The sequence below is a fragment of the Rutidosis leptorrhynchoides genome, chromosome 1 (assembly GCF_046630445.1).
Source record: "Rutidosis leptorrhynchoides isolate AG116_Rl617_1_P2 chromosome 1, CSIRO_AGI_Rlap_v1, whole genome shotgun sequence".
In the NCBI taxonomy this organism is placed as follows: domain Eukaryota; kingdom Viridiplantae; phylum Streptophyta; class Magnoliopsida; order Asterales; family Asteraceae; genus Rutidosis; species Rutidosis leptorrhynchoides.
Genome location: NC_092333.1, coordinates 108,279,116 through 108,351,204, shown reverse-complemented (window position 1 = coordinate 108,351,204; position 72,089 = coordinate 108,279,116). Strand labels below are relative to the sequence as shown.

Below are 72,089 nucleotides of genomic sequence, written 5' to 3'. Positions count from 1 at the left end.
AATCTATCTCGTCAAAAGCAATCTACTAGATATAGCTAATCCACTGCCTCATCAAGAACAATTCAATAGACGTAGCTAGCACAATTGTCCAATGACAAAAATTTACGTGGTGTAGCCAGTACAATTGTTTAATCAATAAAAATTCGCTAAACTTAGCTAGCACAGTTGTTTAATCATTTATAATTGAGCACATAACAACTTGAATCTAGCAATAAGCTCACATGCATGTTCATATCAACAAAACTAGTAATAGACTAATAGTTAGTAATATACTTATATCAACATACAATATATCATATACAACATGCTATCCGAAGTCATATAATCGTATCACCCAATTAATTCCTATAAAACTCACCTTGAGCGTCGTAAATGCCAATATATACACGTTGCCCTCCAAGTATTTAGCATCTGTATAATCATTATTATATCTCCTCATGAACATGTTAAGAATTAAATTTTCTAACTGATCAGTTTGACTTTTATAGTCAAACTTGACAAACGTTTTCAATAGCAATGTCATATTTCCAATTAGTGAGTTTTTTTTATCAATAATAATCTTCAATATAACCTTAATACATCAAGTTGAACATGTTTAACCCACCATGATCATGGGTTAACATCATTTATTTACTTTCACACATTCTCAAATCAAGATAACTAGTTAAGTTCACCTTTTATAAGAATTTTTTCAGAATCATACTTTGATGGCTCCTACATGTTCAATAATATTGTAGATTTGTAGAGACAAACCATTAACTTTAATTCGTTTAATTCTACTATCATCTCATAATCATCAAAATCCTACATTTTTAACTAACTAAATCAAGGAAGAGGATTACCTTGAGTTATGTGATTAGAGGTTGGAATGCACCTTAAGTTGATGCAATTAGCTTGAAATCAATTTGGTTCTTACTTGAATTCTTTATTTCTCATTTTACGTTACTCAAGATGTTAGGAGGGTTGACACCCTCCCTTAGTCCCTTGCCCTTCTAATGATCCGTTATGCATTGTGTTCCATTGGTACGACTACTTTTTCTCTTACAAATGTATTGTAAAATCCGTTTGTTGTACAAACAAAATAAAAAATATGCGAATATTATAAGAAAAAGTGTAATATAAAGAAGATTTATTTATATGCATATATGCATATTTTCATAAAGACAAATGACCTGAAAAGGTAACCTAAGTTATCCAATTTTACAATCAACGTAACCCCCAATTTGCTTAAGCTCGAAAAGAATTTCAATTTTATTTTTGCTCAAGATAAGGATTACGATTTAAAAAAGTGTTAAATTGGGGTAATCTTCATCAAATTTATTAACGATCGTTAGTCAACAATACACTATTCATCCCTGAAGTTTCTTAAAAATTGTACCATTCTCCTCTTCATCGTCTTCATCGTCTTCATCACATGAATCATAGAATTTCAAGAATCGTAACATTTCAATTGCATTTCATCAGTTTCAAACTAAACATATAAGGTAAATTAAACAGATACTTACATATCGTCCAAGGGACATCATTTGAAGTGGGCGGGTGGGTTTCTTCATCTTATACTCACCAAAATTGATACGACGTCATTTGATAAACTCACAAAAACACTTATGTAAAATCCCTAAACTATCAAAACCCATTGAAAAATTTCATGAAATCCACCAAACCTCTCATCTTTTAAATCATGACCACATACGAAATGGGGATAAAAATGATCTAATCAACAACGACAACAAAACTCAATCTCACCTAAGTAGGGTATGAGGGAGGTAAGATGTAGAAAATCCTTCCTCTATCCTAAAATAAAGAAAAGTCATTTCTCTACCCAGAGTGAAATACCCTAATAGTAGAGAAAGTCCTCCCTCTCAATGTTCTATGGATAGAGAGATTACTTCCGAAAGGACCTTCGGCCGAAAAAAAAAAGACATTATGAAAATGGTCGAATCAAATTTTCATGGTTTTTAAAGATGGTCAATGTTCAATTTAGGCTCTAAGCGACAGTCAAGTTACCAATAAATCGACACTTGCTGATGACTCGATTAAAAGAGCCATAAAAATGATCTAATCGACATAAGCTATTGTAGAGATTTGAATTGGATAAATAAGCCACACAAACTATAGATTATGAATCGTGTGAGTACATTTTATTTACGTGAATTTGAGAAGGGGTTTATTATGTTCGACTACTTCATCATCATCCTGATAAACTTCAGGTTCAACTTATTCACCGTCTTCATCTTTTTTAGCTGTTGTTGGAGTATTTACGTTTCTATAAGCAATTTTCCATTGGCCGCTACCACTTGCAGTAGCGGCAGACCACCGGTTTGTGATGGTGGTGCGATTGAGCCTTTATACATGTGTTCTTCAGGTAGGATTGGTCGGCTACGGCAGTTGTGTGTTCTTCAAGTACAATTAGTGCGATGGGTTCGAGTTTACAACACAAAAGCACCGTCGTGAAATTTGATTTGATTTTGTGTACAGTTAGTTTTGATTTCGGGTTCCAAACAATGAAGGGGTTTAAAGTGAATGAAGCATGAATGAGTGATTAAATGAAGAAATAGAAAAAGGAAGAAAAAGACTATCGTTACAAAGTTTAAGGGCGAAATGCAATTGAAATTTGGTTAATAATTGAAACTAATAAAATGCAACTGAAATTTTATGATTATTATAATTTTATGATTCAAGTTATGAAGATGATGAAGAGGATGATGGGTGCAATTTTTAAGAAACTATCAGGGACCAATCGTGTATTTTTTACTACGATCGTTAATGAATTTGACGAAAATTACCTCAATTTTACATTTTTTTCAAATCGTAATTCTTTTCTTGAGCAAAAATATAATTGAAATTTTTTTCGGGCTTAGACAAATTGGGGGTTACATTGATTGTTAATTTGGTAATTTAGGTTACATTTTCGAGCAATTTGCCTTTTTCATAATGTAGTATAACTTAGATATGTGAGAAGACGATCTCAAAATTATGAGATCGGGTTCTACACAAGGTAAAGACACCGTTTTTCTTAAAGTCAAATGGTCAACATCGAATACTCTCATTTGTCACGCACACACACGCTTTCGAGAGGAAACCCGAATCACATTGCAGGAACCCGATCCTTAAACCATCCCGAGGGGCCGACGGACCGGGTTTAAATCCTGAATTGATCCGGGAGAAAACCCTCTTGGGTCAATCTGGAGCTACATCATTCAGGCAGAATTATTTATAAAATGAGAAGAACGGGTCTCAAACCCACGATCTAAACCTCACGCCCCAAACACAAGGTGTGGGAATACCACCAAGACAAGCCTGCAATGGTCACAAGGTAAACGTACACACTTATTAATTACTCGTATCACACTAAGAACTTGCGTATATGTATACAGTCTCAAAGATATATATTACTTGTAGTAACCCGTCCTAATCCATCTGGACGGAGTCTTCAACAGCTGGTCCCATTGCGAGGTTCTGACTTCTATATGCCATGAACGACTCTATGTAATATGAGCAAATGCACAGCGGAAGATTTCTTTCATACCTGAGAATAAACATTCTTTCAAGTGTCAACCAAAAGGTTGGTGAGTTCATAGGTTTATCATAAAACAATAAAATTCATCATTTTGATAGACCACAAGATTTAAATGCTGCATGGTACAAATGGGCCCGAATCCTATACCCACCTGTAATGTACATGCGATATCTTTTAAATACAGTACACCTTTCTTGTGTACGAAACCATTTTCATAAATCTTAGTAACCGTACACATATCTCGTGCACAAAAATAACATACACATAACCTGTGTATAAAATCATTCTCTCGATACATAACATTCATTTCAATTAGTGGCAATTATCATGTCCACATAATTCAATGGTGGCAATTATCATGTCCACATAATTCAATGGTGGCAATTATCATGTCCACATAATTCAATGGTTGCAATTATCATGTCCAAATAATTCAATAATAATCCGCAGAACTTCTGTCTGCATAATAATTCATTCGAGAAATGTTTTGCTTGTGTCTATCTCGTCAAACATTTATAAAAGCATTTCATGTATTCGCAGTTCAAAATATATTTCAAAAGCATTTAATAAAGCAGTTGTAAAAACACGCATGTATTCTCAGTCCCAAAAATATAAAGAGTAAAAGGGAGCAAATGAACTCACCATACTGTATTTTGTAGTAAAAATACATATGACGATATTGAACAACTGAACAATGCAGGTTTGGCCTCGGATTCACGAACCTATATCATTTGTATATATATTAAATCATATACTCATAATCGATTAAAACTATTTATTATTAGTAATGTATTTGTTATATTAATAATTTATAAGTTTCATTATTTATTTATATATTTTCATTTTATATATATAGAAATATTAATATAGTTAAGTTATGTAATTTAAATATATTTTTATGTAAAGATCATTTATTAATAGTTGTAAATATACTAGATTAAGGATAATAATAATAATAATGATAATATTAATAATAATATAATAATATTACTAATTCTAAAAATAAAATGATACTTTGCTTTAATATTATAATGATAATAATAATATCAGTGGTAATAAAAATAATCAGATTTATCATAACTTCTTTTTTTTTAATTTCTCAGTTAATAACTACAATTTTCTATAACTTAATTTCTTAGTCAAATTTATACTGTACATATATTCATATAATTATAACCAATTTCACAATCTTTATCATATCGTCTTTTACTATATATTTTCGTTAATAACATGTTTTATATTCTTGGAATCATAATAATAATATTAGCAATAATAATACAATAATAATAATACAAGTAATGACCATATTAGTAATGATAATACTAATAATTTCTAAATGATACCACTAGTAATGATAATCTTATAAGCTATATTAAAGATAATAATAATCATATAGTTAATAATCATAATAACAATAATAATAATTAGAATAACAATAATAATACAAATAATAATAATAATAATAATAATAATATTTAAAATAATAAAAAGAAAAATGACTACCTCAAAACAAGCTTTAAAATTAAAAATGTCTCAACCTAGTCTCGAATCCGAGACCTCTCGGTAATCACCAACACCCCCTAACCAATGGACCGTTGGTTTGTTTTGTTAACCACTATCGTATCTATTTATTTAATCAGTACGAAACCGTTTATCACCTATCATCTTCCATGATCTCATCGTGCATCACTCATCTATCATTATCATCTTCAAACTTTACATCATATACCATTATCATCATCATATTAATATACACCATATATCATGTAACACCATATATGTACCATCATCCAATCGTTAATATCACTATATATCATCATTATCTTATATTTTCGAATCATCATTTTCACTCTCGTTCCATATCATCATCTTCACCGCCGTAATTTAATCAGACACAGGAAAAAAAGTAATGAAAACGTGATCGAGTCAGGAGGACATCGATCATGTTTTGGGTCTTGGGTGGGATCTGATCAGGAGGCCCAACATCATCAGTCCATTTGTGCAAGAATAAGAATCTGGCCCAATAATTGAATTAAGTCCACAGCCCAACAGAAAAAAAAATACGGCCCAAGTATCATTTATCTAGTTCACTTATCGATTAGAAAAACGATTAGAAGGAATAAAGGGAAAAGCTGTCCTCCACTTGCAGCCGACACAGCCATCATCATTATACCTATATATCATCATCATCATCATCATCATCATCATCATCATCGAGCTTTATATTATACATCATCATCATCATCATTCGTCATGGTGAACACGAACAGAAAAAGTAATAGATTTGTGTGTGTTGCTTACTCGTTCAAACCAGAAAAAGAGTTGGATAGCAGCAGCTGTAAAAGATGTAGTACTTACAGCAGTAGTAATAACGATTAATTGGTGATGGCTTTATTTACAGCTTGTTTAGAAACACAGCAGTTGTATTATCGTATTAAAAACAGATACACGTAATAGCATAGCAGAATGCAAGAGTGAAGAAGGTGGTCATTATGATGTCGGGTTAGCAGGAAAATAAAAGAGACATAAAGAAAGATATGGGTGTTGTTGTGAAGGTAGTGATGGCTAGAACCCGATGGGTTTTGAGGTGAAACTAAACCTGAAAATAACAAAGAACTGTAGCAGTAGTATGGGTCTGGTTTGTGGCTCGAGTGGGGTGATCTTTGTATAGGAAATTAACAAAGAAACTAGCAGCGTGGTATTGGTGGTTTACGGACAGGAAAAACAATCGCCAGTGGTGTTCATCTTTGTGGGGTTTTGGTGGTTGTTGGCGGTTCTTGATGAAGGTGGAGTGGTAACAAGTTGGTGTCAAGGGTGACGAGGGTTTAGTGGTGATCGTGGTGTGTTCACGATGGAGACCAAAAACAGAAAAAAAAAACTATAGGTGGATGCGGTTACAATTTGATGAGGTGGTGATGAGCCGAATGTGTGATGAATGGTTTGTTCTCGGTTGGCATGGTGATCGAAGGTACTTGGTGGTGAAGATGATGGTAAGTGTAGGTGGTTTATAGAAGATGAAGAAGAAGAGTTAATTATATGAAGTAGATGTACGTACTTGCTATATATATATAGTACATAATATATTACATATATGAAAAAGAAGATTGCAGATGCAATGAACTCAAAAAGAATTGTAATATTGTAATATTAAATTGATAATAATAATTAGATTCACATGTTAAATAGGCAAGAGTCATCTTAATTAACATCTTCTACCGACAGAAATTTGCGGATCGGGTATCGTTCTCCGTCGTTAATCAGTGGCGAATAAAAGTTCTTAGAAAAAAAATTCTAAAATTGTAAATTAAATAACTTTATTTATTTCAGTCTTTTAGAGTGTAAAATTGGTCATTAATTATATAAAACTATTTAAATAGAAAAAATAAATTAATTATGAGCTCCCAATCCCAAGTAAAAATACTAAATGTTAAAGTTAATCAAATAGATTCTAATTATATTTTTAACAAAACTATAAACCGTTTAACCTGAATTCGGATCACCGTTTATTTCGAAATTACAATAGTTTGAATTTAACTTGCTTAATATCAATCGGAACATCAAATGAGTATTACAATCATTTAATATTTATTTTTAATATACTTTATTTATATATATAGATATATTTTAAATAATAATTATTATAATATCCTATTTTTATTTTATTAATTTTTAATAACAACATCATATAATACTTCAAATTATATTTTGAATTATTATTTATATATACATACACATATATCTATTTATAAATTAATTGTTCGTGAATCATCGAGAGCAGTCGAAGATCAATTGAATATATGAACATCGTTTCAAAATTTTCTAGACTCAACAATACATACTTTGCTTATCATATCGAAATCATATAAAGATTAAGTTTAAATTTGGTCGGAAATTCCCGGGTCGTCACATTACTAGGAAACAAATTTACACATTTTCAAGAAAAATTTGAAAATCTTTAGTTGACCCTATAAATCAGATTTTAATTTTATCCCATCAAATCAAATTTATAATAAATCATTAAAATTAGACCCACTTAATTTTTCCAACACTTGTCGTAATAAAATTGCACGGTGGTACCAAAAAGTGAACTTAATTCTATGTTCGGCCTACATTTCAATTTTATAGTAGTTACATATATAGCAGTCGGTAAATATTGTTGATCGAGTAGTCTATACATATGTCGAGGGTTTTCACTGTTCTTAGGTTTTACGTTGCAAATAACACAGACATTGTGGTCATATATATATGAATGACCAATCTAATCAAGAAACATTTGAATTAAATGTATGCACACACTTAAGTTTTATCTAACAAATACGTTAAAGTACGTACTTGTGAACATTTAATCAAATAGACAGTTTAGCATGTGCATGCAGTCGACATCTAAAAGTGTGTCATATACAATCAACATGTACACAATAATTATTATTTTTTAATCTCAAATTCGTCCATCTTCGATCGTATATATTTCGACTATATATTACCATTGGATATGGTATATGATGTTGTTGTTACTTATATAAACTGATGGAGCTACCAATGTAACATGTTAATTATTAACATGGTGATTTTTTGGAAACTAACAAAAATATTCATAATGGTTCTCAAGTTTGAAATCTCACATGTAGGTATTTGGTCAATTACCGATCAATATACAATGATAAAAAAAAAATCCGATGAGTTACTTCACGCCACAAAGTAGAAAATGAGTCACGGATTGATCGGTAATACACTTAGTTTCGACGGTCGCCGTAAAATTACCTATACTAACTAATTAACAACAACAACAAAACCAAATTGCGCATATGTAAGGTATGGAGGAGGTAAGATGTAGACAATCATTTCCTCTATCCCAGAATAAATAGAAGTCATTTCTCTACATAGAGTGAAATACTCAAGAGTAGAGAAAGTCATCCATCTCAATATTCAATGGATAGATAGATTGCTTCCGAATGAACCTCCGACCAATGAGTAGGCTTAAAGAAAAGCGTGACACGCCACACTAGCTGACGACAACCATGCAACACCTGTATGAAAGTCAGTTCATACCGTTAAGAAAGCCCCCCTTTCTCCCCTCATGATGAAGATCTTTCTTTCTTTCTTTTTTTTTTTTTCTTCTTGGATTAGCGCATCATGATATTGCTCTGGGTTTACATACAACTACGTTGATCTGAATAGCAGAAGTGCTACTTAGTAGTAGAAACTCGGAGAGACGGAGATGGGACTATTTATTCTCTCCAAACGGAAAGTTACTTCTTCTTGTACGAGTAGCGAAGAACTAAATGATGAAAATTGAAGAATCAAATTTTCACGGGATTTAAACCCGTCTGAAGTTCAATTTAGGCTCTAAGTGACAATCAAGTCGCCAATAAATCGACGCTTACTGTTGAACCGATTATGCAAAACTGGGCCGGGTTTCCTTCTGAGCAGCACTTGAGGGCGGGTTATGTAACTACGGTAGATGAACGGGTGGTTGGTTTAGTTCCCCTGAGTAATCCCGAACTGATTTTTAAAAATAAAAAAAAAATAGAAACACCCCAAGAGCTAATAGATCAAGGTATATGAAAAATATAGAGTAAATAAATTTGTTAACACTGAATTTTCAGAAAACAAGTGCCATTCACAGTGTTGCTATCAACCAAGTCAATGATAACCATCCATTAAGATATGGGAGTATGTGCTCTAAATAATCAGTGAAATAATAGCCTAGAGGTACAAAGGTGACTTACGTGGGCCATCTACCTTGATTCTGCAATCTTGTGATGTTACGATTACCACTTCAAGTTCATCGTATGTGACCGAATAGCGTTCCTAACTACTACGTATTTCTCCGGGTCGTAATCTGTATATTTTCATTGATTATTGACATAAATAGTTCTATCGAAATACTAATTTATGACGTTTTTCACTTCGGGAAGTGATATCTTCACAATCGTCTTTGTTATGTACACAATTAATATTTAAACAACTAACCCAGTAAAACATGATTACTTGATGGGTTCGAGTCTCACCAGGGGGTTTTCCCCACCTGCCCGTTTGGATGGTGGCGGTTTCCTCCTGGAACGTGCGATGCGATGCGATCTAACCACTAACCGTGCGATGAAAACTAACTTGCCGTTCAAAAAAAAAAAAAAAAAAACATGATTACTTGATTAGTTATGTAGATAACAAAAGTGATTGTCTACCTATGATCACCCTTTCACTTCAAGTTATTTAAAGATTATGAATATTTTTACTCAAATATACACAACATAATTAATTAAGTTATTTCGTGTTTTTAACATTATCTTGACCAACCAAAAATTAATAAGAGGTAAGATTGATGAACATGGGCGGGGTAGTCAAGGGCAATTATAGGCATGGATGTATATACGAAGTAGGAGAGAAAATGTGCACGAATCAAACATCAGAGGAGGGTAGATACGTAGACAACTAGACATCGCTTGTTAATTAGTGTCAAGTACCTTTAACTGTAATACATTGTTCATATTTACGTCAAAGTTTACTTAACAACCTTTTTAGTAATTAAAGAGTTTGTAAGTATGTTATGGTACTGTAGAGGCACACTAAATTATTTGTTTAATGGCCGACCTATTGTAGCCTTTGAAGATTGGCTTGAAGCGTGAGGTTGATCTGTATGATGATGAATGAAAAAGCGAGAGAGATTTTGAGATTCGGTAAGTAATAAATCATAAATGATACTTTCAGTTTTGTGATTTTAAATCACTTCACTAATTAACTAATGACACATATCGATCAATTAATCCATGAGAAAATTTATCATTTTTGTAACTGTTAATAGATTGGTGATTAGATATCATCTACCTTACATAGAAAGGTTTTGAATTGGGCACTAGCTAGGTGAAGTTAACTTTAAGATGTTTCGTCGTGTTTAAGCAAAATGAAATGTCTTATTGTCTACCCTTGAAACCTAGACCATCCATCATGATAAAAGCAAATTTTTCCCTACCAAAAATATTGAATCTAAGTTTTGTGGGACATCATTGTATGTACTTGATAACTCAAGTGTTGAAAACTTAAAAGAGAAGTGGACATGGAGATATCAAAACATACACACACCCTAGACATGAGAATCTTGTACTTTCGAAAGAAAACAACTTGATGGGTTGTGTAGTACATGAATTCCCCTTCATTTGTCACTTGAATATGTAACCATTTTTTTATGCGTAGGCTTTGTAGAAGATCTAGATTTTAGTAGAAATGTATATTAACCTAAAATTCTATATCATCAATGAAGTATTAACAAATAGCTAAAGTAGAACCCTATATATAACAACAACAACAACAACAACGTAACCCAATACCACATGAGTGGTGTATGAGGGAGGTGAGATGTAGACAATCTTTCATCTATCCAAGAATAGAAAAACAAGTCATTTCTCCACACAGAAAAGTAGAGAAAATTATCTCTCTCTATTCGACAGATAAAGAGATTGCTTCCGAGTGGACCTCCGGCCAAAAAGTATGAAAATATTTTTTTTAAATAGTAAAATAAAAAAATAAAAATAAAAAATAATAAAAAAAATAAAAAATAAAGAAATAAAGAAATAAAAATAAATAATAAATAATCAAAATAAAAAAGAGACGTCATGAAAATGGCAGAATCAAATTTTTCCATGAGTTTAAAATCCTGCATGAAACATCAATTTCGTATATATAACCCCTATATATAACATATAAATTAATGAAACGTCGTTTGCTTCTTCTCCAGATCGATTCTTCTTGGTCATCAATACGACATGTCTTAAATAAAAGAGGCCTTTATAATCCAAACACTTTAACCATAACCTAGTGGTTGACATCATGATAGCTTCGCAAGATAACTCAAATTCAAATCTCACTAGCAACAAACATTGGATGACCAAGAAAATAGTTAAAATAGACAATAGATAACTCGGTTAAACCGTGTATGTCATACTAAATAGAGTATTCAACACATTGAGATATATATATATATATATATATATATATATATATATATATATATATATATATATATATATATATATATATATATATATATATATATATATATATATAGTGAAAGGATTCCTAGAGAACTAGGGTATGTAGAGAACCTATAGCACCAACCATTTTTCACGTCACTTCCAGCGAATTTTTCCCCGATCTGTTTTACACAGTCAGGGGTATTTTCATCATTCAAATTAGGGATTATGGATTAGGTATAAATTCATTCCAGTTCTCATTCGACAATACAGTTTTTTTTTCCGATCTTTTTTTTTGATCGATTTTCATTTAATTCAATGGGAGATTCACATAATCATAGTTCTACATTTTCGAACTTCGCTGATTGTCGTCCTGTTCTAAATGATGATGGTAATGAATCAGATCGTATCGTGTTGTTTGATTCGAATGCCGATAACGATTATGGAGAGGGTGATCGTGAAGCTAATGACTTAGAGGTTTTCGAGTTTATTGATTCAGAGGGTGACTGTGAGTACATATCTTGCTCTGTTCATATTTGTTCATACTGAAGTTAGTTTGTACTGTTTTAAAACAAATTGTTTAATATTATGTTTTTAGATTGATTAAATTGTTTAGTATTATGTTTTTAGATTGATTAGGTGAATTTTATAAATACATTTCTTGGCAATTACCTGCAAACATGTTGGGTTCAATCTTCAATCAGGTTGGGTTCAATCTGCAAGCAGATTGGTTTCAATCTGTAAGCAGATTGGGTTCAATCTGCAAGCAGATTGGGTTCAATCTGTAAGCAGATTGGGTTCAATCACAGCAATAGTAAACTTAATGATTATGCAGACTGAAGGTGTAAGATACAGATTGAGGTGAAGGTGAATTTACCAGATATTATAGGTGATTTTACAAGGTAAATTCACTAGATGTAAGTACATTTGAGGATAAAATGGAGCAAATGAAGCGTGTCTGAAACTTGAATGGCAATCTTGGCAAGATACAGACTAAAAGTCATTTTTGTACACATACAGATTAAAGTGTTAGATACAGATTAAGGTGAAGGTGAATTTACAAGATATCATAGGTGATTTTACAAGATATCATAGGTGATTTTACAAGAATAATTAGTTACATAACATAAACAATATAGAATACATGTTAAGTGTATAGCTTCAAAATTAATTTTATGGGTTGTGAGCAGGTTTGTTAAATCCTGCAACCAGGTTGGATTCAATCTGCAAGCAGATTGGGTTCAATCTGCAAGCAGATTGGGTTCAATCTGCAAGCAGATTGGGTTCAATCACAACAATAGTAAAATTAATGATTATACAGACTGAAGGTGTTAGATACAGATTGAGGTGAAGGTGAATTTACCAGATATTATAGGTGATTTTACAAGGTGAATTCACTAGATGTAAGTACATTTGAGGAGAAGAAGATGAGAAAATGGAGCAAATGAAGCGTGTCTGAAACTTCAAATGTCAATTTTGGCAAGATACAAACTAAAAGTCATTTTTGAGAGCAACCCGGTTGGGTTCAGTCTGCAACCAGGTTGGGTTCAATCTGCAAGCAGATTGGGTTCAATCTGCAAGCAGATTTGTTTCAATCTGCAAGCAGATTGGATTGAATCACAACAATAATAATCTGTATGATGGATTTACTTCAGTTTATCTACACATTGTTAATTCAGTTTATGTACACATTATTATTCAGTCTATGTACACATTGTACTTTGCTATAAAATGACAATCTTTTTTTCATTTTATAGGTATTTATGTCCCAGAAAATTATTGTGTTGGTGTTCAATCTATAAATACTGCTGGGAAAAGGTTTTGGACCCCCACGATTGCTGATAGCGTTAAGCCATTAGTTAGGATGGTGTTTGATTCTATTGAAAGTGCATTTACTTTTTATAGTGAGTATGCTATTCAAGGAAGTTTTGAAGCCATTAATTCATCTTCAAAATGGGCTGAAGATGCTTCAGGGAATAAGAAGATGACTCACAAATATTTTTTATGTAGTAAACATGATTTTAAAGAAGATAAAGATAAGAATACAAGAAAAGATTTGATATGTAGTGCTGAAGTTTCTGTTGCAGACTTGGGTGAAGTGTCTACTGGTGATAATGATAACAACAAAAAGAAACCAAAGAAAAGGAAAAGACCATCACAGAAAGTTGGATGTTGTGCTTGTTTTGTTATAAATCTAAATTCCGATAATAAATATCAACTTTTTAAGTTTACAGACAAACACAACCATATTTTGGTCCCTCCAGAACATATCAAGCATTTGAAATCTCAAAGGAAACTTTCCAATTCTCAAAAGTGCTTTTTATTTCAGTTAGCACAATCGGGTATCGGACCAAATAAAGGTTACAGAGTGTTGACAAAAGTTCATGGTGGTCATGAACTTGTTGGGGCTTGATATTGCTCAATAACAGTATATATATCTATCGCAATATCGTGTAAAATGCTCTAGAATCAAGGGTAATAAAGGCGTTTCTACAAGTGATAGGCCAAGATATGCAAATTTGTATCGGAGAGTGATTTATAAAGAGTCTTGATGATTTATGACCGTGGTTGATCCCGATACAAGTTCAGGTCAAATTAGCGCTCTAAAATGGTAAAACAAGGCTTCAAATGATTGGGACTTCGTCCATTTGAAGAGAGATTGCAAGAAAGCAAGACAGTAAAATTTAGAGCAACGGGACACCGTCCAGAGCTATGGGACGCCGTCCAAATTTTTACACTTGGACGCCGTCCGATAAATTGGGACGCCGTCCAAGCCTTTAAATTGGGACGCCGTCCAAAAGCCAGGACGCCGTCCAGAAGTAGGTTTCAGCCTACTTTTGACTTTCTGACCTACTTTCTCCACTTTAAAAAGCTAATGATTGAAGATTAGTTTACCATATACGAACCAGAGAGTACAGAGACGAATTTTGGGAGCAATATTGGAGAACTCCAAGCTCTTGGAAGAGGCTCAACATCAAGGCATCAAAAATCAAAACCTTCTTCATCCAAGAACTCATTGTTCTTGTAGGTTATTCCTTGTTCTAAAGCAATGATTTCCATTGATAATCTGATTGTTATGTTGTCTGTTACCATGATCGTTGGCTAGTTTCTATAATATTTATCTAGATTAATAACCGAGGTATTGGATGTAATCTTATTGATTGTATGTACTATGTGTGAATGATTGAAGCTTGAATTAAAGAACCATGCTTATTGATGTTTAATCATTTGTATCTAGTTAATTGATATGTTGTTGATAAAGAGAACTCTTGTTGATGTATCATATTGATTTACAATCAACTTGTCTTAGATTGATTGTTTACTAAACTGGACCAAGGGGGTAAATTAGATCAATACGATTAAACGATATACGAATGAATTGTGTAGAGCGAAGGCAAAGATAATTGTTATTTAAATCTTTGATCTTGCTAATCAACTAGTCACAAACAAAAAGGTCTAGGTAATAGGGAACCCGCACTTAGTACTTCTAGTTTGAGTACTCGCTAAAGAGAACTCTTGGCGGGTCGATTTAGGTGATTAGCACATTTCATAGTTATTTGATTACAAACACGAGAACTATAGAGAAAAGGGAACCCTTGATCTTGTAATTGTGTTTGCGTGTTTATTTAAGAGAACTCTTAGTGAACCTATTAGATAACTTATGTGATGACCCGGAAATTTCTGACCAAATTTAAACTTAATCTTTGTATGATTAACATTTCCGACACGATAAGCAAAGTCTGTAAAACTGAATCTCAAAATTTTTGAACTACTTTTATATATTTAAATACCCTTCGGTTGTTTTCGATGATTCGCGAACAATTATATGTAAATAGATACATATATACTATAACTTGAAAAGGTAACAATGTATTAATTATTTGATATCGTACATTAAACTTATTGGTTTAAATATCTATTTGAATATATATGATAAATTAAAATATTTATTATTAAAATTTATTTATAAATAACTTCCAATGTGTATTTAAAAATTGATTTATGTATATTAAAAAGATATATACATATATATAATTTCAAGTTATTTAGTAAACGATAGTAACATTCGTTTATTGATTCGATTGATATTTAGATAAGTTAACTAAAGCGTTTAAGATGAACCAGTAAAACACTAATTTACTACAGTATTTTCAAATTGCTACAGTACCCAAAATGCTACAGTGTTTTCGAAAATCACTATTTGCTACAATGAAATTGCTACAGTAAAAATTGACTTTGCTACAGTGAATTGCTACAGTAACTTTGCTACAGTGGTATAGTTTATGGATGATTTAAGACTATATTTTGACAAAGTAAGAGTCACGAAACAAAAAGAACTAGTTTTTTCAGCGTACGAAAGGGCGTTCGAAAAACCGGAACCGGGACATAAGTCGAGTGACGATGCACGACTTATCGGAACAAAAATTACAAGTTAACTATGCACGTAAATTTAATATAATATATAATTAATTATATAAATTAAATATATTATATTTATATTTATATTAAATAATTATGTCGACAAACAAAAAGTTAAAAGTTTGTGAGCTGTCATACCTTCCCATGCGATCGCATGGGAAATGGCTTGGGAAGCCATGCGATCGCATGGCACCCTTTTGCTGGCCACATCTATAAATTCGCGATTTCTGCTTCTGATTCAATTCATTATTTTTTTTCTCCGTATTTATTATATTATTTATTATTATTATTATTATTATTATTATTATTATTATTATTATTATTATTATTATTATTATTATTATTATTATTAAGATTATTATTAATCTTATTATTTTTATTATTAGTGTTATTATTTTTGCGATACAAAAATAATAATGTACATAAAAAATTACGACGGTGTGCTGTCCAAGTAATTTTCAAAACAAGTTTTCAAGCGAGCTAGAGCCAAGGAAAATATGGGTTATTGCCAAGGAAATTATGGGTAATGTTCGGGGGTATTTTTGTGAATCAAACCTCGTGTTTATCATCTCCGATGCGTCTACGTGCTTTCCTGCAATATGGTATATCAATATTAAACAGTGAGTTTCATAAGATCCCTTTTACTCTCTACATTTTTGGGCTGAGAATACATGCAAATGCTTTATTAACCGATATACAATATTTATATGCGTGAGTTTCATTTGCTCCCTTTTTAATTGCTTTTGCAATATATATTTTTGGGCTGAGAATACATGCACTTTATTTTAAACGCAATGGATACAAGTACATACTAAATTCTACACTGAGTTTGAACCGAAAATCCCTTAGCTTTGGTAACTAGTAACTGCCAGTTATAAGAACTGGTGGGCGCGAGTAGTAGTATATGGATCCATAGGGCTTGACATCCCCGTCCGAGCTAGAGCACTAGCCTTTTAACGGACGTATGCTATTTGAGAAGCGTACACGTTGGTTTGCGTGTATTATTAAGATGATTATACAAAAGGGTACAAATTATATATACGTTAAGTTTAGTTACCAGGGTGCTCAATTTCGTAGAATATTTTGATAAACGTTTCTGGATAAAACAACTGAAATCTTGTGATCCACCTTTATATACAGATTATATGAAACATTAAAACTATGAACTCACCAACCTTTGTGTTGACACTTGTTAGCATGTTTATTCTCAGGTTTCCTAGAAGTCTTCCGCTGTTTGCTTATATGATAGACAAGCTATGTGCATGGAGTCTTATATGGCATATTTTTCAAGAAAACGTTGCATTCACCAATTCATCATCATGTACCTTATTTTGACTGCATTGTCAATGGAAGTACTATTGTAAACTATTATATACGGTGATTGTCTATATGTAGAAATCATCAAATGTCGAAGACCTTTGATTTAAATATTCATTTATGGTATGCCTTTTCAAAAGAATGCAATGTTTACATAACGTATCATATAGAGGTCAAATACCTCGCAATGAAATCAATGAATGACGTGTTCGTCCATATGGATTTGGAGCGATCGTCACAACTTACTCACATAATCATTCAATCAGGCCTTAATAGCAAAACTTACATCCAATACCGAGGGTAAAATATCTAGATGAACATTTCATCTCTTTGATCTAAATCAAACTATCTTAATTGCTTTCTTTGCACTTATTTTCATTATATAAACTTAAAAGACCAAAAATGTTGTTTTTACTTTTAACCTTCTCTGATTTGGCTAAATCGTTAAAAAGCCACAAAAACATAATATCTTGTACCTTTAAGTTTTATTTTCTTAGTTAATCATAATATAGTTTCTAATTCTAGTTTGACTAATACAACTGTCCTTGGAACGATACACGAAACTAAACCATTATTTATACTACTACACGATCGGGTACACTGCCCATTAGTGTGTAACAGTCTTTTTAACCGATGTTTTCCAACGATAATTTATATACCTGATTTCGCACATCAAGTTTTTGGCGCCGCTGCCGGGGACAGTTTTGTGTCAAAATAGATTTATTGACTAATTTGTGATTAAGTAGTTTCTTAATTATTTTAAATTATTAATAGTCTTTGAATTTTAAACTTATAGAATCGGTGCATTTAATAGTTTTGTTAGTTGTGTGATTGACAGATTTTAGGTTGCATATGCCACATACCCGAAGTTCAGATTCTCCATTACTTACACCGCTTACGGAACCTGATAGAAAGCTTGGTAGGATCCCGAAAGAAGTACTTGAACTTTTTGAATCTTCATCAAAGCAGGAAACTTTTGAGTCGGAATCAAGTACAACCAAGCCGAGATATTCTGAATTTGGTGAGCCCGTTCCTCCTCCAAAATTTGAAATGGAAGGAGAAGCAAGACCGGTGGTACAAAGACAATCAATGGCGGCCAAGATGAAGGCAACCCGAACCGGGCAAGGTAGTGCCATTACTCAGCCCACTGGTGAGGTAAATTTTGAAATAAAAGGACCTATTCTCCAAATGATTAATAACAAGTGTCAATTGAGTGGTGGTCCAAATGAAGATGCAAACGAACATATTCGTCTCTTTCAAGAGATATGTCTTCTTTTCAAACTTAAACCAGACACTGACCAGGCCATATTTTTAAGACTTTTCCCATGGACACTCCACGGGGAAGCACGAAGTTGGTTAGATTCATTGGCCGAGGCTACGATAGAAACTTGGGATGGTATGTTGGAAAAATTTCTTAAGAAACATTTTCCAGCATCTAAGTCCGCGAGACTTCAACACGAAATTACCCAATTCTGTCAAAAGCCGATGGAAACCTTGTACGAAGCATGGAATCGATTTTCCAAAATGCTGAGAGGTTGTCCAAACCATGGTTTGGATACCTTCCAAAAAGTCCAAATCTTTTACAAGGGTTGTGATGTTGCAACCCGAATTTCCATTGATCAAGCGTCCGGAGGTTCACTCATGGACAAAATCGAGCAAGAGGCTTATGAGATAATCGAGAAGCTAGCCGATTATTCTCATGAGTGGTATCAAGAACGACCAATTACTCGTAATGCTCAAGTCCAAAGCGCCGGTGCTTATGATGACCTTAGTTCCCTAAGTGTGAAAATAGACGGTGTTGCTCGAAACATGGACAAAATCACCAAGGAAATTCATAGTATGAAAGTAGGTTGTGAATACTGTGGTGGACTCCATTTAGGAAAAGATTGTGATGCCGGTCTAAAAATGGCTCAAAAAGAAGAAGTGGCTTTCATAAGCCAAAGAAATAATAATCAATTTCAAGGAAGAGCCCAATTTAACCAGAACTTCAACAACCCCTACAACCCTCAAGGTCAAAATTCCAATTACCAACAAGGGTCAAGTAGTGGGTTTTAACAACAAACTCCGGGTTTTTATCAAAAACCCCAACAGGAAGAGAAAAAGTCAAATTTGGAGAGTATGTTGGAAAAGTTGATTGCATCACAAACTCAGCTTGTCACAAACATAAATCAAACAAACAAGAAAAACGAACACCAGTTTAGAAACCAACAAGCCTCAATTCAGAATCTGGAGAAGCAAATGAGTGGTTTAGCTAGTTTACTAATTGAGAGAAAACCAGGAAGTTTACCTGGCGATACTAATAAGAACCCTCAAAATGAGCACGCCAATGTTATTACCACACGGAGTGGTTTAGCATACGATGCTCCAAGAATTCCCGAAAACTCTGATTTCAGTGTTCCGATGAACCGAAATGATGAACCAGTTAAGGAGCCGGAACAAGTGGTTGAAAAGGAAGAACGGGAGAAACCCGTAGTGAAACCATATCAACCACCGCTCCCATACCCAAGAAAGCAACAACAAGAAAGGCTAGAGGCCGAAAGGTCAAAATTTCTAGATATATTTAAACAAATTAACATAAATATGCCTTTCATTGATGTAATCTCAGGTATGCCCAAGTATGCTAAGTTCTTAAAAGACTTACTTACTAATCGGAAGAAAATGGAGGAACTTTCATCCGTCACCATGAATGCTAATTGTTCCGCAATTTTGATGAACAAAATACCAAAGAAGTTAGCAGATCCTGGAAGTTTTACCATACCATGTCTCCTAGGAGATTTGGAATGCATTAAAGCATTAGCGGATTTAGGGGCTAGCATTAATTTGATGCCTTATTCATTATATGTTAAGCTAGACCCCGGGGTACTAAAACCAACCCGAATGGCAATTCAACCAGCGGACCGCTCTGTTAAATTCTCTCGTGGAATTTTGGAGAATATGTTAGTAAAAGTGAGTACCCTAGTATTTTCGGCCGATTTTGTAATTTTGGACATGGAGGAGGACACACGTGTGCCTCTTATATTGGGTCGACCTTTCCTCAATACCGCTAGAGCTATGATAGATGTTCATGGGCAGAAATTGACCCTTAGCATTGAGGATATTAAGGTCACCTTTTTCGTTGACCATGCCCTGCAATACCCCGAGTCTACTGATGATCAATGTTACTATTTGCAAACCGTAGACACATATTCAGAGTTGTTGCAGGAATTTCCAGAATTGCAAGGTTCGGGAGAATGTATTTTTGCGGAAGGTGATGAAGAGAATGATGTTATGCGAGGTGTATATGAAATAGCTTATATTTTACTAGGAAAAACTATTAAATACGATACAATTTTACACAAGATATTTATTTATTTATAGAATGGATATACCTAAACCTTGCTACAACACTTATAGGCAGTGTACCTAATCGTACAGTAGTGTAGTTTTTAGTAAGTCCGGTTCGTTCCACTGGGATACACTTAAACACGCTTAACGCTATATTAGTTTTAATTTATAAAAATACAAATATATATAAGTAATATTATTATTATAAAAAGGGGGGTTTTTACCGTTTAATGACCGGTTTGTCGATTTTTAAAACTTTTAGTCGCAGTTAAAACCTAATGTAAAATATTAAATAAATAAAAGACTTAATTTAAAGCGTAAAGTAAATAACGATAATGAAATTGCGATAAATAAAAGTGCGATAAAATAAACTTGCGATAATTAAAAAGTACGATAATTAAAAGTGCAATTAAATACAATGACAATAAATAAAAGTGCGATAATTAGAAGTGCAATTAAATATGAAAATAAAGGAATTATGCTTATTTAAATATCCGTAATCATGATGTTTGACGTGTTGATTTTAGTTTATTCCCATGGGTTAATTGTCCTTTGTCCTGGATTATTTAATATGTCCGTCTGGTTTTTGTCCATAACAGTCCATCAGTCATAAATATAAAGTGCGAGTGTCCTCGTCAAATTATCCTTATATCCGAAGTCAAATATTCCAACTAATTGGGGACTTAAACAGTAACAAGGTCTTAATACTTTGTTTAATAATTACACCAGGATATCGACTGCGTGTAACCCAAGGTTTTAATACTTTGTTATCAATTATGCCAAGTGTCCTTGTACATAATTTCACCCCTGTTTTAATAATTCCATAGACTATTAATCCATTCACGTGTCCGGTTAAATGAACGATTATTCGTACATATAAATATCCCGCCCATCGTGTCCGATCAAGTGTATATGGTTATTTATAGGTACGTCCAATTGTAAACCTTTATATTAAAATTAACAAACTATCATTTAGTTAAACAAATATAAATCCCATTAATAGCCCATAGTCTAATTTCCACAAGTGTCGTTCTTTTGTCCAAACCCCAATTATGGTACAAAGCCCAATTACCCAATTTTAGTAATTAGCCCAACATCATGATTACTTTGTTTTAAATAAGCATAATAATAACTTAGCTACGAGACATTAAATTAAAAAGGTTGAACATAACTTACAATGATTAAAAATAGCGTAGCGTTACACGGACATAATTTCGACTTACACCCTTACAACATTCGGTAACATACCCTTATTATTAGAAATTAAAATTAAAATTAAAATTAAAATTATAATATATATATATATATTTTACGTATGAAGGGAGAAGAAAAAAGATGTTTGATGTTCACCAAAAACGCGATTTTTATAGGCATGTCAGCTGCTACAGGGGCTCATGCGATCGCATGAGCTTTGCTCCTCTAGTCCATGAGATCGCATTGCCAGCTGGGGAGGCTCACATGTCTTTGTTTTTTCTGCCGACGGTTTTTATAATATAATATAATATATATATTAATTTTAAGAATTAATTATATATTATATTATATTCATGTGCATATTTGACTTGTAATTTTTAGTCCGTTGCGTCGAGCGTTGAGAGTTGACTATGGTCCCGGTTCCGGATTTTCGAACGTCCTTGCGTATAATTTAATATCTTGTACTTTGCGTTTTGCTTCTTGTACTCTTGTAATTTTGAGACGTTTCTTATCACTAATTGGAACCACTTTGATTGTATTTTGTACTTTTGAGCTTTTTGATCTTTTGCGTCTTCAATTCGTCGAATCTGTCTTTTGTCTTCACCTTTTATTATTTAAACGAATATCACTTGTAAATAGAACAATTGCAACTAAAAGCTTGTCTTTCTTGAGGGATAATGCTATGAAATATATGTTCGTTTTTAGCATTATCAAATATTCCCACATTTGAGCGTTGCTTGTCCTCAAGCAATATAGTCTTGAAATATACTAGAATCATTTCTTTATTCTTCACACTTTGTACATCAGTGATTTCTATACGGCGGTATAAACAATGGTAGTAATGATGTGGTTTACAGTCCCACATGACTATAAAAGTTTAGATCCATTAAGGAAATTGGATCTTTATGAAAACATTTGATCTTTTGAAAATTAAATCTAGCTTTTACCCTAGATAAGTTTTCCGGGATAACCCTTCACCGGTGTTTGCAAATTCTTTTTGTGGGTTTGGTGGGTTTCATATTTGAAATTTTTAGCTCAAAACTTAAGGTTTTGTGTCACCCACTTGCTAACCTTGTATTGGGAAAGTAACACGTCCAGTATACTTGCTCCGTATATTACCTTTCGATAAACTACCGTCCGGTTGTAAAGGAAAGCGTTGAACAAGCAACTGTTAAGGCAATGTCCCCTGACATACGGTTAAGTTTTTGGTCTATAACGTGTCGGATGTAATTACTATCCTTGGTAGGAGCAATAGTAAAGCTCACCCTTATAATTTTTCTTCGATCTGGCACAAGGTCCTGTCTTTGACCATGCTATGCAACCACCGTTCTTACGGTTGACACCCGATTTGGTTCAGGTGACCTAATGAATTCCAGATGAATTTCTAGGATTTTACGTTCAATGGTAATGAACGCATTGAAAATGGGTTTTCAGAAAACAAATCGGTTTGCAATTTTGATCAAAATATTTTCTCGTTCAAGCTCGAGTTTAGATATCATCGAATTCTACGAGTTTTTAATTCTCAATCTTTAAGGTCAATCTCTAGGATTGAGTAATATCAGGCTTAAAAGCTGATTTTTGATCTTTAAGGAGATTATCCTTTTCTGGGGATCTGATTCATTAGTCTTATCAAGCTAATTTGCACGGCGTCCTCCCCATTTTACGAGACAGATCCTCTCATGGTTAGGATAAGTCTGACCACTTGGCGACCCTATTTGATGCTGAGGTCCGTGGATTTCCTGCTGATTTAGTTGATGACTTTTCTAGATTTTTTGTCAACCTACAGCTGGTCTGGACGACAACTTCATGACCTAAATCAAGAAGTGCGTTTCTTTTTCGGAAGACTTTACTTCCCTTTAATGATGGAATTGATTCATCATGTAGATCCATCTTTTCTTTTAAATATATTACAGTAAATTGGTAAAACTGTTTAGATTAGTCCAAAGCAAAAGTATCTTCAGTTATTTGTACAAAAATATGTGATATATGTTTTAAATAACTTGGTAAATTTTCCCACACTTGGCTTTTATTTTCCTTTTTATTGTCCTCTATTCCATTTTAAATGAATTCTAACATTTTGGTTTGTTTCTCAATTTATGTCCTTTCTAAGGTAACAATAATTTCGGTGTTAACACCTAGTTTTATCGTTCATAAATATGTATAAACATGATTTTGAATTCATTTAATTGAAAATTTTGAAAAATTTTACTAGAATTGGGTAGTCAGTATATAAGACTAGGGATGTTCTTTATTATCAGAGAGCACTAGATTCTAATACAACTACTGTGTTACTAGTATTTTTAATGGTAACCAAGTGTATAAGTTAAAAATTTTAAAAATCCGAAAGAATTTAACCCCTTCCCACACTTAAGATCTTGCAATGCCCTCATTTGCAAGAAATCAGTAACAATTTAAATTATTGAGGGCGATTAGCGTAGAAAAATAATTAAATTTTACCAAATTTTCCAAACATATTGGCGTTTGTTTGTTGAATGATAAATGGTGCACATCATTTGTTCATTCCGTCTTGTTGTTACATCACATTTATTTTTCGTTTTTTTGTCAAAAGTACTAGCTTTTGCTGAACTTAATGCCAGTCTTTGAAAATGCGCTGTTTTACCCTGTTTTGTACAATCGACAATATACATACAATATAAATATAAACATGCATGGTAATTTGAAATGGGACTTAAAATCCCACTTTCAAACTTTCAAATCCTAAATGGGAAATATTAGTACACAATATTAATAAAAATGATAAAAATTACATAAATATATCCAATAACATAAGTTTAAACATGAATAATTAAAAAGATAAAAACATAAAAATCATAAAAATAACCAATGGAACCAAATCAGTCTGGATAGGGGTTCCAGTTCATCTCGTCAGGTGGGTTCCATTGTTGGTTATAGGTGTTCTGATAGGCTTGGTTATAGTCATACCGGTTAAAGGGTGGTCGGATGTCGGGGTTGTGTGGCAGAAAATGAGCAGGTCGAGTAGGCACGTAATTATTTGGTACCTGATATGATAGCTGGGTCATGATTTGGTGCTGATGAACTAACCAGCTATCGTGTTGGCGTCGCCTATAATCCTCATATACTTGCTCGGAGTTCCACTGCTCATACATACTATGTCTGGCCGCGTTCATCATTGCTTCCTCATCTATACGAACGTGGACATCAAGAATAGCATCTCGAAAGACATCCCTAATGTCTTCCGCTTCCTCCATTTCCTCATCTGAACCTCTCTCTACCTGAGGATGATTACTTTCATAGGGAACTGTCTGGTTGCGTCTACTCTTCAATACCTTAGCACCCGCATAAACCCGCAATCCTATGGTCTCATCCTGTTCTCTACAAACCTGTAATGGACTCCCTTGGTTCCTATCAACACCTAAATACTCTCCAATGAGAGTAACAAAAATACCTCCTCCTATTATACTCCCATCCTGCATTCCTTCTACCATTTTAGATAAATAAAAACCAACACAGTAAGGGATATTAACAAAGCTTCTCGGGTCTCGAATACACTTTAGGTAAAATAAATCACATAAGGTCATTTTCTCCTTATTGTAACCTCTCTGTGTAATCGAGTTAGCCAAAAATCTATGAATTACACGAAGCTCGGCTTTGTTAATATGTAAGTAGGAGTGTTTTCCTCCCAGTGTAAAAACATTATAGTTTGACATACGCCTCCAAACGGCGTTCGCGTCAAAATTCCTATCTACCCTTTCACCACGATAAATCAAATTCATACAATCGGGTAGTAGCAATTCACTAGGAGTGTAAATCTGTAATGCCCTGGCCATGTCCATCATGGACATTCTGTACATCCTACAGCCAAGGATAAATCTAAGAAAACTTCTATCATCTAACCTATCTACATCTACATTTAACGCTATAGTACTCATCAGCTCAACACACCATTCCTTATATACAGGTCTACGAATGGTGAAAAGACGTTCCCAATCTGTAAAAGAAGAACTGCCATACCTTTGAATCAAATGCTGTCTAACACGGTCAGCTAGATGGACCGTTTCCAAAGGATTCCAATCAATTACCCTCGGCACCTCTACCTCTTTTGTTACCAATTTAAATTTATTACTTTGATATGTCGGGTAATCTCTCCATCGTCTATCGAATCTCAGATTAGGATGCAACATGTGTTCAGGAATCGTTGGGTATTCTACAGGTGGATTCATCGGAAATACTATGAATTCATTAACAAACTGTAGCGGATCATAATAAGGTACATGTTGATCAGGCTGTTGTTGTGGTTCCTGTTGTGGTACTTGTTCGGGTTCATATTGCATTTCTGGTTCTGGTTCTGGAGTTGGAGCAGGTTGTCTAGATGATGATGATCCTGAACCTCCAGTATCGGCTCTCTGCAAAACACATTAAATACAAAATTTGTGCATCCAAATATGCATTAGTGTTAGCAAAATAACAACTTAAATTAACCACAATAACATGTTAAATCATCTTAAACTTATACACATTTTCACAATTTTTACAATTCTACACTTTTTCAAATAAGCACATATGAAAATGTAGACAAAGTTCATAAGCATTTAACTCAAATAACATGTCAAAATAGTCATTACTAGCAATTAAACAAGTCTCAAATGGCAATTATATCAAATTAATCAAGTTCATGAATTTTAGACTTAAAAAGTCTACTTTAATCTCCAAAAATCATGTTTAGGATCAAAGTTTGGATCATTTAACTACCTAAACATGTTACACTACTTAATTTAGCAACAATTCATGACAAAAATCGGTCATAACCTGTTTATATCAAAAAGCCCCAAATTGCTCAAGAACACAAACCCTAGATTTCTAAAATTTTTGAAGTTTTTGGCTTCAAATCAGGTTAAATAGCCTCAATCTAGGTTATACATGCATAAAATACTATCAATTTAACTCTAATTACACTAGAAATTAACAAAATCAAATTAGGTAAAATATAGCTCAAGAACACTAAAAATTAAATTTAAAGAGGTTTAGGGGTGTAATTGTTACCTTTCTTGATAAACTTCTGAACAATTTCATGATTAGAGCGAAAAATTTGACGAATTACGGTGAAAAATGGTGAATTTTAGAGAGGATTTGAGTGTGTGTTCGTGTATGTTGTGTGTGTGTTGGTGTGAGGCAGAAGCAGGTCAACTGGGACTTTTGTTCCTGGCCTGTTTTCCAGGGCCATGCGATCGCATGGCTGCAAAGGCCAAACTCCATGCGATCGCATGGAGTCCCGGGTACAGTACTTTGCCTTTTTTTTTTTTAAATAAAAACCTTATAACTTTATAAAACATAAAATTAATTTAAATTTTAAAAATTTGTTTCTTTTTAGGATGAGGGCGTTTCGGATCGTTGTCCTAGTCCGTCTCTCGACAAAATTTTTAAAATTTGTCATTTTTAAGCGCGATTTTAAAAGCAAAGATTTTTGGGTTTTTTAATGTTTTTGGCATACTTTAATTCAATAAGATTAAAAATAATGATAATAAAAGTTCTCGTTCCTCCCTTAGGTAGAGCAATTTCGGTTCAACGACCTAGTCTTCAACTCACGACGAATTTTAAAAATCATATTTTTAACATTAGCGAAATAAAGTAAATTTTTGTTTTTAAATTCACACCAAACTTAAATTTAAAATTCATAAAATTAAAAATTCATATTAAAAATTTACACCAAACATAAATTTAAAATGCATAAAATTAAAAATTCATATTAAAAATTCACACCAAACTTAAATTATATTTTTGTTTTTATACATACAAACTTATATTAATTTTTCAAATATTTACAATTTTAAATATATTAATTTTAAAAAGAAGTTTACAATATCAATTTATTATATATATATTAATTTTAAAAACAAAGTAAAAATAAAATTAAAAATCTTTTTGGCTTTTATCCCACTTTAATCAATCAAATATTATCAAAAATATGCGCCCCTCTTTTCAGTAAAGTAATTTCGGTTCCATGACCTAATTTAACTCATGACGAATTTTTGAAATATTTTGGTTGATTGATTAAAGATATTTATACCTTAAGAATAAACGGTAAATTTCGCAGTGATGTAGTAAATTTTTGTATGATATCAATAATTGCGGTTGCAAGACCTAATTTTATCAAATACCAATTTAATACTTTATAGCGAACAAATTAGCGTTTATTATCAAAAGGTTAAAAATAAAAATAAAAATAAAACTGTACATACTTACCTGTGAAATAGATTTCTTAGTGATATGCTCTAGCCCACTCATAAGATAGTCGGACTAATTGGTTTTCCATGGCTACATAGGCGTAACCTCGAGCATTCAACGTTTTTTCTTCTAAACATATGAACGGTCAGTCTCTGCATAGAGTAACAAATTCGGTATTGGAATATATCTGATTCGTCGAGCATTTTCCTTCGTATGACCATTTTCCACATTTGTGACATCTTTCAAGGTGTCGTGCTCTTCTTTTCGCTGCGGATTTTGATTTTCCTTTACCAAATTGTAACTTATTATTTTCGCATCTGGATTCTTTTCTTAGTCCGTCCAATTTACCTCTGATTAATGATGCTATTTCACTTGGAAGGGTGTCATTATTATGTTTAGTGATCAAAGCGTGTAGCATTTGACCATGGTTTAATTCACAGGAAGTCTTCATCTCGTAAAACCTAAAAAAATAAAAATTCAGAATGGGGGGAGAAGACTAGTTCTTTAGGGTCTGCTAGGGAAAGACCATTCGGATTCCATTTTCGAGAACTACACGAAAATAGAACATCTAACTCTAACAGAAATACATATTATCCTTTAAAGACTTGATTCTCCCCACACTTAGTTAGCTGTGGTGTCGAAATTGTGATTAACTTCGTTGTCAACTTCCATTGGACTATCTATGTAATGTTTAACTCTGTGACCATTAACCTTAAATTCAATCCTATTTAAATTTATTAATTCTACTGTTCCGTATGGGAAAACTCTTTTGACTATGAATGGTCCAGACCATCTTGATTTCAATTTTCCAGGAAATAGCTTGAATCGTGAATCGAAAAGAAGAACTCTGTCTCCTTCTTTGAATTCTTTTGAACTTCTGATTCTTTTATCATGCCATTTCTTCGTTCTTTCCTTATAGATCAACGAATTTTCATATGCTTCATGTCTTAATTCTTCTAATTCGTTTAGTTGACTTAACCGTAGACGTCCAGCTTCATGTAAATCAAGATTACATGTCTTCAAAGCCCAAAATGCTTTATGTTCAATTTCTACTGGAAGATGACATGCTTTTCCGTAGACGAGTCTGAAAGGTGTGGTTCCAATTGGAGTTTTGTAGGCTGTTCTAAAAGCCCAGAGTGCATCCTCCAATTTCATGGACCATTCCTTCGGATTTGATCCTACGGTTTTCTCTAGAATACGTTTTAAAGCTCGGTTGGTATTTTCAACTTGTCCACTTGTTTGTGGATGATATGCAGTGGAGATTTTATGAGTTACTCCATATCTTTTGAGAACTTTCTCAAGTTGATTATTACAAAAATGAGTACCCCGATCACTTATTAAAGCTTTCGGTGTTCCAAACCTTGCAAAAAGACGTTTTAAAAAATTGACTACAACTCGTGCATCGTTAGTTGGGAGAGCTTGTGCTTCCGCCCATTTAGATACATAATCAATGGCTACGAGAATATATAGATTATTACTCCCTCCGTCCCATATTTATTGTCACCAGACAAAAAACACACAGTTTTAGGAAATCCCACTAACTTCATTTCTCCACCAATGAAATATCTTCTCTCTCCAGATCCACCAATGAAATATCTTCTTTCCTTTCTATTTATGGAAGTGGACAATTAATTTGGGATATCCCAAAATAGAATAATGGACAATAATATTGGGACGGAGGGAGTATGAGATTTTGGAAATGGACCCATAAAGTCAATACCCCAAATGTCAAATACTTCACATACTTGAATGACATTTTGTGGCATTTCATCACGTTGACTTATTTTTCCGGCCCTTTGACAAGCATCACAGGATTTGCAAAGAAGGTGTGCGTCTTTGAAAATTGTAGGCCAATAGAATCCAGCATCATAAACTTTTCTTGCTGTAAGTTGAGGCCCATAATGCCCTCCTGTTGGTCCTGTGTGACAATGATTTAAAATTTGACTGGCTTCATCTCCAAATACACATCGGCGTATTATTCCATCGGGACAACTTTTAAACAGATGTGGATCTTCCCAGAAATAGTGTTTTATATCACTAAAGAATTTCTTTCGTTTTTGGTACGATAATCCTTTTTTAAGGAATCCACACACTAAGTAGTTTGCATAGTCTGCAAACCATGGAATTTCATTATAATCTATCTTCAATAGATATTCATTAGGAAAGTTGTCTTGTATGGCCGATTCATTTAGAACTTCTAATTCAGGATTTTCAAGACGAGAAAGATGATCAGCTGCGAGATTTTCTGCTCCCTTTTTATCTCGGATTTCAATGTCAAACTCTTGCAAGAGTAAGATCCAATGGATTAATCGTGGTTTAGCATCTTGTTTCGAAAATAGGTATCTAAGAGCAGAATGGTCGGTATAGACCACCGTTTTTGCTAGAACGAGATATGAACGAAATTTGTCAAAAGCAAAGACAATAGCAAGGAGTTCTTTTTCAGTAGTTGTATAATTCGTTTGTGCTCCTTGTAATGTCTTACTAGTATAATAAATAGGTTGAAATCGTTTTTCAATCCTTTGTCCTAAAACGGCTCTCATTGCAAAATCACTTGCATCGCACATAAGTTCAAACGGTAGATTCCAATTTGGAGTTATCATAATCGGCGCATTAGTGAGTTTTTCTTTAATAATATTAAAAGATTTGATACATTCATCTGAAAAGATAAATGGAGCATCATTTTCTAGGAGTTTATTCATAGGAGTGGCAATTTTAGAAAAATCTTTTATGAAACGTCGGTAAAAACCGGCATGCCCTAGAAAACTCCTAAATCCTCTAACATTGATGGGATGTGGAAGTTTAGCAATTACATCTACTTTAGCTCTATCCACTTCAATTCCTTCCTTTGAAATTTTATGACCAAGAACGATGCCTTCTTTAACCATGAAATGGCATTTCTCCCAATTAAGAACTAGATTTGATTGTTCGCATCTAATAAGCATTTGTTCAAGATTAACTAAACATGATTCAAATGTATCACCGAGGACTGAAAAGTCATCCATGAAAACTTCCATGCATTCTTCTATCATGTCGTGAAAAATCGCCATCATGCACCTTTGAAAGGTTGCAGGGGCGTTGCAAAGTCCAAATGGCATGCGTTTGTAAGCAAAAGTACCATAAGGGCACGTGAATGTGGTTTTCTCTTGGTCCTCGGGTGCTATTGAAATTTGAAAATATTCGGAAAAACCATCAAGAAAACAATAGTAACTATTTCTGGCTAATCTTTCCAACATTTGATCAATGAAAGGTAAGGGAAAGTGATCTTTTCTGGTGGCGTCATTTAATTTTCTATAATCAATACAAACACGCCATCCTGTTACAGTCCTCGTAGGAATAAGCTCATTTTTTTCATTTGTGATGACAGTCATGCCACCCTTCTTAGGCACGCATTGAACTGGGCTTACCTATGGACTATCAGAAATTGGATAAATTAAACCTGCATCAAGCAGTTTAATAATTTCTTTCTTAACAACATCTTGCATATTAGGATTTAATCTTCGTTGGTGTTGCACATACGTTTTATGACCTTCTTCCATAAGGATTTTATGTGTGCAATACGAAGGAATTATTTCTTTAATATCATGAATCTTCCATGCAATAGCTGGTTTATGAGCTTTCAACATAGAAATGAGTTGAGATTTTTCATTTTTAGTAAGAGAAGACGATATTATTACAGGTAATTCAGATTCACCATGTAAATAAGCATATTCCAAATGGTTTGGAAGTGGCTTTAACTCTAATGTCGGTGGTTCTTCTATCGATGATTTATATCGATATCTGTCTTCTTCTTTTAGCATTTGAATTTCTTCTGTTGTTGGTTCATATCCATTAGCCATAAGTGTAGCTAACATTTCAGTTTCATCAATTGGTTCAGTTCCTTCTCCTAAAGAACATTCTCATGTTCCTTGTAATTCTGGAAATTCTTCTAACAGTTCTGCATGTGATTCTATAGTTTGAATATAATAACATGTATCATCTGCAGATTGCGGTTGTTGCATGGCTCTATCAACAGAAAAGGTAACACTCTCGTCCTCTATACTTAGGGTCAGTTTCTTACCAAACACGTCGATTATTGCTTTAGCTGTGTTTAAAAATGGTCTTCCTAATATGAGAGGAACTCGAGAATCTTCTTCCATGTCCAGAACAACAAAATCTACTGGAAATACTAAAGTACCAACTTTAACTAGCATGTTCTCCATTATCCCTCTAGGATATTTTACTGATCGATCAGCTAGTTGTATGCTTATTCTTGTTGGTTTCAATTCTCCAAGGTCTAGTTTAGTGTATAGTGAATACGGCATCAAATTTATACTAGTACCTAAGTCTGCCAATGCTTCTATTGAACTAATACTACCCAGAAAACATGGAATTGTGAAACTTCCTGGATCAGATAATTTTTTTGGTATCTTATTCAACAGCACTGCAGAACAATTAGCATTCATAGTAACGGCCGAGCGTTCTTCCATTTTCTTTCTATTTGTGATTAGATCTTTCAGAAATTTAGCAGGCATTCCTAAAATCACATCAATGAAAGGAAGATTTACATTAATCTATTTAAACATATCCAAGAATTTGGATTGCTCGGCTTCAAGTCTCTCTTTTCTCATTTTACTCGGGTAAGGAAGTGGTGGTTGGTATGGCTTAACATAAGGTTTATCCTTAACTGTGTTATCTTTATTAACCTTTTCAACTATCGGTTCTTTTTCCTTATCTTGATCAGGTTGTGGTTCTTGTGGAGTAGGAATAGCTTCATCAGAAATTACATGTATTTCAGGTGGTTTAAGTGTAATACCACTTCTTGTGGTAATGGCTTTAGCTGTTTCATTTCGGGTGTTAGCATTTGTATCACTAGGTAGACTTCCATGTTTTCTTTCACCTATTAACCTTGCTAGGTTACTTACTTCTTGTTCCAAATTTTGAATAGAAGCTTGTTGATTTCTAAATGCTTGAGCATTTTGTTCATTGGTTTGTTTCTGAGATGTGAAAAACTGTGTTTGAGATTCAACTAGCTTCGTCATCATGTCTTCTAAATTTGGCTTTTTATCATCGGTTGGTGGTGGTTTATTTTGAAAATTAGGTCTTTGCTGATTGTAAGTATTATTGGATACTTGTTGATTACTAGGACCTTGTTGGTTGTTGTATGGAACATTTCAGTTATAATTCTGGTTTTGATTGTAAATTGGTCTTGGCGGTTGATAATTATTCTGATAATTATTTTCAGGCCTTTGGTTTAGATATGAAACATTCTCTCTTTGTTCCATTGTTAGTTCAATACTAAGACAATCTTTTGTCAAATGTGGTCCTCCACACTGCTCACAACTAATTCGTATTGAGTGGATATCTTTAGTCATCCTTTCCATTCGTCTTTCGACATCATCTATCTTTAAGGAAATGGAATCTAAGTCATGGCTAGAATCGGCTCTAGCTGCTTTAGATGATCTAACGATATCTTTTTCTTGGTGCCACTCATGTGAGTGGGAAGCAGTGTTATCAATAATTTTGTAAGCATCAGTTTCTGTTTTCTTCATAATAGAACCACCAGCTGCTATATCTATGTCTTTTCTTGTAGTGATGTCGCATCCTTGGTAGAATATTTGTACTATTTGACAGGTGTCTAAACCATGTTGCGGACATCCTTTCAATAACTTTCCAAATCTTGTCCATGCCTCATATAGAGTTTCATTTGGCTTCTGTGTGAACATAACAATTTCTCCTTGAAGTCTTACAGCTTTAGATGCCGGAAAGAATTGTTTAAGAAAATTTTCAACTAAAACGTCCCATGTATCAATCGCCCCTTCAGGTAACGATTCCAACCAATCTTTGGCTTCTCCCTTTAAAGTCCAGGGAAATAACATGAGATATATCTGTTCATCTTCCACTTCTCTTATTTTAAATAGTGTGCAGATCCTATTAAAGGTACGAAGATGTTCATTTGGATCTTCTTTCGGCGCACCACTAAATTGGCATTGATTAGTCACCATGTGTAGAATTTGTCCTTTGATTTCATAATCTGGCGCATTAATGTCTGGTTGAGTAATTGCGTGACCTTGGCCAGTGCGTTTAGCTCGCATTCGGTCTTCCATACTTAAAGGTTCCAGATTTTTCATGATTGAATTTGTTGAATCTGAATCACTAGAGGATTCTGATTTAATGGTTGGTTCCTCAACAATCTCTGTTTGAATGATTGGTGGTTCCGGAGGAAAAATTAGTGGTTCATGATCTATGAATTGTCCCTGAATATTCTCCGGATTCTCAATTGTGAGGTCGGGTTAAAAAATGGATTATCGGAAATTTGAATTGGAGTACTTGGTCGACTGGATGACGATTCTAAAGAAAACTCAACGGCGACAATATTTGCTAGATGTCTTGATCTAGTTACAGGTGGTGAACGTACAAAAGGTGGTGATCGTTTTGCTCTGTGCATTCACTGAATATCCTATTAGTTATAAAAAAGAAAGAAAAATTATATAAGTTATCCAATTAATAGACTTTTCTGATTTTGCCCACGTTTCGAATAGCCAAAAGATGCAGCAGAGGGGCAGGATTCGTTTGGTCTCAATATAATTGAGTACTGTTTGGCTCCAATAACCCGGTCCACGTACAAATCCAACTATTACTACGAACCAGAAAATTTTGATGTCTATCAATTTAACCGCTTAAAATAAATTTTCGTAATTTAAAGAAATTTAGAGAAGAAGTAGAAAATAAAATCTAAGTCCTAAAACTAGAATGGCAAGAAATAAGAAAGAAAAAGAGCGCGTCGAAAAACGTCGAAAAATAAAAGATTGAAAAATAATAAGCGTCGAAAAATGAAAATAAGAAAGTAGCGCGTCGAAATGTAAAAAGGTACTAAAATAAAAAAAACGGCGTCGCAAAATTCTAAAGCACCTAAATCTTAGTCTAAAGAAAAAACACTTAAGGGATTTTACGGCAAAGCCTAAAAATCTAGAAATAAAAATAACTATGGCAAAAACTATGACTTAAAAATAAATACGAGCGAAAAATACAAATATTACGCTAAAACAATTTAAAGGGTACAAAATATAAAAATAAACTTAAAGTTGTAAAAAGTAAATTTTTTTATAAAAATATTATTTTTATATTATTTATTTTATAAAACTATTAATTTATAATTTATTAAAACTAAATAGACTAAAAATACAAAATAAACTTAAACTAATAACTAATTAAATAATAAAACTTAATTAGGGTTAATAATAAAATTAATAATTAATTTAAACCCTAATCTTATTAATTGCTGTACGATGATGGCCTGTCAGATACGCTCATGCGATCGCATGAGTTCTAAGTTACCCAGCCATGCGATCGCATGGGCTAGGGTTTCGGGCCAGAGTTGGGCTACTACAGTACTAGGCCGAGAGTTTTTATATATATATTTTTTGTTTTGCTGAATTATATATTTATAATATATTTATATAAATTAAATAAAACTTATATTTTTACAAACTAAAAAAAAATAAAGAAACTTTATAAAACTTATATATATATATATATATATATATATATATATATATATATATATATATATATATATATATATATATATATATATATATATATTTAACAAACTATTAAAAATATATAATTTTTGTTTTTCTTTTTATATTTTCGAATATATATAAAACGTATTTTTATAAAAGCGTATTTTTTATAAAAGTACACTAAAATTTTATAAAAATCTTTTTTTTTATATAGCGTTGCGCTTCCGGCGTTTAAGCAGATTTATCCCCGGCAGATGCGCCAAAAATACTTGATGTTATGCGAGGTGTATATGAAATAACTTATATTTTACTAGGAAAAACTATTAAATACGATACAATTTTACACAAGATATTTATTTATTTATAGAATGGATATACCTAAACCTTGCTACAACACTTATAGGCAGTGTACCTAATCGTACAGTAGTGTAGTTTTTAGTAAGTCCGGTTCGTTCCACAGGGATACACTTAAACACGCTTAACGCTATATTAGTTTTAATTTATAAAAATACAAATATATATAAGTAATATTATTATTATTATAAAAAGGGGGGTTTTTACCGTTTAATGACCGGTTTGTCGATTTTTAAAACTTTTAGTCGCAGTTAAAACCTAATGTAAAATATTAAATAAATAAAAGACTTAATTTAAAGCATAAAGTAAATAACGATAATGAAATTGCGATAAATAAAAGTGCGATAAAATAAACTTGCGATAATTAAAAAGTACGATAATTAAAAGTGCAATTAAATACAATGACAATAAATAAAAGTGCGATAATTAGAAGTGCAATTAAATATGAAAATAAAGGAATTATGCTTATTTAAACATCCGTAATCATGATGTTTGACGTGTTGATTTTAGTTTATTCCCATGAGTTAATTGTTCTTTGTCCTGGATTATTTAATATGTCCGTCTGGTTTTTGTCCATAACAGTCCATCAGTCATAAATATAAAGTGCGAGTGTCCTCGTCAAATTATCCTTATATCCGAAGTCAAATATTCCAACTAATTGGGGACTTAAACTGTAACAAGGTCTTAATACTTTGTTTAATAATTACACCAGGATATCGACTGCGTGTAACCCAAGGTTTTAATACTTTGTTATCAATTATGCCAAGTGTCCTTGTACATAATTTCACCCCTGTTTTAATAATTCCATAGACTATTAATCCATTCCCGTGTCCGGTTAAATGAACGATTATTCGTACATATAAATATCCCGCCCATCGTGTCCGATCGAGTGTATATGGTTATTTATAGGTACGTCCAATTGTAAACCTTTATATTAAAATTAACAAACTATCATTTAGTTAAACAAATATAAATCCCATTAATAGCCCATAGTCTAATTTCCACAAGTGTCGTTCTTTTGTCCAAACCCCAATTATGGTACAAAGCCCAATTACCCAATTTTAGTAATTAGCCCAACATCATGATTACTTTGTTTTAAATAAGCATAATAATAACTTAGCTACGAGATATTAAATTAAAAAGGTTGAACATTACTTACAATGATTAAAAATAGCGTAGCGTTACACGGACAGAATTTCGACTTACACCCTTACAACATTCGGTAACATACCCTTATTATTAGAAATTAAAATTAAAATTAAAATTAAAATTATAATATATATATATATATATATATATATATATATATATATATATATATATATATATATATATATATATATATATATATATATATATATATATATATATATATTACGTATGAAGGGAGAAGAAAAAAGATGTTTGATGTTCACCAAAAACGCGATTTTTATAGGCATGTCAGCTGCTACAGGGGATCATGCGATCGCATGAGCTTTGCTCCTCTAGTCCATGAGATCGCATTGCCAGCTGGGGAGGCTCACATGTCTTTGTTTTTTCTGCCGACGATTTTTATAGTATAATATAATATATATATTAATTTTAAGAATTAATTATATATTATATTATATTCATGTGCATAGTTGACTTGTAATTTTTAGTCCGTTGTGTCGAGCGTTGAGAGTTGACTCTGGTTCCGGTTTCGGATTTTCGAACGTCCTTGCGTATAATTTAATATCTTGTACTTTGCGTTTTGCTTCTTGTACTCTTGTAATTTTGAGACGTTTCTTATCACTAATTGGAACCACTTTGATTGTATTTTGTACTTTTGAGCTTTTTGGTCTTTTGCGTCTTCAATTCGTCGAATCTGTCTTTTGTCTTCACCTTTTATTATTTAAACGAATATCACTTGTAAATAGAACAATTGCAACTAAAAGCTTGTCTTTCTTGAGGGATAATGCTATGAAATATATGTTCGTTTTTAGCATTATCAGAGAACATGGTGGAAGAAGTGGAGATGTTGACCGCTTTGATGGCTAATGGTTATGAGCCAAATGATGAAGAATACAGAAAGTTGGATTTAAAAAATGAGTACCGATGTAAAATATCGATTGAAGAACCTCCCGTTTTGGAACTGAAGCCACTTCCAAGACACTTAGAATATGCTTACCTTCAAGAGGATTCTACTCTCTCGGTTATCATTTCATCCGAACTCTCTGTAAGTGAGAAGTCTAAACTTGTTTCCATGTTAAAAGCCCATAAATCGGCTCTAGCATGGAAAATACATGACATCAAGGGTATAAGTCCCTCTTATTGTACGCATAAGATTTTAATGGAAGATGACTATAAGCCATGTGTACAAAGGCAAAGGTGACTGAACCCTAATATGCAAGAAGTCGTTAAAAAGGAGATTGTCAAACTCCTTGATGCAGGTCTTATTTACCCAATTTCGGATAGTCCTTGGGTGAGTCCGGTCCAATGTGTACCCAAAAAGGGTGGCATGACCGTTATCACCAATGAAAACGATCAATTAATTTCCACTAGGACTGTCACGGGTTGGAGGGTATGTATTGATTACAGAAAATTAAATGATGCTACCCGAAAAGACCATTTTCCCTACCTTACATTGATCAAATGTTGGAAAGGTTAGCAGGAAAGAACTTTTATTGTTTTCTTGACGGTTTCTCGGGATATTTTCAAATCCCTATAGCACCCGAGGACCAAGAGAAAACAACCTTTACATGCCCTTATGGTACTTTCTCCTATCGACGTATGCCCTTTGGCTTATGCAATGCTCCTGCCACCTTCCAAAGGTGTATGGTAGCTATTTTTCATGATATGATTGAAGACTTTATGGAAGTATTCATGGATGACTTTTCAGTCTTCGGTGATTCTTTTGACTCATGTCTTCATAATCTTGAGCGTATGTTGATTAGGTGTGAAGAATCTAATCTTGTACTTAACTGGGAAAAATGCCATTTTATGGTAAGAGAGGGCATTGTTTTAGGTCATAAAATTTTCTCTGCGGGACTGGAGGTGGACAGAGCTAAAGTGGAAGTCATAGCTAAATTACCACCACCGTCGAACGTGAAAAGTGTAAGAAGTTTTCTGGGGCACGCCGGTTTCTACCGACGGTTCATTAAAGATTTTTCCAAAATTGCAACCCCAATGAACAAACTTCTTGAAAAAGACACTCCATTTGTCTTTACGGATGAATGTCTTAACGCCTTTAACCTCCTTAAAGCAAAACTCACGCAATCACCCATTCTCATATCGCCGAATTGGTCAATTCCATTGGAACTTATGTGTGATGCTAGTAACTTTGCTATTGGTGCCGTCTTGGGGCAAAGAATTGAAAAACATTTCCAGCCCATTTATTATGCTAGTAAGACATTGCAAGGAGCCCAACTTAATTATACTACCACCGAGAAGGAACTCCTGGCAATTGTCTTTTCGTTTGATAAATTCCGATCTTATTTGGTACTAGCAAAGACGGTTGTCTATACAGACCATTCAGCATTAAAGTACTTGCTTACTAAGCAAGATGCTAAACCTCAGTTAATAAGTTGGGTTTTGCTTTTGCAAGAATTCGACATTGATATTAAAGGCAAAAGGGGGCCGAAAACCTAGCTGTCGATCACCTTTCTCGACTTGAGAACCCAAATCTTGAGGTTCTCCATGAGACTGTTATCCAAGATAACTTTCCGGACGAAAATCTCATGAAAGTTGAGAAAATCGATGATCCTTGGTTTGTTGACATAGCCAACTATCTTGTAGGAGGGTACTTAGAAACCGGTTGGTCACATCAGAAAAGAAAAAAATTCTTTAGTGACCTGAAATACTACTTCTGGGAAGACCCTTATCTTTTTAGGCGTTGCGCATATGGTATGATTCGGAGGTGCGTTTCGGGAAAGGATGTGACGATCGCTCCAAATCCATATGGACGAACACGTCATTCATCGATTTCATTGCGAGGTATTTGACCTCTATATGATACGTTTTGTAAACATTGCATTCTTTTGAAAAGGCACACCATAAATGAATATTTAAATCAAAGGTTTTCGACATCTGATGATTTCTACATATAGACAATCACCGTAAATAATAGTTTACAATAGTACTTCCATTGACAATGCAGTCAAAATAAGATACATGGTGATGATTTGGTGAATGCAACGTTTCCTTGATAAATATGCCATGTAAGACTCCATGCACATAGCTTGTCTAACATATAAGCAAACAGCGGAAGACTTCTAGGAACCTGAGAATAAACATGCTTCAAGTGTCAACACAAAGGTTGGTGAGTTCATAGTTTTAATATTACACATAATCCGTATATCAATGTGGATTACAAAAGTTCAGTTGTTTCATTCAAAACTTTTATCAATATGTTTTAACATTTCAAATCATCTGTATGTAAAGGTTGATCACAAGATCTCAGTTGTTTTATCCAAAACGTTTATCAATAGGTTTTACATAAAATGTGGACCACAAGATTTCAGTTGTTTCATCTGAAACGTTTATCAATAGGTTTTACATAAAATGTGGACCACAAGATTTCAGTTGTTTCTTCTGAAACGTTTATCAATAGGTTTTACATAAAATGTGTACCACAAGATTTCAGTTGTTTCATCTGAAACGTTTATCAATAGGTTTTACATAAAATGTGGACCACAAGATTTCAGTTGTTTCATCTGAAACGTTTATCAATCGGTTCTACAAAATTGAGCACCCTGGTAACTAAACTTTAACGTTTATATAATTTGTACCCTTTGTATAATCATCTTAATAATACACGCAAACCAACGTGTACGCTTCTCAAATAGTATACGTCCGTTAAAAGGCTAGTGCTCTAGCTCGGACGGGGATGTCAAGCCCTATGGATCCATATACAATTATTCGCGCCCACCAGTCCATATCCTATGTACTGGCAGCTACTAGTTACCAAAGCTAAGGGATTTTCGGTTTAACTCAGTGTAGAATTTTGTATGTACTTGTGTCTTATTGCGTTTAAAATAAATTGCATGTATTCTCAGCCCAAAAATATTTAAAGCATTTAAAAAGGGAGACTATAACTCACACATATAAATATTGTATATCGGTTAATAAAGCATTTGCATGTATTCTCATCCCAAAAATGTAGAGAGTAAAAGGGATCTTATGAAACTCACACAAAATCAGTTTTAGTATTTGTATCCATTTAGTAAAACAGTTTATAAAACTGCGCATGTATTCTCAGCCCAAAAATATATGAGGAAAGGGATCATATGAACTCACTGTTTAATATGAACTCACTTGCTAGGTAGACTATTTTCTTTCATTTCGGGTGTTAGCATTTGTATCACTAGGTAGACTTCCATGTTTTCTTTCACCTATTAACCTTGCTAGGTAACTAAACTTTAACGTTTATATAATTTGTACCCTTTGTATAATCATCTTAATAATACACGCAAACCAACGTGTACGCTTCTCAAATAGTATACGTCCGTTAAAAGGCTAGTGCTCTAGCTCGGACGGGGATGTCAAGCCCTATGGATCCATATACAATTATTCGCGCCCACCAGTCCATATCCTATGTACTGGCAGCTACTAGTTACCAAAGCTAAGGGATTTTCGGTTTAACTCAGTGTAGAATTTTGTATGTACTTGTGTCTTATTGCGTTTAAAATAAATTGCATGTATTCTCAGCCCAAAAATATTTAAAGCATTTAAAAAGGGAGACTATAACTCACACATATAAATATTGTATATCGGTTAATAAAGCATTTGCATGTATTCTCATCCCAAAAATGTAGAGAGTAAAAGGGATCTTATGAAACTCACACAAAATCAGTTTTAGTATTTGTATCCATTTAGTAAAACAGTTTATAAAACTGCGCATGTATTCTCAGCCCAAAAATATATGAGGAAAGGGATCATATGAACTCACTGTTTAATATGAACTCACTTGCTAGGTAGACTATTTTCTTTCATTTCGGGTGTTAGCATTTGTATCACTAGGTAGACTTCCATGTTTTCTTTCACCTATTAACCTTGCTAGGTAACTAAACTTTAACGTTTATATAATTTGTACCCTTTGTATAATCATCTTAATAATACACGCAAACCAACGTGTACGCTTCTCAAATAGTATACGTCCGTTAAAAGGCTAGTGCTCTAGCTCGGACGGGGATGTCAAGCCCTATGGATCCATATACAATTATTCGCGCCCACCAGTCCATATCCTATGTACTGGCAGCTACTAGTTACCAAAGCTAAGGGATTTTCGGTTTAACTCAGTGTAGAATTTTGTATGTACTTGTGTCTTATTGCGTTTAAAATAAATTGCATGTATTCTCAGCCCAAAAATATTTAAAGCATTTAAAAAGGGAGACTATAACTCACACATATAAATATTGTATATCGGTTAATAAAGCATTTGCATGTATTCTCATCCCAAAAATGTAGAGAGTAAAAGGGATCTTATGAAACTCACACAAAATCAGTTTTAGTATTTGTATCCATTTAGTAAAACAGTTTATAAAACTGCGCATGTATTCTCAGCCCAAAAATATATGAGGAAAGGGATCATATGAACTCACTGTTTAATATGAACTCACTTGCTAGGTAGACTATTTTCTTTCATTTCGGGTGTTAGCATTTGTATCACTAGGTAGACTTCCATGTTTTCTTTCACCTATTAACCTTGCTAGGTAACTAAACTTTAACGTTTATATAATTTGTACCCTTTGTATAATCATCTTAATAATACACGCAAACCAACGTGTACGCTTCTCAAATAGTATACGTCCGTTAAAAGGCTAGTGCTCTAGCTCGGACGGGGATGTCAAGCCCTATGGATCCATATACAATTATTCGCGCCCACCAGTCCATATCCTATGTACTGGCAGCTACTAGTTACCAAAGCTAAGGGATTTTCGGTTTAACTCAGTGTAGAATTTTGTATGTACTTGTGTCTTATTACGTTTAAAATAAATTGCATGTATTCTCAGCCCAAAAATATTTAAAGCATTTAAAAAGGGAGACTATAACTCACACATATAAATATTGTATATCGGTTAATAAAGCATTTGCATGTATTCTCATCCCAAAAATGTAGAGAGTAAAAGGGATCTTATGAAACTCACACAAAATCAGTTTTAGTATTTGTATCCATTTAGTAAAACAGTTTATAAAACTGCGCATGTATTCTCAGCCCAAAAATATATGAGGAAAGGGATCATATGAACTCACTGTTTAATATGAACTCACAATATTATAGGAAAGCACGTAGACGCATCGGAGATGATAAACACGAGGTTTGATTCACAAAAATACCCCCGAACATTACCCATAATTTCCTTAGCAATAACCCATAATTTCCTTAGCTCTAGCTCGCTTGGAAACCATTTTGAAAGTGACAAGCTCATAACCTCGTCGTAGTATTTTATGTATAATACTAATAATAATAATAAGATTAACAATAATAATATTAATCTTAATAATAATAATAATAATAATAATAATAATAATAATAATAATAATAATAAATATTATACGGAGTAATATATGTGTTTTACAAAACAGATTTCGATCAAATTTATAGATGTGGTCAGGCCAGGTCTGCCATGCGATCGCATGGCTCCCAAGGCCTTTTCCCATGCGATCGCATGGGGATGTTTTACAGCTCACATTTGTTTAACTTCTTGTTTGTCGACATAATTTTATATTAATATAATATATATAATTTAAATAATTAATTATATATTATATTAAATTCACGTGCATAGTTGACTTGTAATTTTTATTCCGATAAGTCATACGCCATCACTCGACTTATGTCCCGGTTCCGGTTTTTCAAATGTCCTTTCGTACGCTGAGAAAACTTGCATTTTACATTTCGTGACTCGTACCTTTGTTAAAATATAGCCTTAAATTATCCATAAACTATGTCACTCAAAGTGTATCTTATACGTTTGAGTGTTTTGGTCATTTACTTCTATAAATCATCGTCTCACTATTTGTTAAAATACATTTTAAAATAGTGTTACTGTAGCAATTCACTGTAGCAAAGTCAATTTCACTGTAGCAAATAGTGATTTTCGAAAACACTGTAGCATTTTGAGTAATGTGGCAATTTGAAAACACTGTAGCAAATTAGTGTTTTACTGGTTCATCTTAAACGTTTTAGTTAACTTATCTAAATATCAATCGAATAAATAAACGAATGTTACTATCGTTTACTAAATAACTTGAAATCATATATATTTAAATAGATATATAAACCAATAAGTTTAATGTACGGTATCATGCAATTAAAACTTTGTTACGTTTTCAAGTTATAGTATATATATGTATCTATTTACATATAATGGTTTGCGAATCGTTGAGAACAACCGAAGGGTAATTGAATAGTTCAAAATTTTGAGATTCAACTTCATAGGCTTTGCTTATTGTGTCGGAAACGTTAAAGATTAATTTTAAATTTAGTCGAAATTTCCGGGTCATCACAAAGGAATGCACTCAAATTCTTCTTGATTGTCACCGTGGTCCAACGGGTGGGCACTTTGGTCCCCAAATTACGGGGAGGAAAGTCTACGAGGCCGGTTTTTATTGGCCTACAATATTCAAAGATGCCTACGCCGTTTGTAACGCTTGTGACGCGTGCCAACGGGCTGGTCAAATCACTAAACGGGATGAAATGCCTCAACAAAGCATCCAAGTATGCGAGGTGTTCGATGTTTGGGGAATTGACTTTATGGGGCCCTTTCCAAAATCTCATTCTTATCTCTACATACTCGTAGCCATTGATTATGTTTCCAAATGTGCGGAGGCAAAACCTCTCCCCACAAATGATGGCTTAGTTGTAGTAAACTTTTTGATGGAACTTTTCTCTAGGTTTGGCACGCCAAAAGCTCTTATCAGTGACCGGGGCACCCACTTTTGCAACAAGCAATTAGAAAAGGTGTTGAAGAGATATGGAGTAATCCATAAAATTTCAACATCTTATCATCCTCAAATAAGTGGGCAAGGGAGAATACCAACAGGTCATTAAAACGCATACTTGAAAAGACCGTTGGTGCGAATCCAAAAGAGTGGTCATTTAAGTTAAAAGATGCATTGTGGGCCTTTCGCACAGCCTACAAAACACCAATTGGAACCACTCCTTTCCGTATGGTATACGGAAAAGCATGCCATCTCCCTTTGGAGATTGAACACAAAGCGCATTGGGCGCTAAGGGCATGTAATTTGGATTACCAAGAGGCGGGTCGGTTACGTTTGACCCAGTTAAATGAATTAGACGAGTTGAGGCTTGAAGCCTATGACAACTCTCTAATTTACAAAAAAAAAACCAAACAATGGCATGATAAGAGATTGAAAAATCCAAAGGAATTCATGGAAGGGGATCGTGTCCTTGTTTACAATTCCCGTTTCAAGTTATCACCAGGAAAGCTTAAGTCCAGATGGACGGGACCATTTGTTGTAAGAAAGGTGTACCCTTATGGTACAATTGAAATGGTGAACTGGAAGGGTGATACTTTTAAAGTGAATGGCCACCAGGTCAAGCACTATGTTGATGGTCCCCTGGAAATCGAAGATGAGGTTAGCCTCAACTTCGAGAACAAAGCATAAATCGATATGGGGACGAGTTGGGTGAACGACTCGTTAAAAAAAAATGGTTCACAAGTGTAAATATTTTGAATTGTGTGTACGATTGTTTTTAGTTTTGTGCAAAATGATTTACGTATGGATTTTAAACTGGCGAGTGTCGAAAAATCAGGTCAGTAAGTTGTAGTTCAATTGGACGCCGTCCCACAGGTCTGGACGCCGTCCCAAATGTCTGGAAGCCGTCCCACTCTTTAAAGTTGGACGCCGTCCAACATGTCTGACTCAGAAAAAAAATACGCGTTTTAAGGGTTATCCAACCCATTTTTCATCCACAAAACACACTTCTATCATATTTTCTCTGCCAAACACGAACCCACTCCCAAAAACCCTAATTTCTTACTTCAAATTCGTGATTTCTTCTATCAATTCCAAGCTTCAATCATGTTTTCTAGGGTATGGTTACTTCATTTTCACACTTTTCTTTCTCATTTACTTGAATTGTATGTTTATATGTATACATTGGTGAAAGATAAGTGTGGGGTGTTTGATTTTCAGGATTCTTGTTAAGATTAACATACCTTAGTTGTTTAATTACCCATATTGTCTTGATTTTGCAACAAAAAAAAAAAAATATTACATGTTTTTAGGGGTATGCTCATGATTCTAGGGTTTGTAGTAATTGAATCCGAATTTAGGGTAATTAAGTCAAGATATTGAGTTTGTGTATGATGTTAATGAAACTTGTAAAGTGTTTAATTGTTGTTGGTGATATAAATGTCAATTTGGCCGGGTCATAATTTGAATGTTCTTGAATTTTTAGCATATTTTTGAATTGTAATGATCTTATGAAATATGTATGCTTGACTTTCACTTGTTTAGGCCTGTTGAAGTAGATTGATGGTATGGAATGCTATAATGTAGTGGCGTTATAATGGTCCTTTTGAGCTAAAATTGTGAAAATTTGTGTTATGATTTGTGATGAATATCATTAGAATGCAAGTTTAAATGCTATGACCTATGAACGCAACATGCTTGAGTCCTAAGTTGATGCTAAATTGTGAATTTGTGATTTTCATTTTTGAAAGTGTATTAGCGAGTTTGTGTTGACTTTGGTTGACTTTGGTTAAAAATTTTGAACATACGCTTTTGCTTAAATGAATCATAATGCTTATAAACTATGAATGGAATGACTAAGTGCTCTTGCTATCCGGTTATGTTTTTAGCTAACATTAACACAACGGTTTCTATGTTCTTTTGGTTTGGTGTTATTATGTTTTGCAGGGACAATCTTGCCGAAGAGGTCAACCAAAGAGAGGCAGGACCTCAGGTTTGGTTCCACCACCACCACCACCACAACAACATTCATCATCATCATCTGGCAAAGAAGAAGAGGAGGATCTAAATGATCCTCAAGTTTGGTTGAGACAAGTTCAAAACGACAACGATTACGCAGAAACATTTGATAGGATAAACAGTAGGCCTATAAATGCCACGTGGTACTTTATTTGGGGCCCATTTGATGAGGCAAATATGCACCCACATGTTTCCCGTTTGCTAGCCATCCCCTACGATAGGATCGTTACCTACGCATGGGAGCACATTTTTAGCATCCGCGAACCAATTTTTTCGGTGTTGCTAAAAGAATTTTACTCAACTGTACGGTTTAATAATGTTCGGGATTATTTGTCGAATGATTTTCTTCGGTTTTGGTTAGGGGGAGAATATAGAGGGATAAGCAGATTTGAGTTGTGCAGAGTGTTGGGGATTTTTGAGGAACTTACCGACAACCAATTGGGTGCTTACTTGCAGGGTTCCGATTACGTTGGTCGAATTGACTTTAATGAGATTGCTTATTGGCGAAGAATTTGTGGGCCAAATGCATCTACACCATTCAAATCGAGCAGACACAGGTATAATGAGATTGCATCCCGGGATGATATACTGCTTCATCGACTTATCGCATGCACTTTCAATGCGAGAGTCGAAGGTAACGAAAAGGTTAAAACGTTGGATCTGTGGATAATGGATCAAATAAAACGGGGTTGCTATACTGATATTCCTGGATTGATAGGAAACTATTTTCTGGCCATCGCTACCAAGACACGGAGAGAAAAGCCGCTTCTTGGAGGCCACTATATCACGAGGATTGCTCGTCACTTCAACATAGATTTCAGCCGATTGATGGGGTGTACTAACGTCATGAAACCATTAAAGAAAATTTCTTATATCAACGCTGAAATTCTTATGAAGGATGGAAATGGGCATTTAGTGCCTTTTGTGGCAGGTGGCGTGAGTAGTAGTGGAGCAAACGTGCAGCAGGAACAGCAGGTAGAGGAAGAAGCAGAAATGGAAGCCCAGACAAATGTTCAAGGTCAAGGTCCTTGGTATCCGTCTCAATCTAGTTGGGATGATTTGGTCAACAGTATGAACAGTATTAGGTTGGGTTAGCAAGAAATGGAGCAATGCCAGGTTGCTCAAATACATAACCAGGGATGGAACAGTTATGGTATTGATTGGAATAACCATAACACCGAGTTATATTATTCCAACCCCGATCAGTACTATGGCATAACACGTCTGACACCTCAGTACTACACTGATCCAGAACACCCACCTCTTCCTTAACCAATTTATAATACTAACGATGCGATGCAGGATGCCAGGAGCCGATTTGAGCAGGAATACCCACGAGGACGCCGAAGCAGAGATGGCTCAGAAAACTACTTTTGGCCTTACAACAACTGAAGGCCTGCGAGCCCATGATCATTTTGTTGAAACATTTTCGAACAATCTAGTTATTTGTTATGGTGTGTATTAAAACAATGTTTGGTTTGTAATATTTAAACTAATCGTGTGGTTTGATAAACGGTTGTGGTTGTAAAAACACCGTTATTTTTATTATTATTTGTGTAGTTTGTTATTTTGTGCAGCGTGGTTGAACTTCAAAGACTGGCATTAAGTTCAGCAACATTTGATATTATGATGTATGTATGTTGATAATCGAGGAATAGACGATGCTCTTATGCTGACAGTAAGTTCAGCGGCATTCGTCTACATGTTTCACGATTTACAGGTCAAAAATTTGAAAATTTCTAAAAGCACCCTATCACTTTACCCTCTAAATTTAATCATTTTTCTGATTTCATGCAATGAGGGCCTTTCATGATCTTAAGTGTGGGGTGGGAGATAGAAATTTATCGGGAATTCGTTTTTAAAAAAAAAAAAAAATTTAAGGCGTTTATGATCAAAATTTTTAATTTTTTTCAGGTAGCCTTAGAAACGAAAATTGTCCAAAATCATTTTACATACATTGAATTCTAAATCTAGAAAAGAAATGTTGAGTTATGTTTTAAATTATTAATAGTCTTTGAAGTTGCACTATCATTCAATTATTTGGATGAAAATCCTACTAGTTTAGTAGAGCTAACTTGTAGGTCACTTGTACTAAAACGAGTGTAAACCGTGAGAGAGCGGTGATTGTATAGCGTGGTCGGAAATCGGATCTCGCGCCAGATCGAAAACCGTAAGGACGATCCTCATTGTTTCTCCTAACAAGGACAATGTTGCGTCCGACCACTTCTTATGACCAATAGGATGTATCTGTTCCATCCTTAAGGAAGTAAAGTCTTCTGAATGACACACTTGCTGATTTATTTCAGAAGTTGTAGTCCAGACCAGTTGTAGGGTGACGAAAAATCTTGAAAAGTCATTGCTAAAATCGACTGGAAATCTACCAGGCCTCAACAACAAACAGGGAAACTGGTAGTCAAAGCTTTTATCAATGAGGGAGAATTGCTGGCCAAATGGGAAGCGCACCATGATACACAAAATGTCAGTGAATTGATCAGATTCCCAGTGGATAACCTCCGGAAAGGTAAGATATCAGCTTTTAAGCCTGATGAACCTCAATCTTTATGGTTGACTTAACGGATTAGATGATTACCTCATGATTATCGATGATATCCGGACGTAATGTGTATCCTCCTAAGCACATTATTTTCTTACCGACATCTCATGATGTTAGGTACCGTGGGAGGGATTGGCTTGACCAGTAGCGGAAAACCCGCACTCATTTTTCAAAAATTCAGAAAATCCGACAAAATCGGAAAACGTGCCTAGTATTAAAACTAGCATGATATTTTCAAAACCATAAAACGTTTTCATCAAGGTCCTGATTTCCCTAGGATCAAATTTTTCGGATACTTGGCTCTAATCTCCCAAAAATGTGGGTGTGTGTTTTCATTGTGTATATAGCGTGAGTGTGATTACAATAAAGGTGTGTTATACTTAAAGCGTGTGTTTCATATAGCGTGAGTTGCGTTTCATATCAACATTTGTGTTTCGTGTGCTTCGAGTGATTTGTGTAATGCTTGTAATCTATATTGTGTAAGTGTGTTTGATATTGTTATACTTTGTAAAGAAAGAATTGCTTGAGGACAAGCAAGGTTTAAGTGTGGGGTGTTTTGATATTGCTCAATAACAGTATATATATCTATCGCAATATCGTGTAAAATGCTCTAGAATCAAGGGTAATAAAGGCGTTTCTACATGTGATAGGCCAAGATATGCAAATTTGTATCGGAGAGTGATTTATAAAGAGTCTTGATGATTTATGACCGTGGTTGATCCCGATACAAGTTCAGGTCAAATTAGCGCTCTAAAATGGTAAAACAAGGCTTTAAATGATTGGGACTTCGTCCATATGAAGAGAGATTGCAAGAAAGCAAGACAGTAAAATTTAGAGCAACGGGACGCCGTCCAGAGCTATGGGACACCGTCCAGATTTTTACACTTGGACGCTGTCCAATAAATTGGGACGCCGTCCAAGCCTTTAAATTGGGACGCCGTCCAAAAGCCAGGACGCCGTCCAGAAGTAGGTTTCAGCCTACTTTTGACTTTCTGACCTACTTTCTCCACTTTAAAAAGCTACTGATTGAAGACCAGTTTACCATATATGAACCAGAGAGTACAGAGACGAATTTTGGGAGCAATATTGGAGAACTCTAAGCTCTTGGAAGAGGCTCAACATCAATGCATCAAAGATCAAAACCTTCTTCATCCAAGAACTCATTGTTCTTGTAGGTTATTCCTTGTTCTAAAGCAATGATTTCCATTGATAATCTGATTGTTATGTTGTCTGTTACCATGATTGTTGGCTAGTTTCTACAATGTTTGTCTAGATTAATAACCGAGGTATTGGATGTAATCTTATTGATTGTATATACTATGTGTGAAAGATTGAAGCTTGAATTAAAGAACCATGCTTATTGATGTTTAATCATTTGTATCTAGTTAATTGATATGTTGTTGATAAAGAGAACTCTTGTTGATGTATCATATTGATTTACAATCAACTTGTCTTAGATTGATTGTTTACTAAACCGGAACAAGGGGGTAAATTAGATCAATACGATTAAACGATATAGGAATGAATTGTGTAGAGCGAACGCAAAGACAATTGTTATTTAAGTCTTTGATCTTGCTAATCAACTAGTCACAAACGAAAAGGTCTAGGTAATAGGGAACCCTCACTTAGTACTTCTAGTTTGAGTACTCGCTAAAGAGAACTCTTGGCGGGTCGATTTAGGTGATTAGCACATTTCATAGTTATTTGATTACAAACACGAGAACTATAGAGAAAAGGGAACCCTTGATCTTGTAATTGTGTTTGCGTGTTTATTTAAGAGAACTCTTAGTGAACCTATTAGATAACTTACACACATAATCATTCAATCAGGCCTTAATAACAAAACTTACATCCAATACCGAGGGTAAAATATCTAGATGAACATTTCATCTCTTTGATCTAAATCAAACTATCTTAATTGCTTTCTTTGCACTTATTTTCATTATATAAACTTAAAAGACCAAAAATATTGTTTTTACTTTTAACCTTCTCTGATTTGGCTAAATCGTTAAAAAGCCACAAAAACATAATATCTTGTACCTTTAAGTTTCATTTACTTAGTTAATCATAATATAGTTTCTAATTCTAGTTTGACTAATACAACTGTCCTTGGAACGATATACGGAACTAAACCATTATTTATACTACTACACGATCGGGTACACTGCCCGTTAGTGTGTAACAGTCTTTTTAACCGGTGTTTTCCAACGATAATTTATATACCTGATTTCGCACATCATGGCTTCTAAAAATGATTGCAAAAATTGGAAAAGAGATGTCAATAAGTATATTTTGAAAGCAGATGCAGAGATGTTTGTGCAGATGTTAACTGCTAAGAAGAACTGTAATCCTGACTTTTTTTTTTTAATATTTTACTGAACTTAAAGGTGAACGTCAGGAGTTAGCTGGTGCTTTTTGGGCAGATGCAACTTCAAAACGAAATTATAAGTCTTTTAGAGGTGTAGTATCTTTTGATGCAACTTTTCGTACAAACATGTATTATTATTTAGTTTTTCTTTCTTTTCTTTATTTATTTTATTTTTTCTAGACAGTATGTGTGAAGATTAATATCATTTTGTATTTTAATCTTTTTATGTATATGTTTAGTTTTTGTAATACTTTTATTTTACGTTTTATCAGGTATGACATGGTGTTTATACCATTTACTGATATTGATATCCATTTTAAATGTGTTACATTTGGTGCCGCTCTTTTAGCAAAGGAAGATGTTCAACATTACGATTGGTTGTTGAAAGCTTTCAAAAAAGCTTTTCCTGTTGTACCTCAAATTGTAATGACAGATCAAGATCCTTCAATGCTGATTGCGGTTCAATCTGTGTTTCTTACAGCTAGGCATAGGTTGTGTATGTGGCACATTACAGATAAAATTACATCTAAGGTACTTTATCTATGTAAACTGATTCTTTATCTTTTCCACATTTTTTATGATTGGTTCAATCTGCAAGCAGATTGGGTTCAATCTGCAATCAGATTGGGTCTAATCTGCATGTAGATTGGGTCCAATCTACAATCAGTTTTGGGGTTTAATCTTCTTATGTTCACAATCAACAATTTTATATGTATCTTTTATTTTGTTTTTTTGATTCATTTGTCCTAATGTAGGTTGGTCATGCAATATCTAGAGCGGGTTTTAAATCTAATATTTCTAATATTGTTTGGACTGATAGGTTGGATCCTGATGAATTTGATCGACGTTGGTTTTCAATTCTCCATAAATACAATCTTGATGATCATAATTGGTTGATTGACATGTTTAATCTTAGACAAAAATGGATTCCAGCTTATTTTAGGGATTGGGATATGTCTGGTTTAATGAGAACATCTTCTCGGTCAGAGAGTGGGAATCATGTTTTTCAACAATTAATGAGTAGGAGTTCAACTCTTGTTGAATTTATATCTTTCTTTGAAACTGCTATGGAAATACAACGATATGAGCAGTCTAAGAATGATCACGAGTCTCTTTATACTACTCCCAAAATTGAAACGCAACATCCTATGGAGAAGCATGCAGGTAAAGTGTTTACTCGTGCAGCTTTCTTTATGATTCAAGGTCAAATGCAAGCTGCTACTAGATACTGTATGAGTTATAAAATACAAAAACTATCGGAGGATACTACAAAGTTTTGTATAGGGGACACAAGTGTTAAAACTTCAAAATTGATGAGACAATTAACATAATTGCAAATCCTTATTATTTCGATGAGTCGATTCCAAGATTCAGTGATGTTATTGTCAATCGTAGAACAAAAGAAATTTTTTGCAACTGCAAATTGTATGAGAGGGTTGGTTATTTTTGCCGTCACATTTTATATGTTCTTAGAATGGATACTGTGCCTAAAACAATATTACCATCCAAGTATATCAAGAGACGTTGGTCATTACAATCTATACATTTAAATGATCGACAAAGTTTGTCTTTTTTAAATCATAATGGATAGTTGGGGATTATTATTTTGTAGACCAATGCGTACATCTTAATATGCGTGATCCAGAAAAGATGAAGGTGTATAGAGATTTAATAAAAGATTTGAAAGATAAGGTTTTTAGTGAATCTGGAGTAACTTCAATGATGAGTTCTAATAATGACCTGATACCTGCTTTGGTTGGACTTCCTTAGCCAGACAACATTTCTGTTCATGCACCACAAGATATTCGGAACAAAGGATGTGGAAACAGGAGAATTACAAATGCTCGTCAAGAAGCTATTAATAAAAAAGGTCCATCATTTCACAAAATTTGCAAACACTGTGGTAAATCACAGCATAATGTAAGATCTTGCCCAGATTTAAAAGAACAAGTGATTAGAGAAAGCAAATTGCAGAAGAGAATGATAAAAGAGCAGCAGATATTGGAAACAAACAAGGTTCTGTTTCAAGGTCTGGAATAGATCTTTCAAATGATATCCATGGCTCACCGTCAGAATTACCAAGGCAAAGGTTTGTTTTAAAGAATTTATAGTTTTATACAAAAATAATTCAACAACTGAATTTTGTGTTATGATTTATATAGGACTGCTGAAGAAGTGATCAAGAGAGCAAAATCTAGAGTTAACACAAACTGTACTTCGGATGAAGGTGAATTTTTAAGGAAATTCAATTTTTGTTGAATTTTACTAGAAACAAATGTAACATGACCTTAGAGAAGTTGTTTTTCAGTCAAACACTTGTCAAACTTGAAATAAATCATTCAAAATTGATCAAGTACTGCATCATTATTATATAAATATTTATATACATTTTTTAAGATTATTTTATTTTTTTGTACTTATTTATTTAGTGATTTAATTATTCTATATTAACCGTGTTTGTAGGTTTTAATGGAGCACATTCTAAAAATTTTGCAATCGGGGGTAGCAGCCATGGACAATATAGGTTTTTGTAGATTTTAATGGAGCACATTCTAAATATTGCGTTTGCAGATCGACCCAATCTGCTTGCAGGTTATTGATTTTGCAATGGACAATTTAGGTTATAGTTTTGGTATTAATAAGATAGGAGACCCAAGTAAACTGAGGAAGATGTTTTGAAAACCTATTATTGAATTTGTTTTGAGAACCTATTATTGTTCTGATGAATTTTTTTTTTACTTTTTGATCTATATTTTTCATTTTGTCTGTGGAATTTTTTACACACAAATTCTATATCTTATTGTTACTTTTTACATATTATGTGCACAAAGATTGTAACTCTATAAAATCATTCAGTTTACTATTGGTGTTTTTTGAACCCAATCTGCTTGCAGACTGAACTTGATCTGCTTGCAGATTGAACTTGATCTGCTTGTAGATTGAACCCAAACTGGTTGCTAAGAACTATTTTTGCGGAATTTATAAATGCAGATTTAATTTTTCAATAATCCTTTATTCACTATATTCATCTACTAAATTCACCTTCATCTGTGGTACAATTTGTATTTTTTTAAAATTAGTTTATGAGTAAAGATTCAGAATTTACAAACAAGTTTTGTACAAATTGTTAAACATTCCAACAAATTAACTAGAAGTCATTGTGATAGATAATTTCTTCTGCTTCACCTAAATTACAAGACAAACTAATCAAATCCCAAAATCTTATTTATTATCTTCGTCACTCGACCTTTTCTATGCGTCAAGTCCATCCCAAAATGTTCACCTAAATCCACACACAAAATTTCAGTCAAGTGTGAGAACATATATAAAATAATGATATTAATTATTTAAAATAAAACAAATAAACATTTAACTCACCAAGCTGTGACATTACTGTATTTAAAGTTGCCTACATCATAAGACAAAAAAAAAATGTTAATAGTTGTATATTAAGAATAAGTAATAATATTTTTCATATATTTTTTAAAGTACCTTATTTAAATCTGTATCCTTTAGCATTGTATCAATAACTTCGTACAACTCCTTTTTGGTCGGATCTCCTTCATTTTCATTTTCACTGTCTGTTTCTGAATCATTATTTATCTCAATTGGTTTTTCTACACTCATACCAACACCATCTTTAACCACAACATTTTTGCTTAGCTTTTTTAAAAGGATTCGTTCAGACTTCCTTCTTCTTTGAATAATTGGTTTTTTTAGCCCTCTCTTGTTCAATGTTAACATCTTCATCAAAATCAACATATCCAATATTATCACTGTTAACATCGTCACTCCCTGTGCTTCCATTTCCAGTATCCGAGGATCCATCTATATTATCAATGTTTGTGACTTTTTAAATAAATTTAATACTAGAAAATGAATTTGCAAATAACAGAATGATTTTTTAATATTCAGTTCAAAAACAATTATCTGTAAGCAGATTGGGTCAATCTGCAAGCAGAACGAGATTAATGTGCATGCAGGTTGGGTTAATCTGCAAGCAGGTTTGGTCAATCTGCAAACAGGTTTGGTGAATCCGAAAAGCAGATCGAATAAATCTCGTTAGGTTTTTTAATAATTTGTGCATGCATATTTTTGGCGGTTAAATCTGCATGTAGTTTTTGAGTTTAATCTGCTTATGAATCATTGTGAAGAAAAACAATTTTTGCTAAATAAATCAATTACCTGAATGAATCAGTCCATCATCACCGTTACCCGTGTCTTCATTGTGTTTACCCATTCTATCATCATCATTATCATTACTCCCTGCAACATCTTATTTAATTAAATTTTTTAAAACTTACTTTACAAATACAGTTTTTCAGATTTTCTTAAAATCCACCTAATATATGCATACAGATTGGGTCAATCTGCATGTAGAATAATTTGCAGATAACAGAATGATTTTTTAATATTCAGTTCAAAATCAATTATCTGTAAGTAGATTGGGTCAATCTGCAAGCAGAACGAGATTAATGTGCATGCATGTTGGGTTAATCTGCAAGCAAGTTTGGTCAATCTGCAAACAGGTTTGGTGAATCCGAAAAGCAGATCGGATAAATCTCGTTGGGTTTTTTAATAATTTATGCATGCATATTTTTGGAGGTTAAATCTGCATGTAGTTTTTGAGTTTAATCTGCTTATGAATCATTGTGAAGAAAAACAATTTTTGCTAAATAAATCAATTACCTGAATGAATCAGTCCATCATCACCGTTACCCGTGTCTTCATTGTGTTTACCCATTCTATCATCATCATCATCATCATTACTCTCTGTAAAACATCTTATTTAATTAAATTTTTTGAAACTTACTTTACAAATACAGTTTTTCAGATTTTCTTAAAATCCACCTAATATATGCATATAGATTGGGTCAATCTGCATGCAGATTGGGTCAATCTACATGCAGATTGGGATTGGGGGTAATTGTCCAAGCAGATAGGATTCAATCTGCAAGTAATTTTTAGGTTCAATCTGGTTATGTTTACCTGAATAATTCATTCCATCATCACTGCTATCCATTTGTTGAGTGTCTTTACCAACTCCACCATCAATGTGCATGTATCCTTCATCATCATCACTCCCTACAACATCATACTTAATTAAATATTTTGAAACTTACTTTTCAAATACAGTTTTTCACATCTTCTTAATAGACATAACATATTAATATTTAATCTGCACATATCGAATGTCTGTCTGCAAAGATTGAATAGCAATCTGTACCTAGTCTATGCATCTAGCACCTAGTATATGCATGTAGCACATAATATATGCATATAGATTGGATCAATGTGCAAGAAGATTGAGTTAATATCCAAGCAGATTGGTTTTTGGATAATTGTACAATCACATTTGGTTCAATATGCAACTAATTTTTATATTCAATCTGTATATGTTTACAATGAACAATTTTGGTTCAACAAATCAATTACCTGAATGATTCTTTCCATCACCACCGTTCCCCATGTCTTCAGTGTCTTTATACAAATCACTGTCTGAGTCACTAATAAATATGTTTCTGTCTCGAACATCATATCGGGATCGATCATCTTCATCTCTTCCTGCGACATCATATCTAATTTAATATTTTTTTATACTAAATTTGCAAATGCCTTTATTCACATCTTTTTAATAGACATTAACAGAATAACAGAGTAATATACAATTAGGGATAAAAAATCAATTACCTGAATGATTGATTTCACCACCATCGCTGCCTGTAGCTGCAGCAATATCCTTCCTCATATCACTAATGTAATTGCGTAGAGACCTAATCTCTTCAAATACTTTCACTTTAAAATCAACTAGGTCTTTCTTAACCATGTCAATCTTATTATAAAGACCATCGCTGACATAAGATTCTCATTTCTGTGGTTTGTTTTGGATCGAGTAGTTCTAATGACATTCTCATTTACTTGTGTTGAAATTCTCTTCCGTTTCTGACGTTTATCCTGTTCTAAATTCTTTTCAACAACTTTATTAACCTGCTCCACATTATCTTCAAAAACAATATCAACTTGCTCTTCATTTGTTTCATCTTCATTCTCTTCAAAAACCGTGTCTTTGTTTTGTAATTCATTTTCATCTTGCACCTATAATTCATAAACAATATCAGTGAATGTTTTTTATTATAATAATTAATTTCTATTTATATATAGTAAATAATGAAGTTAAATTTCAGTACATTTTCTTCTCTTTGATTTTTATTTTGCTCCAAATCTTGTGATTGTTGACCATAGACATATGGATTTGCTATCCATTTATTGATTTCCACATTGGGTGGATGTGCTGTTTTGTTTATAACTCTTTGAAAGACTTTATAATCCAATTTACGAACCAGTTCACTTCTATGATTCGATCCAAGAAGAAGATATTGTTCTTTCCCCAGAAATTCTTCAAACACCAAAGATAGCAATCATATAAATGGGACATTATTTTTCCTTGGATCTTCATTAACGATTTGAACTAACTCATTAAAATATAGTTCAGAGTAGTCGATTCTATCTCCCGTAATAAACGAGCTCAGAATCTGAATTTCAAATTCATTCAAGTGTGTTTGACTACCTGATCTGTAACTGAGGCTTCTTACAATCCTCGAAATTATAAAAGCCCATTTTGCAGAAAAATCATTTATCATAAACCCTGATGGAATATCTCTTTTACAACCAATTTTCTTCAAATTTTTCATTGCTTCCTCTATTGATGGAATATCCACAAAATTACCTTCAGTAGGTAACTCAAGAACTTTCTTTATAATTGATTTGTCAACAGCTATATGTTGAGTACCATTTGATATTGAACCAGTTATAATAGTATTATCATCGTTGGTGTTGCATGTAAACCACCATTCACCTAACAAATCAATGTAAAATTCTGGTACAGTTTTAAAATATGATGCTTTTAGAGGATGTGAATTCATAAATTCACATAATTCTTCAAATCCTTTATTTTTTTTTTGTTAACTGGTATCTCAGTAGTTGCTATACGGTTGTTGATTCTTACCTTAGATGCTTTTTTCTCCTCTGCAAATGTTTTTGCTTGATTTTGTTTCACTTGTTGCGTAGGTTTGTAAATCCAACATTCAGACATGATTGCAGTTGAATCGTCAATTAACTTTTGATATCAACAAAGATTTTTTGTATGATAGAGTCTGGTAGGTGAATTTGAGTGTGTATCTTAAAATTAGGGTTTCAAACGATATAAAGATGTAATCTTTACCCCTCTTTCATTTTTAAATAATATTTAAATATTTTAGAACTCTATTTAAAAAATATAACAATAACAATTAATTTTAATTCTTTTTTTATATTTCTAAATTTTTGGAACTAATATTTTTAAGCCTAAAAACTGATTTGCTAAGCCTAAACATTATTGACTTGGTAAGCCCAATGGCATATCGCCTTTTTCAGTATCTGGCAACCGAAATCCTCATTCAACTTATCACTCAAACATACGATCTTAAAAAACTGATCAGTTGAAACCAATTTCATCAATCAAAACCCTAACATTTTCCCCATTATTCTTCGAGTTCTCCGTTCAACATCAATTATGCGTCCAGTTAAGCCTTCGAACAAAAATGATGCTAAATCGGATTTATATGAATACGAACCAACGCCAGAAATGAAAAAGCTTCGTGTAAAGCCATTCAAAGAACGCAATATTGCATCAAAGGTAACACCTAACAATAAAATTGCGAATATTGTTATTCCAGAAAAAAAGTTAACATAGGATATGAAGATTTAGTGAAGTTTATGCTTTCACATCCATTGCAGTTTTCATATGTTAAAAGTCCTCCATATCTTTACAAAGTAATTTTAGCAGAATTTTGGTACAACTGTAGAACAAACAATGATAACACTGTTATTACTGGTTTTGTTGAGAATGGTAGGACTAGGATAGCCTTTAATAAGTAAATTTTAAGGAAGGTACTAGGATTACCTAGTGAAGGAGATTTCGAGCCATTTCCAGAAAAAGAGGAATTCGTTTAAAATTTGATTAGAATTGGATATGATTGTAATTCTAAGGAACAAACATTTAAGATAAAGATCGCTGATTTTTGTTCACGATGGGCTTTTATAAGTTCATGTATAACAAGATGTTTAAGTTACAAATCAGGGAGTTTCGATCTATTGAACGAGTTTGAACTGCAAATTCTAAACTCCTATATTACAGGAGTTAGAATTGATTTTGAAGAACTATATTTTAACCAGCTGGTTCGATTAGTTAATCAGTCTCCAAGGGTGAACAATGTTCCGTTCACTAGATTGTTATCATTGTTGTTTGAAGAAGTTTTGGGACAGAATGCATATCTTGCTTTAGGAGATACTTATAAGAAAGATAAGGTCCTGACTGTGGATGAAAAAATCTTCAATAGAATTTTTGGTAAGAAAGACCAACCAATAAGTTCAGAAATGGAGAAATGGATTAAAAAACCATATGTCGTACAAGTTGTTGAAGAGAATGATGTTGCGCAAAATGTTGAAGATATGATTCATGATAGTGTAAGCAACTAACACTACAAAATTAATTACTTGTATATATATTATTTGTTATACCTAATAATAATAATAATAATACTATGTTTTTGTTTATGTATTATATCTTGACTCTGTAAATGAAGAGAATCTGTACCAAGTTGTTGTTGGTGAAGAAGGAATCAGTGGAGATGTTGAAGGGCATTCAAATGAGATTCAATTTTATAATCGGAAAAGAAAGAGAAATGAAAATGAAGAAACCGGTCAAATGGATGTTGAGATGGATAATCAAGACACTGCAAAACATCTAATCAACCAGAATCTTCAAAAAGTAACGCAGATCTATTTTCAATTATCAATGGTCTTTCTAGTAAATTTGAAATGTTTCAGAACGAGTATCGTAAATATCAAATTGAAGTAAATGATAAGTTCAAAAAAGCGGACGATCAGATGAATGATTTGAAGAAGCATATTGATGAAAATGTAATTAAAGTGACTGTTGATTTGAATGGGTTAAGGAAAGAAGTAAATAAAACACTATCGGAGCAATAAAAAAGTTTTGAGCAGGGTTTGAAAGATATTGAAACAAATGTTAAAGAAGTGGATGGCTTGAAGGTTTTATTCGAAAATGTTCAAAAAGATTTGTCGGAAACCAAAAAAGATTTTCAATCAAATTTTATCACTAAAAAAGAGAGTGCTGAAAATGATGTTATGGAAAAGGTAAATGTAAATGATGATACACGAATTCAAAAGCCAGTCTGCAATGAGGATACTGGAGCTGCAAATATTGAAGGACAGACTGAAATGATGTCTTGCAAAGGTATTTTTATATACTGATCACCTCAATTCTAGTTAATGTCTGTTATTTTTGTTAATGTTAATTTTTATCAATGTAACAATGAGAAAGTTCTAATATAGGACCATGTATATTTTTGTAGAAACATTTACCTCAACTGTCAATGAGATATCTAAAGAAATCAGAGATCAAAGTAACGCAGAGGTACTCATTTGAAACATTTTACCTCAAGTGTCAATGTGTTGATACTTTGTGTTTAGTGTGTTTCTATATATTTTTGTTTACGGGTCTTGACTTTATTACATTGCTACATTTTCAATATATGTAGAAATCTTCAATTTTTTAGTCTCTTGGATCTATCACTTTTCTTAATATTTGTTTTACTTCAATGCAGATTTCGGGTGATAACATTTATAATATAAATAACCAGATTGGGCAAATCTGCACGCAGGTTGGGTCAATCTGCACGCAGATTGGCTCAATCTGCATGCAGATTGGGTCAATATGTAAGAAGATTGGGTCAATCTTCAAGTATTGTGTAATTTGTACTAGCAGGTTTGGTTAAATTTTCAAATATTTTTTTGGTTTTAATCTGATTATGTTTACAATCAACAATTTTTTCTCAACAAATCAATTATCCAATCGATCACCACCACTACCCATGTCTTCATTGTCTTCACCCAATCCATCATCATCATTTTTGTATATATGTAGAAATCTAAAGTTTTTTTAGTCTTTTGGATCACTCTTCTAAATATTGTTTTTCTTCAATGCAGATTTTGGGTGATAACGAGACTGTTGATTCTAGCATAAATGATGTCATTGACTGTAATTATCTGATAATGAATATTGTAGAAAATGAAAAGCTGATGAATGATAGAGGGAAAGAGGATACACGAATTGAAGAGCCAGTCTGCAACGAGGGAAATAGAGCTGCAATAGTTGAAGGAAAGACTGAAATGATGTCTTGCAAAGGTATTTTTATATACTGATCACCTCAATTTTAGTTAATGTTAATTTCTATCAATGTAATAATGAGAAAGTTCTAATATAGGACCATGTATATTTTTGTAGAAACATTTACCACAACTGTCAATGAGATGTCTAAAGAAATCAGAGATCAAAGTAACGCAGAGGTACTCATTTGAAACATTTACCTCAAGTGTCGATGTGTTGATGCTTTTGTGTTTAGTGTGTTTCTATAAATTTTTGTTTACAGGTCTTGACTTTATTACATTGCTACATTTTCAATATATGTAGAAATCTTCAATTTTTTAGTCTCTTGGATCTATCACTTTTCTGAATATTTGTTTTGCTTCATTGCAGATTTCGGGTGATAACATTTATAATGTAAATAACCAGATTGGGTCAATATGCACGCAGATTGACTCAATCTGCATGCAAATTGGCTCAATCTGCACGCAGATTGGGTTAATCTGCAAGTATTGTGTAATTTGTACTAGCAGATTGGGTTAAATCTTCAAATATTTTTTTGGTTTTAATCTGCTTATGTTTACAATCAACAATTTTTTATCAAGAAATCAATTATCCAATCCATCACCCACCATTACCCGTGTCTTCATTGTCTTCACCTAATCCATCATCATCATTTTTGGATATATGTAGAAATCTTCAGTTTTTTTTAGTCTCTTGGAGCACTTTTCTAAATATTGTTTTTCTTCAATGCAGATTTCGGGTGATAACGAGACTGTTGATTCTAGCATGAATGATGTCATTGACTGTAATTATGTGATAATGAATAGTGTAGAAAATGAAAATCTGATGAATGATAGAGGGAAAGATGATATTAATTCAATAGAAGATGCAAAACAAACATGCCAACCAGACTTTATTACTCGAAAACAAAGTGCTGAAGATGCTGTTATGGGAAAGGTAAATGTAGCTGCAAATGAAGATCCAATATGCAATGAGAGAAATGGAGCTGCAAATGTTGAAGGACAGACTCTAATGATGTCTTGCAAAGGTATTTTTATATATTGATCACCTCAATTTTTTGTTAATGTTAAATTTTATCAATGTAACAACGAGAAAGTTTCTAATATAGTACCATGTATATTTTTGTAGAAACATCTATCTCAAGTGTCAATGAGTTGTCTAATGAAATCAGAGATCAAAGTAACACTGAGGTACTCGTTTGAATGTTTTTTAGTACATGTTTTTATGTGTTTATTAAGGTGTTTTTATACGGGTCTTTAACTGATTACATTGTTACATTTTTTGGATCTTGACTGATTACATCTGTAGAAATCTTTCAATTTTTAGTCTCTTGGATCTATCAGTTTTCTGAATATTGTTTTGATTCAATGCAGATTTTCGGTAATAATATTTATAATGCAATAACAGAATAATATTTTAATATTCAGTTCAAAATAAATTACCTACAAGCAGATTGGGTCAATCTGCAAGCATATTGGGTCAATCTGCAAGCAGGTTGTGTGAATCTGCAACAAGGTTGGGTCAATCTGCAAGAAGGTTGGATCAATCTGCAAGCAGGTTGAATCAATCTGCAAGCAGGTTGAATCAATCTGCAACCAGGTTGGGTCAATCTGCAAGTAGTTTTTGGGTTTAATATCTTTATGTTTACAATCAACAAATTAATTATCCAATCCATCACCACCACTACCTGTGTCTTCAATTTTTTAGTCTTTTGGATCTATCACTTTTTTTGAATAATGTTTTTCTTCAATACAGATTTCGGGTGATAACATGGCTGTTGACTCTCGCATGGATGATGTCATTGAAATTCGAAATAAAGATACTTGTTTTTCAAGTGATAAAAAGAAACTTATTGTGTTAGATGTGAACGGGTTACTTATTCACACAGTACCTTGCAAAGATCCAACAAGAAAAGTGGACTTATTTACAAGAAATGGAAAAGCAGGTTATAATTATTCATTACTTTTTAACTTTATATTATGAATATATACTTTTTTTGTATGTACCATATAAATATATTTGTGTATGATAATATTCCAGTTTATAAGAGACCACATTGTGATGATTTTTTGAAATTCTGCTTCGAGAAATTCAATGTAGGTGTTTGGTCGTCAATGCAATGGTAATTTATTTTTGAATCATAACATTTAAAAAATAAAATATATCTTAATTTATTTGTTTATCATTTTTCAATTCAAATGTTTTTAAAATTTTTCTTACAGTTACAATTTGGATCCGATTGTTCAACATCTGCAGGAAAGTGCAAATAATGAATTTCAATTTTGCTGGGTAAGGAAGTATTTTCCTTGTAATATATGAATGTGAATCTGCATACACTGAAACTCAAGCTGTATATAGATTCATTGTCAATCTGTATTTTTCATGAATGTTAAATCTGCATTTTATTTGTTGCAGGACCAATCTCACTGTACAAGAACAGCTTCTTACACTCTTGATAATCCCAATAAAGAAATTTTTTTGAAAGAGTTGAAGAAAATTTGGGACAAAGGAGAGTACAATCAATCAAACACGATACTTATAGACGACAGTCCTTATAAGGCAATATGCAACCCTGTAAGCTACCTTTATTCAATTATTTGTTTTAAATTTAATTCACCTATTACTATTAATTATTAATTGTTAGTTTCCTAAGCATGATCTCAAAATTTTTCAGCCCCATACTGGAATATTCCCCCATCCTTGGAAAGTTGAAATAATATAAGATAGTAGTTTGGGTATGAAAATTTAATCTCTGTCTCCTAACAGTCATTGTGAAAAATTTCGTGCTTCTCATAAAAACAATTCGATTTCACAGGACATAATGGAGATCTTCGTAATTGGCTAGAGAAATTCGCATTATCTGATGATATTAAAACATTTATGCAAGCAAATCCGTTTGGTCAAGATCCCATCACAACTAACCATACCTCATGGGAATTCTATGCTAGTGTGATTGCTAAAGTAGAAGCATCGTCTGACAGTAAACAAGATGTGATTAATGATATTTCCATGGATGCTATTTTTAATGATGGTTTGAAATTAAAAGAATTTATCAATGAATCACCATCAAAAATTGAAAGTTTGCACAGCAATAACTTGGTTATTGATATTCAGAGTGCTAAAGCATTGAAGTTTTTACAAGTGAAAGAAGAAGATGAAAGTAGCAGTCATTTTGGATACGATGATCGATACGTAAAGTGGCTGCAAGATCTATTCAACATTGAAGTGTAATTAAGAAAGAAGTTTTTAAAATGTAAGCATCCCAACAAAATCGAGGGTTGCTTTTATTCGTGGAATAGAGATTAAGTTATGATTGAGTTATCTTTATCAAAAGGTTTGACTGAAAAGACTAGTTTAAACGATTTGCAATTACTTGGGTTAAAGGAATGGAAGTTTATCAATACCCATGTGAAGAATATAGAAGATAATGTAATGAAGACTGTTGTTGTACACAAGATTTTGAGGCTGTTTCAAATCTCTTACAAACTGAATCAAATTATCGAGAAGAGTTCAAGGCATGGTGTATGGCAAACAAAATTACAATAAGAAAAAAATCTGCTGGATTAGATATAGAGAAAGAATCATATATAAAGCATTCAGTACCTAAAGAAATCACTTTTATTGATAAGATGTATGTTAAGACTGATGACTTTGAGGGCTTATGCTACGAAGATAAAAATGGTGTTGAGTGCTTTCAAAGTGTGAACACTCTTAGTAAGCAGCATGTACTTCACTGTATTGGTTTGTTAAAAGAATGCAAGAAAGAAGATGCGTTTTTGTTCAGAAAACAATTGATAAAAAGAGTGGTCGACAAATTGTATATGATAAAAAAAGTTTCCTGATTTGGAAGAACTATCTTATAAGATTATTCTGGAGTATCAAAAATTAAATGATATAGATGCTGAAGAAATGGTCAAATTGTTGAAGAAGAATGGAGTATGGAAAGAAGCAATGAGAAACAAGTTTAAAGAATTGCTAGATAAACAGAAAGGTAAAATCATAACCGAATAACGAACAGATGTCTAAAAGGTACTTCAAATAATCCATCCCAGCTTTTCAATTTATATTACATGCTAAAGTATGTATGTATGGTTCATTTTTCTGCTTTTTTCAGTATGTTTAAATAAACTACTTATTTTCTGATAATGAAGTGTTTTAATTTTTTTTGTTCATCATCACTTTTTTCAGCAAGTAAATCTACTATCATTACCTAGCGTTTGAATACTAACGATATGTAAAATGTAATTCGTTTCCTGTGTTTATCAAGTTACTTTATTAATATAATCTATTTCTTAATCTTTTATACATATTTTTAATAAACATAATCAAAATCAATTACCTGCAAGCAGATTGAGTCATTATTTAAGCAGATTGGGTCATTCTGCAAGCAGATTGCGTCATTCTGCAAGCAGATTTGGTCAATCTGCAAGCAGATTGGGTCAATCTGTAAGCAGATTGAATTAATCTGCAAGCAAATTGGATCATCTGCATGTAGATTTGAAGCAGATTGGGTTAAAAAAAATGGCACAACTAAGTTGGCAGATCTACGATCTATCTATATATTTTTTTAATTTCGTATATCTACAATTTTGCTAAACTGTAAATATTAATATATATATATATATATATATATATATATATATATATATATATATATATATATATATATATATATATATATATATATATATATATATATATATATATATTTTTTTTTTTTTTTTTGCAGGCTATCCAACCGTTCCTAGTATCAAGGCTGAATTATGTCATACGAATGAATGTTTTTTAAATTTCTTTAAATTTGTATATAATTTATTAATGTTTAATAGATGTACTGTGAAAGGACCGGTCCTAATCCATCCGGACGAAGTCCATATTGATTATAAACGATTCATAATAGTTGATTACATCGCAAGGTACTTGACCTCTAAATGATACATTTTACAAACATTGCATTCGTTTTTACAAGACAAACTTTCATTACATCGAAAGTTGACAGGTATGCATACCATTTCATAATATCCAAACTATAAATGACCTAATTCGTCATTTACTTAATAATCTTTAATGAACTTCAATGACTCGAATGCAATGTCTTTTGAAATATGTCATGAATTACTCCAAGTAATATCATTAAAATGAGCTAATGCACAGCGAAAGATTTCTTTCAAACCTGAGAATAAACATGCTTTCAAGTGTCAACAAAAAGGTTGGTGAGTTCATCAGTTTATAGTAATCATTTCATTTTCATCATTTTAATAGACCACAAGATTTTAAATATTATAAAACGTGCAGAAGTCCCATTCCAACTGCACAAAAATATCTTTCATATGAAGAACACCTGGTGAGGATTCAAAATATAATAGTAACCATCTGTGCCGGTCTTTCACCCCACGGCTGAATACATGTGCCTTCAAAATATATAGAACCTCTGTGCCGGTCTTTACACCCCACGGCTGAACACATGTATATAAAATATAGGACAACCGGTGCCAAAATGTCATAAATAATAAACCATTCATATCAACCAACCATCTCATAGCAGGCATTTCACATCGTACTAGAGATAAAAATCATTCATATCAACCCCAATCCCAGATAATTCTATCGTAGAATGCAGTTAAGGTACTTGTGTCTATTGTGTCAAACATTTATAAAAGCGCATGTATTCTCAGTCCCAAAAATGTAAAGAACAAAAAGGGTGCAAATGAAACTCACCTAATGTATTTTGTAGTAAAAATACATAGAACGACATTGAACAAGTATAGGGTTGGCCTCGGATTCACGAACCTATATCATTTGTATATTTATTAATATTCATATTGTAATCGAATAAGTTTGTATATATATATAATTTACTAATTATATCATTTTATATTAATAATATATATACGTCTCATATATTCATTTTGTATATAAAAATATTAATTTTGTTATGTTATAAGTAATATATATATATATATATATATATATATATATATATATATATATATATATATATATATATATGTATATATATCATTTGTTTATTAAGATAATTATTATAGTAATACTCAATTTAATATTTGTAATGATGAACATGATAATCATTTTAATACTAATAATAATAATATTCATAATAATACTTAATACGTAATGATAACATTAATATTAATATAAATAATAATAATTTTAGTAATTGTAATCCTAATCATAATAATAGTAATAAATAATACTTAAATCTTGTATAAATAATAATAATAATAATAATAATAGTTATAATATTTAATACTAATAATAATGACAATAACAATAACGATAACGATAACAATAACAATAACAATAACAATAACAATAACAATAACAATAACAATAACAATAACAATAACAATAACAATAACAATAATAATAATAATAATAATAATAATAATAATAATAATAATAATAATAATAATAATAATAATAATAATAAAATTACTACCTCTCACGAATTAGGCTTCAAAAAGAGTAGGACACCATTGCCAAGGATCGAACCCTCGACCTCTCGCTCACCGGTTAACACTCTACACCACTCTTCTGTCTTTGTTTTTCAAACATTATTAGAACCTAAATTTATATTACCCGTTTTATTCTATTTCTATTCTCCTTCTACCCCATAATTATATCGATCATCACTATCAATTCCTTGGCCCAACTATATTTCGGCCCAACAGACAATATACGGCCCATACGTAAAAAAAAAAAAATTGCTGCTCCCAAGTCTCGAACTTGAGACCTCTCGTTCAACACAACTGCACTTAACCATTGCTCCGCTATTGTTTTTCTGTAATCACTACTGGATTATATATTCTTAAACCAAATTAATTTGTTTCCTTCTTCCTCCTCTATTCTACAACTTGACAGCCCATCTCCAATCATAACCCCAATCTTTATTTGATGTAGTATAATACAAAGGTAACATTAAATCGTGAATTAATTTGCCAGACTCACGAAAAAAAAAAAATATAAACATTCAGGCCGCTGCTGGTTCACGGTTTAAGAAAAAAAAATGATTATGATTTTGGAAATGTTTTGGACAAATGTTTCAACATGAAAAAGATTATGTTCCACTCCCACAAACTATAGTAACCAACAATTTAACTCCAATCGAAACAGTAAGTTCGAATTTAGATGAAGAACAGATGTTGACTTTTTTTAAAAACGAAACTTTGACCTTGAAATTAACAATCGATAGAATAAATTGATGCTTGAAAATTTATAGAGAGAATCACTATATGATTCTTAACAAGACCTCACTAATACTTTTTGAAAACATGAACGAATTTGACTTATTAAAAAAATGAAACGCGAACAGGGGTTATATCTGGGTTCTTCTTATTTTTCTTTAAAAAAATCGATTAAATTGAATGTGATAAATGGAGTGTGTAATTTTGGATGATGATAGAGGGTTGTATGCATCAGTTTAAACTGCAATAGATCAATTATATGACCCTTATATGTCGACAGAATCAATTTTGAGCAGGAAGTCACAAAAGAAAATAGCAGAAATAAATAAATAAATAAAAAGTTGATAAAGATTACTACCAGAATTTGGATTATGCTTCTGTCTGGATTCGTTAATGTAAATGTTCGGAGACAAAAACAAAGTTCCAAGAAAGTTGATTGATATGGGTAGTTGAAATATATCCTGTATCCTTATATAAGATTTTTATATAATTAATAATAATAATAATAATTAACAATTATAATTTATTAATAATAAACAAAATACTAATAAAAAAATAATCAAAATGATAATATAAATAATGATTTTGATAAGTTTATTAATAATTAATAATAATAATAATTTGTGTTATTTATAATAATAATGATATTCTTTTTAATGGAAATGATAATAATAAGAATACTAATAATGTAATAATTTACATGTATCAAATTTTTATATCTATATAATTTTAATAGTATTAATATTACTGATATTAATATTAATATGAAAGTAATAATAATATTAATACAACACTTATATTTAAACTTATAATTTCATTTAATATATACATTATATTTTTTATTTTATTATATGATAACTTTTATTAAATATTTAATATTTATATGTTTGATATATGCTACCATATAACAATAATTTTTAATAGAATTCATATATATATATATATATATATATATATATATATATATATATATATATATATATATATATATATATGTTCACCTATCAAGTTAAAATTAATTGTTCGTGAATCATCGAAACTGGTCGAAGGTCAAATGCATATGAATTTAGTTTACAAACTTTGTCACTTAACATTACAGACTTTGCTTATCGTATTGAAAACAAATAAGATTCAGATTTAAATTTTGGTCGAAAATTCTCGGGTCATCACAGTACCTACCTGTTAAAGAAATTTCGTCCCGAAATTTGAGTGAGGTGGTCATGGTTAACAATAAAATATTTTCATGATGAATATGAGTTGATAAATAGAGTTTATTATCATTGAATAATATGGATAAAATGATTCGATTAAATCGAAGCGTATGAATGAAGTTATCACTATAAAGTGAAATAGGAAAGTAAAAATTCATCTTAACTTTTGACGTAGGGGCTGAATTTAGAAAAATAAGATGCGTCTTAGCTTTTGGCGTTGTTTTGCTTGAATTCCGGAATTCAAGGAATTTGAAGAAAATCTTCGAAATCTAAAAGATTTGATTCTTCGACGAGTAAGGAAATTAAGATCTCTATAATTAATTCGGAAATCTGCCTTGATTTCTTTATCTGATATTTTCACTATAAATGAACTTCTTCCGTTGCATTACTTTCACCATTTCTATACTTTATTCCTCTGTTCCTACTTCTAAATATTGTGGAAATGCTACATTCAGTTCTGATTCTTGATATTTTCCTATCTATGTATCTGTCATCCTTCTTCCCAATCTTCCACCAGAAAATCTGTTTACTTCTACTATTGCCTTGAGGGAAATACTATTCTTAATTATATCGTGTCTTTATATTGCTATTCGTATTAACATCCATGGTTTGTAACCTCCGTGTTGTTATTGGGCTTTATATCTTCCCTTATATTTCAATGTCCCTGCTTCTGTCTCTTATAATTATTGTCATCCACAGTTAATGCACTCTCTTATTTGCTTCAATTTATACCCCCTTTCTATTTCGGAGCTTCATGCTTTTGTTTACTTTTCGCAAGTAACAGTCCAGAATTCATAGGTATAGAGTTTCGAATTATCATAATATACAAGATAGAAAGGAAAGGTTGTAGCACGATTTGTTTTGTCAAATTACCAGAAGTTACGAAAAAGACAGAACCATCAAGAAGATATTTTCTTGATATGTTTAGAGGTTAAGTAGAATGAAAGAATCGTGTAACATGGCACATAATGATGGTACTGTGAGTCATCACATTCCATTAGAAACTCAGCATGACTTACTGTAATATAATCACGTTGATCAAGTGTCATTATGTTATCCTAACTCATGCATCAGTTTCCAACATTACTTCAATAACATTCATATTTTAAGCTCGAAATTTTACAGAGTATAGAAACTAACAGTTTCTATATGATGTAATACTGATAACACGAGGAGATTTATGGTTTCCGATAAGAATAGTTATAAAAATATCTCCAGAAATATGGAGGATATTTATAATGAAAGATACGATAATATCTCGAAATATCTAAGATCAGCAGATGATAGAAACTATTGTCTGCAAGGGTTTAGAGTAAGGAGCAAGATATTCACTAAAGACTTTAGCAGACATTGAATCATTTGGATTCTTTGAAGTCAAACTTATTCTTTGTGATTTGTCCACGGCTTTCTTCCTAGTTTCGCATAATCTGCTTTTCGGTACTAAATTTTCTATTGAATGTTTTCAATATAATGATACACAGGAAGCACGAGGAGGTATATAATTTCGGACGAGAATATTTATGAAAATATCCTCAGAAATATCGAAGATATTGATGATGATATTTTGGAATTTCTAAGTTCGATGGTTGATGGAGAAAGATTTTTCGCAAGATTTTAACATGACTTCGGAGCAAAAAAATTCAACGGATCTAGATTTATCTGGGTTCTATGAATTTAGGGTATGTTACTTGTATTTCTCCTTGGTTTCCTTTATGGTTAGCTCAATCCGTTTTCCAGTTCCAACTTTTCCGAGCTTTTCCAACATACCAACCTTTATCATCAAACTTTCGATGATTATG

General features: G+C 32.7%; 1 protein-coding gene and 1 non-coding gene across 2 annotated transcripts; both read left to right on the top strand.

Annotated features, from left to right (window-relative positions):
• Window positions 1–33,561: 33,561 nt before the first annotated feature.
• On the top strand, window positions 33,562–33,668 carry LOC139886945 (small nucleolar RNA R71). Its single transcript, XR_011772802.1, has one exon. It is a non-coding gene; the product is annotated as a small nucleolar RNA R71 (small nucleolar RNA).
• A 17,845-nt stretch (window positions 33,669–51,513) lies between these two features.
• LOC139888063 (protein FAR1-RELATED SEQUENCE 5-like) lies at window positions 51,514–52,974 on the top strand. The gene is made up of 5 exons (XM_071871099.1): window positions 51,514–51,619; window positions 51,663–51,771; window positions 51,916–52,134; window positions 52,245–52,317; window positions 52,399–52,974. The coding sequence occupies exons 1-5, from the start codon at window positions 51,514–51,516 to the stop codon at window positions 52,972–52,974; spliced, it is 1,083 nt and encodes a 360-aa protein (XP_071727200.1).
• Window positions 52,975–72,089: the final 19,115 nt, after the last annotated feature.

Excerpts from the sequence above, each read along its gene's own strand:
- LOC139888063 (XM_071871099.1), top strand. The coding sequence starts at position 51,514 with ATGGCTTCTAAAAATGATTGCAAAAATTGGAAAAGAGATGTCAATAAG. Across the intron at positions 51,620-51,662 it reads GTTAACTGCTAAGAAGAACT|GTGAACGTCAGGAGTTAGCT; the intron begins GTAATCCTGACT and ends CTGAACTTAAAG. Across the intron at positions 51,772-51,915 it reads GCAACTTTTCGTACAAACAT|GTATGACATGGTGTTTATAC; the intron begins GTATTATTATTT and ends ACGTTTTATCAG.